This window comes from Dipteris shenzhenensis, chromosome 1, assembly GCF_047967505.1.
Source record: "Dipteris shenzhenensis isolate YYH24624 ecotype China chromosome 1, Dip_SZ_1.0, whole genome shotgun sequence".
Classification (NCBI taxonomy): domain Eukaryota; kingdom Viridiplantae; phylum Streptophyta; class Polypodiopsida; order Gleicheniales; family Dipteridaceae; genus Dipteris; species Dipteris shenzhenensis.
Window position 1 is genome coordinate 68,455,301 of NC_141596.1, and position 72,089 is coordinate 68,527,389.

At 43.3% G+C, this 72,089-nt stretch overlaps 2 protein-coding genes and 1 pseudogene across 6 annotated transcripts; 1 reads left to right on the forward strand and 2 right to left on the reverse strand.

Moving 5' to 3' along the window:
• Positions 1-19,403: 19,403 nt before the first annotated feature.
• LOC147906277 (GMP synthase (glutamine-hydrolyzing), putative / glutamine amidotransferase) lies at positions 19,404-55,044 on the reverse strand. 4 transcript variants are annotated; one of them, XM_087377678.1, is made up of 7 exons: positions 54,872-55,044; positions 54,163-54,771; positions 53,052-53,302; positions 52,359-52,734; positions 52,117-52,248; positions 20,127-20,334; positions 19,405-19,938 (listed from the first exon to the last, which is right to left on the reverse strand). In XM_087377678.1, the coding sequence occupies exons 2-7, from the start codon at positions 54,712-54,714 to the stop codon at positions 19,826-19,828; spliced, it is 1,632 nt and encodes a 543-aa protein (XP_087233804.1). In that variant the 5' UTR covers positions 54,715-54,771; positions 54,872-55,044; the 3' UTR covers positions 19,405-19,825. The 4 variants fall into 4 exon arrangements, with proteins under 4 accessions (XP_087233816.1, XP_087233804.1, XP_087233797.1 ...); XM_087377690.1 differs by having other exon boundaries at positions 19,404-19,938; positions 20,122-20,334; positions 54,163-55,041; XM_087377671.1 differs by having other exon boundaries at positions 54,163-55,044.
• Positions 55,045-64,011: 8,967 nt separating this feature from the next.
• On the reverse strand, positions 64,012-64,449 carry LOC147906278 (ubiquitin-conjugating enzyme E2 4-like; annotated as a pseudogene).
• Positions 64,450-67,660: 3,211 nt separating this feature from the next.
• On the forward strand, positions 67,661-68,725 carry LOC147906279 (gamma-secretase subunit). 2 transcript variants are annotated; one of them, XM_087384013.1, is made up of 2 exons: positions 67,661-67,916; positions 68,316-68,725. In XM_087384013.1, the coding sequence occupies exons 1-2, from the start codon at positions 67,778-67,780 to the stop codon at positions 68,471-68,473; spliced, it is 297 nt and encodes a 98-aa protein (XP_087240139.1). In that variant the 5' UTR covers positions 67,661-67,777; the 3' UTR covers positions 68,474-68,725. The 2 variants fall into 2 exon arrangements, with proteins under 2 accessions (XP_087240139.1, XP_087240130.1); XM_087384004.1 differs by having other exon boundaries at positions 67,665-68,045.
• The last annotated feature ends 3,364 nt before the right edge of the window (positions 68,726-72,089 follow it).

A 72,089-nucleotide genomic window follows, 5' to 3' on the forward strand; every position in this document is an offset into this window, starting at 1 on the left:
AAATATGATAGTCTCCCCCAATCCTTTTTCGCCCACAATTTCTTAATGAAGTTAAGCTCAAACCAATGCAAATACAAATTACACCATAGGGGTGAGCAGGAAAAACCCATGGGTATGCCTGAGACCTATTTATATATTTGCTCTGCCAACCTTAGATGCATGTTCTCTAAGAGCCACATATTGATCATATCACATTCCTCTTTAGACCAAGATAACATAGTTTTGCTTCGTCTATCACTCCATGAAGCTTTCTTCCTATTCTAGTTTATGTTGAGATACCTCCTTCTCCTTCCTCCATAAGCCATATTGATGATTTCTCATATAACTTTCTTCAACCCATAATCCCCATCCAAAGGGATGTTCTCATAACATTTCCCTATGTCTGTAGCAATGAAGACCGAATAAATCTTTGTAGCAGTGAAGACCGAATAAATCTTATGTGGTAAATTCAATTTTACCTCATATACGGAACTGACTATCCAAAAAGCACTCACATTAATGTTGGCATCCAATTTGATTTGCTCCTGGAGATCCCTGGTTGCTTTCATCATGGAGTCCAAGCATGCTTGTAAAGCAAAAGTAATTACCGATGCCAACTCTGAGAATACACCAAGGGGCACATTAGTAATCCATCTGAATGTGTTTTTGTGAACTTTGAAAGTAGCCATAAGATATGGCAAAGTATGCGAATCCATAGAAATATATAAGTGAAAGTTTTGAATATCTTTGATCGGTCAGTCTAAGATGTCTGGGTTATCCACTCTTGCGAAGTCCTTGCTACTGGATACCCTTAGAACTACTTGGTTGTAAATGAACTTCTTGCAAATATATGGTGGAGTCGAAGCTGACTTATCTGTAGAGGTAATAAGAGGGGACGTTGTTATTCTCATTACTTCCTACATTATAGATGGTGTCCTTAAAGCATTCCAGCTCCCCACTATGTTTAATCTTTTCTTATCCACTAGTCTCTCCAAATAGTTATTGCAAAATACCCCGAATTCCCTCTTCTTTGGGTTTAATATTTCCAACAACTCCGGATTTAGTGTGATTATTTGGTTCCAGATCATATATAATACATTTAGTGTCCCATCAATATTTAACTGTTTCCTAGGGATATGTCCTAATCCCTTCTTCAAATAATCCTTCAATGTGTTCTCAATCACTATATCATTATCAATAGTACATACATGTCCCCATTCTATATTAATGAAATTTTTAAAATTATTATTTTCACATTGACACATAATCTCTGACCCATCTCTGAATACTGTCCTGGGTTTAAAAGTAAAGATGCTAAATTACTGGAGAACTCCCAAGCAATGCTGATATCTTTTATGGAGTCAAACACATTGTCTATCTTGTGGTGATAGAGAAAGTCCATAAGAAGTTTTTTAATTGGAAACATTTCAACTAGAGGGTTATCGAATAATGCATGTATGAAGATGCTAGATTTCTTTTCTTTTTAAAGAGAATTTTCATGCTATGCATATCCCAATAGCACAATACTCCTCAATCAAATATCAGATACCTGCCATCAATCAGTCCTTTTCATCATACAGCAGGTGTCGAACAGGCAAATTCTTGTTCTTTGCATCAGTGTATGACATGGTCTTACCCCCTCTCAACATCTTCGATGGTCGTACCTGGGATTCCAAGCTATCCAAATGTACCGAACTCTCCACTGGGGGTTGCCATTCAATCATCTTACTGGAATAATGGTCCCTAGGTGAGTAGTATGATGCTCGTCCCCGTCCCCTTGTATACCCAATGCGTCTTGTTGTTCTCCCTCTAGCCCGAGATCCATATGCTCTGGAGGGTAGTGTCTCTAGGGACTGAAGCATGAGTTCCCCATACGACATCACTCCTGGTGATGGTTGGGGTAACAAAGGTGCCAGAGGGTTCTTCTCCAAATTTTTCATAGCTAATAAGACTAGTTCCCTCATGTAGTGAAATGTGAGAGAAGCTTTGCAGAATACAACCATATCACTACCCTTCATAAATCACAAAATCAAGATAATTAGTAACTTCATTTCTTTATGTTATGTGTATTAAAATGCCTCATTAAATGGTAATACATTAAACATGCCTTCATGTGAATAAAAGGAAGGAGTTGAAGGCAGCTTTTAGTGGCCTGTTTGGAAAGAATGCAGGTAGATTGTGCAGCATATACCAAATCCCATGGTCATACCACAATGGTTGTGCTCTGCATTCCATCTTTTCTTCCAGACATCTGCATTTAATATAAGGTCTCCCAACGTTGAAGATATCATTCAGGTACTTCAGAGTCCTCCTTTTTGTTTTTAAAATCTTGCTCTTACATCTCCCAAACACACTAACTGGGGAAGGGCATCTGCCTGTAGCAAATGCTGACATAGAACAGAAGTTTGAAAGAGGGTGGTTATGTGTGATGCTAATATTGAAGCTTTGTACATTCCTTTTTGCTTCTAATTTCAATGCTTTAGATGGTTCAATAAGATAAGCTAGAATAATCCATGTATCTACTGCAAACGGTGCCAATAAATTCATATCATGTAGTTCCCAAACTTTATTATCATATGCCAACAGTTTAGTTTCCAATACTCATGGAGGGAAATAAGGATTAGTATATGTATATACGTGTGGCACTCTTTTTTGGGGTGACTGCCGTAGCCATGAGTTGATCTAAGAATATTGTCTCTTGTATATCTTCAGATAGACCCTCAAGGCCACAAAAGCTATGCTGTGTTGTGCTAGAGGCAGACCCTTCTAGTAAAGAAAAGGACTTCAGGCCCAAACTATCCGGGGACAAGGGTCCAACTGGGGGAGGGAGATTGGAATACATGAAGAGGTTTCTCATTGTTTCTGGAGACTTCTTTGCAAATTCCACCAAAGCAATATTGTCTTCTTCCATCAATTGGAGACTGATTGATTACTTCCAAAATTTTCTCTGTATTTCCCTTTCCAATCACTAAAATTATGCACCAATCATTAATGGACAGTTGCATGACCAGCAAATTATTAGTTTCAGGATGCTCCTTGATTTCCTGCATATCTATGGTAATGATTCTGTCATGGATTCTTTTATTCAGCATAGTCATAATGGCATGGCATCCAAGTGATGGGGTAGGTAGTGGATCCACATATCCAAGAGCCATCAAATCCTTGTGCCACAAAGAGGCCTACTAACCAAAACCAGGTCCAACTATTAGTCATGAGGTTTTCCTTACCTCACAATGGTTAGGCTAGTGTGCGTTTGAACCTACATTTCTACTACCCTATTTTTCATCTCTTTCCAACATCCTTAATCTATTCAAAATTGTATAACTTTAATGTCTTTGAATCTTTCATCTCAGTATTTCATTAACAACCTCCAGTTTTTCTATTTCTCTTTGCAGGAAACACACCCTCAAATCCCAAGTCCTAGTGTTCCCCATTTTACTGGATCAGAGAATATTACATATAATTAGATTGGCATTGCTGCAAGTAAAGGTTCCATAATATTAGCAAACTGAATATAATTTTGGAAGGGGGGTTCAAGATGTTCCAATTCCCCCATTATCAGTCCTTCTTCATTACAAAAACCTACACTATCAAATCTAATGAAAGGTGTTAAGGTAAAACTTTATCTTCCCCAAGGACTTGTAAAATCACAACAATAGTTATACATGACTGAGTTGACTTAAAATTCCATGTTCATAATTGACTCATACAAAGGACAATCTACTCCCAAAATTCTCAGTCTTAGTCAAAGTTGCATCCAAAATATCTACTATTATCATAAGATGAATATAAGCATCCATCTATTCCACCGCTAGAATAAAGTGTGCTAGTATCATCTTTAGCAAACGTCATCCACAAATCTGGTTGAGAAGTGTGCCAACTCACCTGCATCCATCCACATAAAGGACAAAATAGAATGAGGACCTTTAAATGTGGGACTGCAGGCCTCCATGTTGGCACACAGTTGCTATCCATGTCACCCAACTTGATTTGCATTAATTCACCTTATGGCACTTGAATTCCTAGAAATATCCAGTAAATGGCACTAAAAATATGCAGTAAATGGCAATAAAAATTCTTGGCAATAAAAATTATAAACAAGAATGATTCCTATATGTATTCATTTTAATATCCACCTATATGTGAACGGTGATATAATGCTTATCTTCCCAAGCTTTCTTTTTCATTGTTAATCAAGGAGAGAATAGCTATACATCCAACTTGTATTTCAGTTTGATAATGCAACATTCAAAAAACTAGCTTCAGAAATAAAAGGTCCATATCACCTTATTAGATCTACCTCTATCTGCTTATTTCATTAATGCAAAACATTAGATCTCATAACGAACTAAGGTCTCCATAAAGCTATTAGTTAAGCCACTTCTCCTTTATTGAAGTAATAGACATCTCAACAAATGTTCAAAAACAAAATCATAGAACTACTCCTACCATATAAACTTATTGCAACAATAAGAGAAGGCATATAGCCAATGCCACCTTATGCAAATGTATATTTGTCATAAAGCAGGATTAGGATAAGGTATATAACCCAAATTTTAGTATTACTACAATATCCATCAATCAATATTTCTTAAAACTAGTCAAATGCTAAAACATATGAAAGAGGTTATATTAAATCAGTCCTATCTGCTCAATACGATCCATACTACACACAAGGTTTATATTTTGTGCAGTATATAGAATCGGATTGTATATCCATAGACAAGGTAATCCATGCTGCCGATATTTCATTATTGCTCTAAATCTCTGATGAACTGAGAGGCATAAGTCAATATTTGAGGTAGAAAAGGATATTTCAACGTAACCGTACTCAAATGTGGAAATATTTCATTAAAAAGATATTTCATAGCACATTCATCATTTTTGGGGTGCCCCATGTTTAGTCCAGGCTCGTGGTGCCTAACTTATACTATCACACGTTGTGCCAAGTGTTGGATCAGGCGTAGGATGCAGCCCATGCAGGTCTACTAGCAACCATTTGTGCAACATTACTACAGGCTCTAGTAATACTCATCAAGGGAGTTATCGTGATCGAGGTATAGTGCTAAGAAAACTAAGCTAGGGGTGGAATGCATGTCGTAATGCCTAGAGTATCATCGACACAGTAGCTACGTTTCCATGGGCTATCAAAATATGCACCTCTAGTGTTGAATCATCACCACACCATGTATTCCGCCCTTCACCATATAGACCTCCTTTGAGCGGAGCTTAATATCATTTCCTACTATCATTAGAAGTGATGCTACTGTTAATGACCATACCCAGTTTGCACATTCCTGGCTACCCGCATTTGTAAGACAACCTCTTCAACAATGGAAAGACAATGTCACAGAGAGGATTCATGTAAGGAGGCAACTTATCATTGCAGAGTAACTACGTAAGAAGACTTAAAAAATCTCTAGACATACAATCCATAGTCATGGGAGAAAGAAGCTTGCAAGCTGCATAGTGGGGTTGCTCCTGAGTTGGCCCTTGTAGCAACTATGCTGTCTGCTATATTTGCCAGTTCTCAGCAGTTCTCCCTCAAGTATCTTCGATTGCATCTCCATACGACTGGCCATAAGTGTATAAACTTTCTCTAGGGACATCAAGTCTCCATCGTAATACATTCACGACCAATACGTAATGCCTAGCATTTATCACGGCTTCCCTATGTCCTTTAGAGACACTCAGCCATTCTTGGTCTACTGGATAGACCCCAAAGTTTCATCCAACATGCTATGCTTCTACTATTCACATATGCAGTGGTAGCATATTGTAAGGGAGCATGAGCAGGCATGCATGGAGAAGCTTGCTCTAGCTACCGGTCCCTTCATCTTTCCATAGGTTAGAAGCATATCATAACAATAGGGAGGAGACGATAATCGTTGTATCTCCTCCACAGCAGATGGAGGAGCTCACTGTTGCCAGGCCAATGTATCATTGCTCCTCCTCCATGTAGCTGGAAGAACATCTCCTCCATAGAACAATTAGTTGTTTTTCAGCATCCCATGGTATAGTCCTCTGTGTGTGTGTGTGTGTGTGTGTGTGTGTGTGTGTGTGTGTGTGTGTGTGTGTGTGTGTGTGTGTGTGTGTGTGTGTGTGTGTGTGTGTGTGTGTGTGTGTGTGTGTTGCATCTAAAATCTCATAAGTAATCCATAAGGCTTCTTCATTTTTTGCTCAATAAGTCTTGTAGTAAGACCCTAAATCAACGCCTCTTCCCCTCTACATAACTCCTAAAGAAACGCTACTAGATATCCTAATGTCAGTAGCAGCACAGTTAAATGACTTACTCCTTTGTTAAAACAATAAGCAACCAAGTAATCTTGGCCCAATCCACCCTAAATTTTTACTTGTCAACACCACATTTGTGGGATTGGAAGACCTCAAGAATCTAAATATAACTCCTTTCCTTATCAAGCAAATATCTCGCAAGTCCACCATAACGTTAGTATTTGGTGGTGGCTTGGATAAACAGAAGACTAGCCAAGAGGTATTTTTGAGCAAATTTCAGTGATTGTTTGTCTATTGTGGCCTTCCTCTCCATCATCTTCCATTCTATCCACCATGTTGCAAAAGATACAAAAAGCCTAATGACTATTTCTTGTGTGGCTACACTAGCCTTGGTGTCATCATTCCCCACAATAGTTATGTGTTCCGAAGGCCCATGTAACTCATTCAAGGAAATGGGGTCTTTGGTTGCTTAAAACCTAGCTTTGATGTTCTTCTCTAATTTGAAGCCTTCTTGAGACAATGCCAACAACCAAACTAGTCTTGCAAGCCTCCTTGCATGGAAATGTGTCTTAAAGGGCTTGTACATGTTGGAAAGTAAGATTGAGAAAGCTCAAGTTGCAGCAGTGCTCAAAGATGGAAAGAAGGAGCTCTCACATGGGAGAAAAGAGAAGAGGATACAGAGAGAGACCACACAATAGAATCAATGATAAGCCTTTGATTATCAACCACTCTCAATGTGACTCCCATGTGACTTTCTACATAGCCACACTTGGGCTCCAAGCCTTGTTGGCCTATTCAACTCCACATGCTTCTAGAGCATTCCTAGCCAAGTACTCAATTTTGTGTCACTCCCTTTACATGAAGTAGAAGTAATATCTCATCCATAGAGTGTGATCCTGGGCATTAGACTACATGCTAAGCAAGGGATAAGCCTTTATAGAAATAGGCTTTTACAAGGATACTCTTTATGCAATGTATCTTTAAGAAAGGGCACTTAGGTCCACCTAGACGGGTTGCCATGTCTTCGCATGCCTACTATGCATGCTTCGATGGCGTTCCATGTGGATGTTCCTCTAGTTGGATAGAGGACCATATCACCAGCATTTATAAACCAAGAAACCATACTTTTCCTTCATGCTACATGGTTATCATGCATCCATCTCACTGCCTCATCACATATATATATATTGAAGTACATGACATCATGGGATTAAAAAATTGGAGGTCTTACCAATGTCTTATAGAAATGACATGGTAGTGTCACCCCCACATATAAGAGAGATTTCATTTTGGTAAAGAGTTACAATTCTTGAACCATGTGCTTGGGGTGTGATTTTTAACATAGTCATGGTGTTAATAGATACTAGGCTACATGGTAAAAAATGTGACTTGGGAATTTCAATGTCCCAAGTACGATACTTTGCATGTTGATGTCCAAGGAGTTGTAGATGCCTTTATTATGGAGCATCCAACTACATATATACACACACTTTGACCATGTACATGATGGCTTCGAGCTTTGAATGCTCATGTGGAGGGTTGAATCATCGAGGGAGAAGAGCTCTTTCATATAGCTGACTTTGATAGAATTGTGGCTCTAAGTCATAAGAGTATGTCCACAATTATAAGGCCATTCCACATTTGAAAAAAAACATAATACCATGTGAATACATGACATTTTTGAAAGTGAATAAGTAGGGGGCTAGCCTACTTAGACAATAGGTGATTCTCATTTTCTCTTCTATGTAAAAAATGACTCTAAAAACATAGTCAACACAAAGGGTTGGCCATATAAGTGGACCTTTGGAAAGGGATAAAGGACCACAAATCAAATTGCCATGTTTCTACTCATAACAGCCTTAGCTAAACTTTAGAAATGTTTGGAAGGAAGAACAAAGAGTGTCAATGCAGAGAGATCAGTCACAGTTACGAAATCCCGAGCAATAGCAGCAGCAGTGAACGAGTAGTCTTGAGGGTGACTCCATCAAAAGAATGACCTTAGCATCACAGTAATGGATGGATCTAGGAAAGCCGCTAACTCCTTCAGAGCTTCTGCACCAGGCCAAAAGGACCTTTCTACATTAGATATATTGTAGAGTTGCTATGAATTGAACTCACCAAGGTGCAAAATATACCACACTATTATGAAGTGTTTCTTACACATGCATACACCACACATATACGCGGATGTGTATATGTGCATGCATGCATACACATATACACACACACATTCTTTTTTTGGGGGTGAAATCACACACACACAACTCACATGCATGCACGCACACGCGCACACACACACACACAAGCATGAGCTAGTACTGCCCTCCAGCCTGGAAATGCTGCCTATGCTACCCACATGGCAACTAGCATGCTGCCCCTGTGTTTGAACCTGTTTCTTGGCCTCAGTAGCAATATTCTTAATTTTGGCCATAGCCTTCTTTGATTCTGCATTGGCCTCATGCGTGGTTATTGTAGCATTGCCCTGATTATCAAATGTACTTGTGTTCTCCATGTTAACTTTGGGCACTACCTACCCAGTGCCCACATGAGCTTTCTCCTCTATGTGTTATAATGGCTCCCCAGGAGGGATCTATATTGTGTTTCCACTAACTTTTGGTGGTGACTTCTTGGCCACTGCCTACTTGGTTTCCATATTGCCCTAGAGGTTGCTCCTTCTTTTGTAGTGGGCTTAGGATTTGCATGGCCACTTGGAACATTCTCTATAACATCGTCATTCTCAACCTCCACTGTTGGATCCTAGAGAGGGTTGTGGCTTGGGACGGGGTGAAGAGGTAATATCTTGAGAGGTTGGTGGTGTTGGAGGAGGATCAGAGTGTGTCTCAAGAGAGGACATTGTCTCATGAGTAGATGGTAGAGATTGAGGGGATTCAAGGATAGAAAAGAGCGACTTTGTATTAAGCTAGAGGGTAGTAGACCAAACTCATTGAAGATTTACTTGGAAGAGGAGGAGCTGCGGGAGGCTTAAACAAAGACTCTAAAATCCTTACCTCCTCTAAAACATTGGGGTCTTTAGAAGGAAGTCAAGCCCAAGCCTCCAACTACTCTTGACCCCCCGGCTCCTTGGATCCACTCAGTGCTTTTACAAGCAGGAATTGTGGTGTTGGGCCTTCTAGTTAAGGTGTATCTAGCCATGCTATTGCTCTTGACACTAGTCTATGTTGAATCATACATAAATGTCGGCCAAGCTTGCAATGGACTTGGCTCCTCAGACATACACTCTCGTTATGTGTGTCAAAGTTCTTTGTAAATACTTTGAGCTAGTATATCTACACCTTGTCTTCATAGGCCAAGAGGTATTTAGCCACATACATCCTTGGAATATAGCCAGGCTCTTCCTCAATTTAATGTACTTTGCCAAAAATTTAAAAAGAACCTACATTCATGCATTGAGGGCCTTATTGATTAACCCTACCTACAAGTGATGGAAGGTTTTTGCCTAACTAAGTAAACCTGCGATGGCTGATGGAAGGTCCTTGCCTAAAAAATATTACTTTCATGTGTCAAACTTGGTACTTGAGCATGCTTAGATGATCCTCGCAGCATTGGAGGGAGCGAGAAAACTTTTGCATAGAGCACTTGTCCAAGTGCACTCGCCTATTCTTGGATGTTGATGCTATGGGCATCTCCTTCATATGATTGAAGCAGCTCCTTGGCTACCTCCACTCCACACATCGTGCCATGGAAGGTTTTTCATAGCAAGCAAAGAATTCCTTTTTAGCATCTTTATTGTTGTAGTAGGGGGCTGCTCAGTCGAATAAGGGCTAGGCATATGCAAGGATAGCTTTTGTCTTTTAGCTAGCCTCTCTCCACATCCAAGGGGAGTTGAAGCCATATCAGAATTGAGGATGCAAATGATAGCAAGGAACAGAATGTGCTGGGATGCAAAAGTGATCATGAAGAAGTAGGAAGCTTAGGCAATGAGAGTTTATACTATGAAACAATGGATCCTTATACTCCTTGCTTTTGCATGTAGCAACGGCTCATTGGCCAAGATGCACTACCAAATTTAGTGTCCCATGCAAAGCCTCAACCAAAAACAAACTCATTTTTACTCTCATGATTATCCTTAGTTACATTGAGTTTAAGAGGCTCTTCACCATGTGACATCTATCTGGACACCTATGAATTACTCACTGTGGCAACTCGATTTGACTTGACTTGGCTTCCATTCATCTCAAGAATCACCTGACCTTACAAATCAACCAATTGAACTGAACGTCAATTAACCTATGTGGCCCAAGTGAATGTCAATTTACCTTGCAAATCATCCAATTGAATCTCAATTAACCTACATGGCCCAATCCAACCAAATTTGAGATGGGTTTCAACGGTCCAACCCTTGCATTGTGAAATAACACTAACATTCCTTTTTTTAAATTCTTCCAAACAATATGCTGGTCATGCTAGCCTTTTCTCCTCTTCTGTACCACTTGCTATGACCATGTAGCTCAAATGCATAACTCATCTATTTGCTTTAGCTTTTGCGATCATTGCTTGATTGCTTTTGATTCACCACGGTCATCGATGATCAGTAACAATGTGTAGACTCAGGAGCAGAAACTTGACAAGAACATTAGCTTCTAATCCAAAAGATATCCTAAATGAAAGTTGTTGTGACCTTGTAGGCTATCCAATAAGCTCATTTTGTGGTAGGGAGTTTTGCATCCCAATCTCTTTGATGTTTTCTCAATGTCTTTGTGAGCATCAATTTGAGAGTTTGTTTGGTTAACTCGGCTTATCCATTATAGCTAGGGTAATATGTTACAGCAACTAGGTGCATGACCATAAACTCTTTTGCTAGTAATTCAAATACTTCATCCATAAACAGAGTTCCTTGATCATTGACAAAATTGAATGGGCATCCGTAAATAAGACTTTCAAAAAGAAACCTGGTTGTAGTATGAGCGGAGTCGTCCTTAGAGATTTAGCTTCGATGATTTTGTAGCATAATCCATAGCTGAAAGGATATATTCGTTATGTGCAATGTATTCTAGAATGGACCCATAAACTCAAGGCCCCATTGTTGGAATACTTCCCACAATTCACTCAGTTGTTGCAAAGGCATGTAGTCTAGGGGAAGCAATTGGCCTATGGCTGACAAACATCACATCTAACACCATGAGTATGGGCCTTCTTAAACAAAGTACTCCATTATGATACATCTTGCAAAACTTTATGGGCAGTAAGCTCGCCACTAGAGTGACCTTGTCCAGGGCCGATGTGGGCCTCATTCAGTATTTTGACTCGCTCATGTGACAAAAACCATCTTTGTAGGATACCATCAGCACCCTACCAATACAATTGCCCACCTATCAAGCTATACTTCCAAGCTTTCATGGCCAACTACTTGTGTTTGTCCTTTGGCATGTGCTCGAGCAAAATCCCATGAGATTTGTAGTTTAGCGGCTCATCAAACTCAGTTTCAGTGAAATCAATCGCAAACAAATAGGAATTTAGCAATTTAATAGCAACATCTTTGTTGACATCTAAGGCTAGTAGCTTGGATAAACAATCAGCTCCTGCATGTGATTCTCTAGGATCATGAATAATCTTCAAATTGAATCCTTGTATTAATAGCATCCATCTAACTAGTCTTCCTTGGATCACTATTTTATTAATAAGGTATAGCAGAGCCTGATCATCAACATAGAAGATAAACTGATTTTTGAGAAAATAGTGCCTAAACTTTTGGAACTATACATCATACCAAGATATTCTTGCTCGATTGTACTATAATTGCACTCGGTTTGCATAATAGACTGTACTAATTTTTGAGAACCTTAATCCTTTCACATCTCCCTTTCGTTTACTTAGGTCTTGTACTCGGGGGATGGCTCATAGCACATCACAATTGTCTAAAGAATGGTCACCCATCTATACGAATTGCTAGTGAACACTCTTTTGATACAATGTTCAATTAGAAGTTTCCATGATCCTAATGACAAGGATTTCCATAATGATATCATGAAGTACAAACATACTTTACACACTATGCACTCTAGTCATGACCATCTATTGATGTGTACATAAGGGTGTATAATGAGGCTTTTCAACAAGGAGCAAGTTCTAAGAAGTGACAAGGAGTCGCAAAGAGAAGGTTATTTTTAGAAAATGAGTACACAAAGGTCTTCGCCTTTCACTCTTACATGTAGAATGTAAGGAAAGAGAGAACTTTTGATTTGTTTTAGTAATATCTTATATATTTCCTTGGACAACCCTAATTGGGCTTCATGCCAAATCTCCTCCTCTAGGCATATCCTTTCCACTATCTTCATAAAAACTCCTTAAGAAATGGATAATATATATTTTAAGGCTAATCTAAATACATTTCTTAGGAATAATAAATACATTCCTTGAATGTCAACCCTAATTGGGCTTCACGCCAAATCTCCTACTCTAGGCATATACCTTATCTATCCGCTATCTTGATACATACCCCTTAGGAAGTGGATAATATATTTTGTAATACTGATTTAAATACATTCTCTATACACACTATTCTACAAGGTTTTATTTGCATGATTGTTGCATCAAAGTAAACTTTGTGCTTTCCACATAAATTGCTTTCCATTTTTGAAGGTATGTATACCTCTCTAGTTGCTTTCTTTGTCTTGTTGACCTTTTCTACGGATTCTTGCTCCTATTCTATGTGACTTTTATTTTCTAGATTTGAGTATTTCTAATTTAATAAGACAATTAATCCTTGCGATGCTAGTGGTGTCTTCTATTTTGCATCTTGATCATATATACATCATCTCTATAAAAGACGAACTTCATGTTGATGAGACAATACAACCTATAGGCTTTACTTTCTTAGCCTATCATTATGGAACATCCATCGCTTCCATTGTTATCATGAATATGAGTATATGCTATCCATTCAAATATTTTTAGGTGTCCAATCTTATCATGTAAATGCTTGATATAGATGAATTGGTTATGTTGTCTTGTATTTAAATATTCTGAGGCGTTCAATCTTTGGGTTGTATCCTATAAGCCCTTCGTAAAGAGCTACTCTTTAAATTGGTTATGTTGGCACTTTGTTCAATAGATAATTTATTGTGTGTGTCTGTGTGTGTTCATGTGCGTGCATGTGTGTACATTCATGTATAGCTATAGCACTTTTTGCTATTATCTAATTCTTTCTTTGGGCTCAAATATATTGTTGAGGTGTATTTGTACACATGAATTGTCTTCTAAGTACATTTCATATAATAATTTCAAAATGATGATTATAAAGCACCTTAGCATCTTGATTCTTTTCCTTGATTGATTTTATACGATTGTTTTGAATATTTTGAATTTCTCAAATACTTCTAATGTGTTTCTTATGAAGTAGACTCAATAATGTTTGTTTTAGTTACACGAATGCAACTTATTACAATGGTTTATTTTCTTGTCTACTCATACTCCATATATTCGAGTATATCAAATCTAGAACTCCCTTGTTCTAGTTGTGTCTTCTAAAAATTGGTCTTGTTCACCAAAAGAGCATGCCTCACATATCTTTCATGAGAATTTACCAATGTCTATATTTTTGAGCTATGTCAACTCTTAAAGCTAATATAATATAACTTTTGCACCATAAGTAATAGGTTGGTATTCATAGACATTGTATGCAAATTGGGTACGGATGCTATTATTTTGTATAGTATTCCTTCTTTGATTGCTTTTCGAACCACTTGACACCTTTTTGACTTGGCTCTCATCAATAATTTCTCTCTCTGCAATTTACTCTAGAAATATTTTTTGACATTTTTCTAGCTAACAATAATACATGAGTAGTTTAGGAATTACATCATTAATGTATCCTTTCTTTCCTTTGAAACTATCCATGGGAATCCTTTCCTTGATTGTATTTTATTGATTGTGTAGATTACATTCTTTAATCATTCCAATTGCTTTACTTGTATACTCTATATCGATAAATCATGAGCCTTGATCATCATCTTATATGTTGCACTTTGTACATGATATCTCTGCTCCCCTTTAGAGTTAGATTCTTGAATTTGTTGGTTGTCTAAACCTTTTCTATCATGCTTTCAATTGTGATGTATGGCTTCTTTGTGTTTCGACCACTATTTTTTAGCTTGTTTGTTTGCATGATGATTTAGATTGTGACTGTGGCTGTATCCATGATAATTGATCTACTTCCTTCATTGTTGTTGCATGACTTGATCATATTGCTTCTTTTGGCAAGCTCTTTTATAGTGTCCAACTTTGTGATAGTATTTCGCTTGGCATTTGCACTTCTTCTTGAGAAATTACCTCTGCCTTCATATTTGATCTATTTTATCAAATTTAATTTATTATTCATAATTTCTTATGCCTAAATATTGATGTTGATGATCACCCTTACTTTTAGCTAGTGATTTTTTATCTTGATGTTGGTGTTATATTTTCCATCATCCTCTAGTTGATGATCTGGAATGGCCTCTTTTTGAGTTCTTAGCTCTTCACTAAGCAAAGCTACTTCAAAGTCTTCCAATGTTTGTATGTCATTTCTATTAACCTTCCAAACACCTTGAAGTATGTAGACTAGCTCTTAAAATATGTGGTTTCTCCAACTTTGCAGGCTCTCTATGGGAGTCTTTGAGTCTCAAAACATATGCATGTCCTATCTCACAGTGTTATATGCAACGTTGATTGATCATGTCGAAATTCTTAAAGCGTTCTTTGATTTATAAAGTGATAAATGCATATTCCCTTGTTGATTTGGATATTCTCATTATAGCCATTTGCTTGGATGGTTTTGTTGTATTTGATTATGCTAACAATACATTTCTAATAGTTTGCTTGATGAAATGATAGGTATTCCTATCTTTCATGTGGCAATCTACTTCACTCGTTGGTAATTGCACAAATTTGGTATCTTTTGCATTTCATTTTGGTGGTTCCATCAACATATTACCTACACATGTATCTTGTAAAGCAATGGTGGTCACCATTAGTGTTGCCTAGCTTTGGTGATGCTTCCAAATTGTCCTGGTGCATGACGTGATGATCCTAGTGTTTCTCAAAATAAAATCTACTTCAAAATCATACTTTGAGTAATGCATATACAAAAAGCTCCAAAATTATTCAAAGTTATTTAGAAATACTTCTTCGAATGTCTTAAACCTCTTGGTGAAGAAATATTTCTTTTAATGTCTTGAACATGTTAATAAGGTTTTGCTAAAAGCTAACGCAGAATGAGCAAAAACAACGATGGGCTCATTGTAACAATTTAAATATAGTGAAAATTTAAATATTTTAAATATAGTAGAAAGATAGTGAAAATTTTAATATCTAATGATTTTTAAAAAGTCAATCATCATTTATCTTGCTCATTGAAACATGTGTTTGGATTAAGTGTTCGTTAAAATGGGCTTGGAAATGACTTGTTTTTTACTTGTCAAAGATGGGCAAATTTTGCTCATTTATCTTGCTCCTTAACTCATGTTTAGATCAAAGTTGGGTTTAAATTGTCTTTGATATAATTGGTTCTTGACTTGTCAACAATGGGCAAATTTTCCTTAAGGGGTGTTCTCTTGTCCTAGTGCCCTTGATGTGAATAAAGTTGACTTGAAATCATGAAGATATGTATAGTTGAGTTTAACTAGATACCATCAAGTTAACCTAGCTAATGGACTATCCAGTGTCTTTTATACTATTGACTATTCTAGTGTACTTTATGATTGTGTATCTATATCTATATCCATATGTTGATACGTAGAGTGAACGTACGTATATATGTTGGTACCTAGGTATGCAAGGAGTTGAGGGATTCATGATGGATGTTTTAAATTAATTTAAACAGGCTCCAAGGAAATCGCATTTGGATGCGGCTAAACGCATACTTAGGTATGTGAAGTCCACATTGCAGTATGGACTATTTTATGAGACTGGGGTTCAGATACAGTTGCATGGATACATTGATGTTGATTGGGCTGGTAGTATTTCTGATAGACGATCTACCAATGGATATGTGTTCTCTTTTGGGAGTGCTGCAATCACTCTGAGCAGCGAGAAATAACCTACAGTTGCCTTGTCGAGCAAAAGGCTGAGTATAGGGGTGTAGCAATGGCTGCATGTGAGGTAGCTTGGTTGCATAAGCTACTTTATGATATGCATCAGTCTATAGATGGGTCGGTTGTCATTTATTATGACAACATGAGCAGTATACACTTGGCAAATAACCTAGTCTATCATGCTAGAACAAAGCACATTGAGGTGCATTATCACTATGTGCGAGAGAAGGTTTTACTAGGTCTTATTGATCTAGTTTATGTCAGCACAGAGGATCAGGTAGCTGACATATTCACGAAAGCATTGGGTGCAGAGAAGCTGCGCAAGTTTAGAGACCTACTTGGTGTGCAAGAATTGGAATTGAGCTCAAGGGGGAGTGTTGAGATATCGAGCTCCACTCGTGATATGCCAGGGTGACCGTTGTGCATTTATGTCACCGACTTGTTAGCTGCAGATGCGATTGGTACACCGCCCATGAATAATAGCTAGATGACAGCTATCCTTATGTATTCTAGTTCATGGCTCAGTTAGTACGATTAAAATGTTTTTAAATTAGACTTTGAGTGATTTCAAATGACCTAATAGTAAATTTTTGCGAGGATTGGGATATAGGCGATCATATGTGCGGTAAATAGACTGCATGGTAAGGCAAATACACCGCATGGTTTTTTCATTTACCACATGGTACATTGTTATATACCGGGTGATATAATCCCTATACCATGTGATATACTTTAAATAAATAACATCTCCATCTCCATCATACTATTCACATCCACGAGATTTTGATGCTCATTGGAGTCTTATTAAGGCCAAGAAGGGAGGGGGACGAGGGGGATAAAGAATTTGCAAGTTTTATTTATCCTTTTTGAAAGTATCGTGGTGAGAGTGGTGGGCTTGCTTTTGATGGCCGGTATCTACCCACGGTTAGATTTATGTTGCATGAACATAATGTCAGTTTGTTGGTTGATAAAATTTATACCTTTTATAAATTTATATAGTTTATAAATGTAAGAAATATTGGTATGTTTTTTAATATACGTTTGGATTTGAAGTCCTTGTTTGTCAAAAATAGTAGCAATAGTATATTTTTAATAGTAGTTTATTTATTTTATATAAATTATAGAACATTTAGGAGTTTGTTTAATAAAAAATTTGTGCACCAATTGGGGGCTTGCTTATGCCAACCTGGAACAACTCACACAAATAAAACATATATAAATTTATATTGTGCTGTGTAACAATCTCATCCATAAAAGCAAAGAGTTTTGCTATGTGTCAATCAAAGCACCAAAATTCCTGCACTATCAACTTTCTACTGGGGACAAAGGTATAATCAGTGAAAATAACCACCATCAATTTGCACCTAGTTAACGCTACATTTTCAACTTGAGATTGGTGTGAAGAAGCCTTCACTATTGCCATATCATCATGACATATAAGCTATCAAGGTTTTCAACAATGCAATAATAGTCTATCTAATATTTACAAACTACAAATTAAGAGAAGCATCATGTCAATATATTCCATCTCAACCACAATCCTAGCACACCTAAGTTACTACCATGTGCTACCATATGTCGTAATGCTAAGAAACAAACTCATTGCTTTCAAGGAAAAAAACCAAGGCACGGTCATCTTTCCAAAGAGTTTCATCCAAGCTCCTTTGGTGTTAATTAATGTTGTACTGAATTCCTCTTCATGCCTTAAAGGAAACCGTCATTTCTTTGTGAGAACCTGTGAATTATGCCCAGGCGGCAGAAGACGCCATTTCAAGACATGGTGAAGAGATGAGACCAAGACACCCTCGAGTCTCAAATTTTCATTACAAGAGCTAGTGAGTAAGCCCAGCCCATAAACACGAAGTCCCATTATATGGCTACTATTTTATCAGAATATTTTGTTTGATCAGTCTTCAATGCTTCCCTTTTTATAAGGCCTTTTGAGACTTAACAGTCTGCCTGCTTTCCTTTGAAATACCCCAACCCGGACATCAAGGTGAGCTCAGAGGGCTCTCTACAGCCTGAAACCAGGCAAAGGTATATGTAGAAGGTCTCTACCCTGAAACACCAGCTCTTTGCACCATTAGCCAGCAGCTACAAACAAAACCCTGCAGCAGAAAATTGGAAGAATGAAAAGCTGCTAAAATGCAATGTACAGACGTCAACTGCAATTTCGATGAGAGCAACAGTTGCACCAAAGGTAATAGTAGCGGGCACTGTCCTATCTTCCTAGCCCACTATCACAGAGTAGCAGCATAGAATGCCTTCTTCTTAAGGTTCCAACAGCCCCTAGCCAATTTTCTCCACATCTGGTATAGCCAAGCAACCAGTAACAGGGATGAGCAAGAGCCTACATGGGCAGCAAAACGTGAGGGCAAGGGAGAGGTAGAGATGGTGGAAGAGACAGAAAGGAAGACTATGAAGGCCTCACTATTCCGCCTCCTCTTCCCTTGGGGAGCAAAAATTTAAAGACTACAGAAACATGCACAAAAGAGAACAACCATGAGAAGTACCTTACAAAGGGCTGCTGTTCTAAGTAAACTTGGTTCACTATAAAAGACTTCAAATCAAAAATACTACTTAGCAGAACTTGCCATTTTCTGCCAAGAGCTAAATTTTTTTTGTACTTTAGAGAGTAATCTGCATTCACAGGTGACATCAAATCTTCTAATAACATGAAAAGAACAAGAAATCATATGTAGGAACTATACAGATGGGGTACAATCCAAGAAGCAGAAATGTGAATTTGTATATTTAGAGCTAGCCAAAAACCTTACTCATGAAGTCCGGATTTCCAAAACAGCTTCTCTTGTGCTACCCTCTCAGTAATAAGGCATGCCTACAATTTGGATTTTTACTACTCAAAAAGACTAAAGAAATGAATACAGACAACCCTAGAATCAGACACAGGCAGTGCAACTGGGAGAGAATTATCAGCATTCATAAAACACTTTACTGACTAAGGCTACTAAGTAGAAAGGGCATAGAGAAGTTCAAGGCATGAATGCTTTTAAAACACAGGACCTTTCATTGTGGTATAACAACTCACTCAGACAAACTTAAACAAAATACCCATCTTCGTGACAACTACCACTTAATCTTCAAAAATATAATCCATATCAAAATCAACATATAAATATAGAACAAATGTACACTGCAGAATGATGACATTGAAGCTTCTTGCACCTGCATTCTAATGCTTGCAAATTACAAACGACGAGAAACTTGGCATCTGGTGGTGTGAAACCTGCCTTTAAAAGAGATTGGCATCCATGCTTCTGTGAGCCTCGAGACTTACGATAGTGGCAATTACAAACAACCACTTAATCTTCTAATAATTATCATCCACATCAAAATCAAGCTTTAAATTTGGAACAAATAAGCAAAGCAGAATGATGACATTGAAGGTTCTTGCACCGGCATTCCACGGCTTTCAAATCACAAATGACCAGAAACATCGCCATCTGGTGGTGTAAAACCGACTTTAAAAGAGAGCCATCACATTTAAATCATGTATTCTGCCAGCCTCAAGATTTACAATAGTGGCAATTAACTCTGAAAGTCATCCTTTTATTCCCATTCTACTGTAGCAGGAGGCTTTGAGGTGATGTCATATACAATTCTATTGACATCTCGAACACTATTGCAAATCTTTGCAGAAACTTCTGCAAGAAATTTTGGATCAAATTGATACCTGCATTCAGAAAAAATTACTTTAAGAACACTGTAAATAAAAACTTCTTAGATGCTCAATAAAGCATCCTATTGGGATACTCCTTGATCTGGTAATGAATGTGTATGCACCAATCAGAAGCCATCAAGATTATAACATGTTGCAAATTTCAAATCAGCAGAAAAAGTCTAAACAAGCTCTAACCTCACCAATTAGAAGACAGCAATTCAATGTTTCATACCAATCAGCAGTCATGCCATCTTCACTGGTTATAGCTCTGAGTGCCACAGCATGTGAGTGACTTCGACGGTCACCCTGCACTCCCACAGTCTTCACCGGTAGGAACACAGCAAACGCTTGCCAAATTGAATCATAAAGCCCAGCTTCTTTCAGTGTATTGATGAAAATTTCATCAACCTGCAGGCAACAGATTCATGTAACAACAATTTTACTTTCAAGAAACAGCTTCATGGTCAAGAAAATGCATGCAGTACGTACAACAATTATTAACACCCTAAAACTACTCTCCAACTGGCTAAAGAAGAGCGAAAATAATGTCAAGTCAATGTAGTCAATATATACACGTACAAGCTAGCAACTTCAGTATTCCTGATATTCATCGTCTCTGTTTCCACCCCTCACGTTTATCAATTAGTTTTACGATTGCCCAGAAACACTCGAGGAGACATTTGTTATCTTCTCATGTTTGTGTTAAAAGGATGTTCGAGAATCTAGGCATGTACCCTGAATACCTTGAGTCCTAGACCTCCCACACAGTGGAAGATCAGGACACCAAAAGAAGAATCTTGAATCAAAGGGAGCTTCAGCTGACAAGCATGAACAAAATCAATCACAAGAGATACTCAGATCTTAGATTCAGGACAGCAGTAGAGCGGCCAAAATAGCTCAGACTTGATTACTGAAAACATAGGTCAAAACATGACACTACCAACCTCCCACAAATATCCTATATCTGCACCCAGCTGCTGCCGTGGAGCTCTATGAAGAGCTCAAGATTGGTTCCTAAGTTTGCCTCAAGTCCTCAGCTACATGGACCCTCTGTGTAGTGTCAGTGGTTGCTTCAGGAACAAGAGGCCTATTGGAATTTGTATGGTCACCGTCCCCTCTGTAAGCCCCCATATGAGGAGAGCATTTTTTATTTTAATTTTTTTTGGGGGGGACCCATGCAGCACTTTGGCTGTCATGTGGGCTGCATACAAGCAAAACATGAAAGCATGGGGCTGCCACATGGGCAGCGCATGGGCTGCCATGAGGGCAGCACAAAGGATGCATAACTAGCAGTTTGGAGCCTCAATGGTGGACAGGAGAATTGCGGATGTACAAGATGGCCAACAGTGTATGGCTGGAGCAGGATTGCGCAAGAATGGTGATGTCAGCAGTACAGCTGGCAGGGGCAGGCAGTAAGGAACTGTACAGCACAATTTGGCGTAGTTTTGACTGCAGGGAAGGAATGCTGCCTCCAAGAGAAGCTGTACGGAGGGTTATAGCAGGGTGTACCGAGCTATTGCGGGCTGGAAGAGGCCTGGACAGAGGTGAGATATATGTTGCAGAAAGCTGCCTGTTTATAGGTGTCTTTGGGCCAGGATGTAGGACCAGGAACAGGGCAGGGAATGGACAGGAATGCCTGGGCCAGTGGCTGCCTGCCACGTGGCCAGGCAGGGCCTGCAAAGGCCTCAAAAGGAGAGCCCTACCAGGGCAGTTTTACAGACCAGCCAGTCGCTATTGGGCTGACTGGGTCGGCTGATTTGAGGCCTACTGGGTCGGCCAGTTTGGGGGCTTCCAGCCCTATGAAAGGAGAGCCCTCGGGGCTCATTTTGCATCCACTTGAGCAGCAGATCACAAGCAGATTGAAGCAGCAGATCAGCATAAATAGGGCCACATCCAGGAGGTCTAAAGGAGGCTGAAGAGCTGCAGACAGAGGTTCGAAGGGGTGCACACCTAGGCTGACATTCAGGGCAGCAAGGTGTAGGGATCAAGGCATGGTGACTAAAGTCTACAGAAGCTTGACAAGGAGCACACAGGCTTGGGGACCTAGAAGTACCATGGAGGTAGTAGGACAACACCTTTTTTGGTAGGGACAGAGGACCACGGTTTGGTAAGACTTTGGACTCCTTTTGTATATTGTCCTTTCGGACAAAATATATTTTGTTTCTTCTATATAAAGAGGTCAATTACACAAAATTGTCCTTTGGCTCCCTTGCTTTTTGTAATTGCAGCAGATTCTCTAGGGTGGCTGCTTCAATACCAGGTCAAGGAAAGTGGACTTAGAGGCATAGAATTGGCCTCTGGCAAGCAATTAGTATGCTAGCAATTTGCTGATGATACTACCCTCACATCTAGAAATACAACAAAGGATGTGGAATGCACACATGTATGTTGAGTACACAAAGTAAAAAAGTTTTGGATTCCATAGTTATAACACTTCTGTGTGAATTCCTAGGCTATCTATCAGTCTTCCACTGCAGGTACCCTCTGTTTGGTCATTTTTAACAGGGCCTAGTCCCCCCTTTATATAGGAGGGGACCTCAGTCTGTCCCCCTCCAGTCTTCTGGCAGCCAGCATGAAACCAGGGCCCCTTTCCCACGGACCAGCAGGTCTGTAAACCAAGCGACCAGACAGACTCTCAATCTGTAAAGCTGCCCCCACTAGGCTGCGCTATAAAAGCCCCCCAGTCTACCATCCCATGCCCACATGTTGGCCTATATTATGTCACCTGTTGCTGGCCTCTGTTCTCTCCCTACTATGCGGAACAGCCAGTCCTTCACTACTGGGATCTCCCTGCCTATTCTGCAGCTAATCTCCACCCCTACAAGCTTGGTTTGCTGTCACGCGGCAACCCTATTTTACTTCACCATGTGCCTCATCATGAAGCCTTCTGCACAGCCATGAAAGCTCTTGTAAATGCTGTATCGTCCTTTGTACTGGCCACATAACAGCCATCATAAGTGACTCCTTCCATCTAGGTCTGCACAAGTGGCACCACAACCTTGTGCCCACATGGCAGCCTCTCAGATCCCCCAACCTATGCAAGTACAATGTCCTTGTGCTCTCCTCATTTGGGGTTCCAGGTGGGACAATGAACCATCTAGTCCAAGACCCCCTCTCAATTTCACACTGTGGGCCTGCATTGAACTAAAGATGTATCCACTCCATTCACTTCCTCTCAGAAGCTCTCAAGAACAGAAGAGAAGTTTGTCAAAATCCAGTCCAGATGCCAGCATACTTTGTACTCCATGTCCAGCTCCAAATCATCCTCAAGCTCCAAGAATGAAAGTACAAATACAACACCATACATCAATGGCACTGCCAAATCTTGTCAACCTACCAGATACATTAAGATATCTATGTAGGTAGACATAACAGGCACATCCCCTTTGAAACTGGGAACAAGCCAGACCCTGCAAAGCAGCAAGTATCATGGATCTGTTTAACTCAATATACAACCAGCATGATCCGTAAACACAATCATCTAGAAACCCTAGAGCTGCTTCCATTTATCTCCGAAATAAAGCTTAGGATGAGCTCTGCTCCTGTTTGAATACTGACCTCCACCAAGAAACCAAATAATCACTCCAAATCACGTGGCTGCATAGTTCCAAGATCCAGCTCACCAACTCTGCCCAACGCCATGCCTCTTGTCCTCCTTGAAATGTCTTCAATGTCAACTTCACCCATCAACATCGACTTCATAGAGCTTTCTACACCAACCAGCAGGAGGCTCCAAATGACTCTTGCCAAGAAAACTCCTCGTGTGTCTACTTGGAAGGTTTTCACCCTGCAACCTAACATTGAGTCTAAGCATAGTACTGTATTCAACCTGTAATAAAGGGAGAAAAGAGGCTAGTTGGGGGTAGCAGAGGGGTAAAGAGGGAGTTATGTTATGTCCAAGATCGATGCATCAGCGCTTGACACTCAGGTTTGTCGGTTCGCAACGTGTGAGGGATTCAGAGCTACGAGGCAGGTAGGTTGTTGGACAGATCATGCTACACTAGACCACATCCTCACACTGAGAGCTGTCATTGAGGAGTCTCAAGCATGGAAGCAAAGAGCTTATTGTTGCTTTGCGGATCGAGGCAGGTAGGTGGTTGGACAGATCATGCTACACTAGACCACATCCTAACACTGAGAGCTGTCATTGAGGAGTCTCAAGCATGGAAGCAAAGAGCTTATTGTTGCTTTGCGGATTTCTGAAAAGCCTTTGATAAGGTTTTTTAAGTCTCATAGACCCCTCCCTCCCTCCCTCCCCCCCTCCCTCTCTCTCTCTCTCTCTCTCTCTCTCTCTCTCTCTCTCTCTCTCTCTCAACATGCACGAGAGCTAGAGCAGGATCTTTTTATTCATGGCCTCAGTCACAGTGTAACCAGAAACGCGTTTCGTTTCGCTGAAACAGGCGAAACGGAATGCATTGGGCGAAATCCCTGGTGCCAGACTGTTACTGTTTTTGACTCTTTTGAGAGTGCTCAGTGTGTATGTGTGTATCTGAAGAGCTCTTTTCACAGAGAGAGACAATCTGGAGATAATTATTTATGAAATGGAGTTTTCAGCCAGCTTAGGAGGTACTACAGCTCCGTAAGGAGATAGCTGCCATAATGACAGCCCCAAACAATGGGCCAGCAATGGAGGCCACCATGTAGTCGGCTATCGCCGATACTTCCATATGGGTAAACCAATATCATAGTTGCATGCCGAAACGGAAACGGGGGAAAAAAATGGCAAAAAAGCCAAAAATGGAGTTTTTGGCCCAAGCCGAAACGGCAATATGGTACAATTTATGTGTAAAACAAAATTCTTGTACATAATACATTATCAATATAGTGCTTAAAGTGGAAAATTATGCTACTTAGCATTTGCCATTAAGTCATCACTTATGCAGCATGTATGATGCTTCAACATTTACGATTCTATGATCTATCATTCATGAATGATGATTCAAGAACCAACAAGCTACAACAATCTAAAACGGATTACAATCAGCAACTGCATAAGTAAAAAGCATCCATAGTATCTACTATTATCCAGATCCCATATTCATTACTTGTCACATATTAATGTCAGAAAAATAAAAGCACAACCATAGTAGCATCCATGATCATGAATCATGTCAAAATAAGGGCAGCCAACTCCCAAAGTAAGCTATAGGAGGATGGAGACGCTGAAATAGATTGTAGGAGAGGAGGAGGAGGAGGAGGAGGAGGAGGAGAAGTAGGAGAGGAGTAGGAGAGAAGTGTGAGAGAAGTAGGAGAAGGAGAGGAGTAGGAGTAGGAGTAGGAGAGTAGAGAGGCTATAGGAGAGCAGGAGAGTGGAGAGGCTGGAACAGGTGATTCAGGACGCGAAATGAAGCATGGTGCGGTTAAAACCCTGCTCAAAGTTTTTTTACATAAACAAGATTTTTGAATCGGCCTTTCGCCATTTCGAAAATGGTGCCCATTTCGTTTACGTTTCCATTAAGGTTGTTGGATAAATTTATTTTTGCCATTTCAAAACTCCATAAATTCCGTATTCTAGTTATATTTTGGCCTTAAGGCCTGAAAGGTTTTAGAGAAATCCTGCAAGATGGAAAGTTGCGAAGGCCGCTTCGGCCACCATTCTAGAGCAGCAGCAGAGAGCCCGTACGGCTCTCAACAATAGAATCCAAGGGATCTCTCATACCTCCGCCATTGCTTTCACATTTCGCCCCTCAGAGTCACGGAGCATGGTATTGAGGACACATTGTGCATAGGACCGGATCCCACTCAAGAGCAGCCTCTTATCATCCGATTCAGAGAAACTCAAGCTAGTCGGGCAGCACTATGTAGACGGACGGTTCTACAGGACCAACCCCAGATCCATTTGGATGAGGACCTCACAACTTTGCAGCAAGACCTTACAGCAGCGAGACACACCCTATAAGGAGGGGAACTAGGTTGTCGATTGAGATGAGCAGCTTCTGATAGGCCCACGACAAGCATTTGGTGGTCCCCCTGGGAGAGGGGTGGGGGGGTGGGGGGTGTAAAACCGAGATTCAGGGCACCGAGAGACAGTCTAGATTCCTGTGGATTCGAATTCGACACCTCTCTCGATAGGACATCTTCATTGCAGTATTCTACTTCTCTCAGATCTCATACTTTGCCAGAGGTAGACACATGAGGAGACTGAGACTTCACCATATGCAACCTTGTATCTAGATATCATGGATTTCTTGTTGGAATGGTCACCTCCCCATCTGTAAGCCCCCATATGAGGAGAGTGTGGGGGAGGGAGACCTAGGTCAGAAGATGCCCAGAGAAAAGAGAGAGAGAGGGGGCTGCCACATGGGCAGCACCTCACAAGAGAAGAAGGCTGCAACAGATGGCGTGAATTACAGTGCAGATGGCGGGGACAGCAAGCCCTAGATCTGACCTGACAGGGCGCGATGACATCAGCAGTGTACGGCGCTGCACACGTGGCTGGAGAGAACCTGGCAGAGGGCAGAACCAGCAGGCCTGGTAGAGCAGCAAATGGGACTGACAGTGGGCAGTGGCATGCCTTATATAGGCTGGGCCCTTGCCTAGATTGGAGGGCCAAATGCCCTAGAAGTGTGGGCCAAAGGGCCCTTGTTTTGGAGCCCTTAAAGGGCTGGTTTTGGGGCAGACTGGTCGGCCCAAACAGACCAGCCAGTCGGCCCATTTAGGGCTGGCTGGCCTCATCATGGAGGTGAAGGACAGTAGAAGGTGTGCTGCAGACTGAGCTCTCAAGGGCTGAACCTTGGCTGTCTCTCAGGGCAGCAAGGTGTTGTGATCTGGATGGAAAGTCTACAGAAGCTCGAGGTGGAGCACGTGGGCTCGAGTCTAGGGATAGCCAGCAAATAGGAGAAGGACCTTGTGGTAAGATCAGAGGACCACACCATTGGTGGGACTCTGGATCTATCTCTCTTGTATTGTGTCCATAGTTTTGGATGGAAATATATATTTTGGTGGTTTCTCTATCTGGCCGGTTCATTGTCTATTGATGAGTCTGCACATCTATTGAATGCACATAAGTAAAGAAGTTTGTGATTCCACACCCACACCACACTGTGTGAGCTCCTGGGCATTACTATAAGTCTTCCGCTGTGTGTAGTCTCTGTTGGGTCATTTCTAACATTTCTCAAGACGCAGAGAAGTGATTCTTGGGGGCCTTCGACGCGAGGACGAGTACGTGTCATGTATCACTTTTGGATTCTTCAGATAATTAGCCAAATATTGATCTAGACGAGGCAACGATATCTTGAGTACTTGGAGATAGGCGAGCCCCTTTCACATCCTACGGGCATGCTTTCTGTGACATGGGCAAGATACATGACCTAATCATTCATTATAGTCTGAACCGATGGCCATCCTCTGATGGATTCAATTGCTTTTCCACGTGGAGGGGAGTGGAGTAACTCAAGGGATCCGCTGCCTTTGGACTCGAACTAGGCAAGCGACCCAAAAGAACTACAAACGTCGAGCCAATGGGCGGGTATGAGACCCTCACTAACACCCACGACTCAAGGGAAGCAGGCCGAGGGAGCTCCCGCAAGTTGACCATAGACACATACGGAGGAGGTCTTCTTCTATCTTCTAACAGACGCAAATCTCTTAACTGCATGAGAAGTCCACTCAAGGCTCCATGCTCAAGGGAGGTATCCCTTCCTACATGCCCCTGCTCTCGTCAATCAACCCCCAAATCCCCTCCCCTTTCAGCCCACTCCTTCCACCTTCTCTCTCTTCTCTTTGTCCACGCCTCCTCTAGTTCCCCCCCCCCTCCGTTGCCACGTGATCGTAGTGAGGATCAACCTCACCACCCTCTTCTTCAAACCTCCCCCCAATGTGGCATTGACCTGTAACGATGTGGCATTGACTGTGCGGCAATCTGTCCACAGGAATCACCCACAATCTCGTATGACATAGCATCATTGGAATTATCGAATGGCCACGGGCCCTAAAAGAGTGTGCAAAAGAGTTGACCAAGGGATAGGCTGTCTCTTCGTAGATAAATGAGCTTGGCCTTGCGTAGAAATTGCCAACACAGGGGACTTGGTCATCCTTGCTAATAAAAGACCTCCTAGCCTATAACTTGGGCCCACTGAAATGGGTTCTTAAGATACATCGAATGGGTATCCTTCACATCCCCATTGTTTAGAAGTTTTGAGATCGAGGAGCCCATGAAGCGGTGCACAGGAGAAAGCATGGGCTCTCCTAACATTGCAATGCGCACAACATCTCCAACCTTCTCACAAATTTGTTGGCCGATCGGCAGGCCCATCTGCTTCATTATCTAGGCTTGATCCTAGGTCATGCTCTAAAGCATCACCAAAAAAGCATCCAAGATTTTAGCCATTGTGCCATCAAGCATGTGCATTGCAAAACTCAGGAGGTGTTTTCATAGTACCATTGAGCTCCGGGAAGTGCCATCATTTGGTTCATGCTGTCCAAAATCATTTCCATCACTTAAGCTGCTCTTTTCATATGAACGCCTATCCACACAATATTCTTTAGTATTTGCCTATGTAATAACCAGAACACGGCTGAACTGCATTACAAGCATTGGCGGAAATTCATTTTCCTAGGCCTGCTCAGAGTTTGTCATATCTGCTCTAAGCACCATAGGTTCAACAGTGGTTGGCTGCTCTATGGCATTTGTATCTACCATTTCAGCATAGAAAGTCATCTCTTTTGTTTGCATCGCTGCTGCCGCTAGACGTTGTTGTTGCTGCCGTAGCCTCCATTGCTGCTCCTGCTCCGCCTAGCTTCTGCCCCTCCGCCCACACTGCTACTACTATCTCTCTCGCTCACTCACGCTCCCTCGCTCACGCTCACGCTCAGCCCCCTTGCTCACGCTCACGCTCCCTCGCTGCCTTTACGCTCACGCTCTCCCGCTAAGCTCTCCCTAGCAGCTCTCAGCCCCTCGCCCCCCGCTAAGCCCTCACTCCGCTCAACCACCCCTCGCTCCCCGCTACCCCCCGCTCAGCCCCTTGCTCCCCTCAGCCACCCCTCGCTCCCCGCTACCCCCTCACTCAGCCACCTCCCTCCCTTCTTTTCTTTTCCGCTCATCCACCGCCCCCCCCTTCTCTGCTCCCCTCACCACCTTTTTTTTTCCTCCTCCTTTCTGGGAACTTCCTCCAAAAAAAAAAAAAAAAACACAACCACCTTTATAATAATAATAACAATAATAATAAAATCCTCGTCATCTTAGCCTCTCCTCCTTCTCCACCTCTTGGCTGCCTCTCCACTTCAGGCTTCCGCCCTACCTCTCCACCACCTCGCACTAGACGTGCCTCCCATTATGGAAGGGGAACCGGTGCTCCCGCTCCCGGCTGAACACTAACACTAACATCTGCACCCGCACCCCAAGAGAAATGGGGGACAAAGCCAAGAAAGACGAAAATATCAACAACAAAAAAAAAAAGCAAACGACACAACTGAATTTGGAGGATGTGAACACACGTTACAACCGTAGTGGACTCGGGTAGACAGCAAGGCAAAGGTAGGACCCACCTCAGCTTCTTCAGCCTATATCTCTACCTCAACCTCAACCTCAACTCTCGCTACAGTGTCAGTTTCGTTTTCAGCTCCAACCTCAGCTCCCTCTATCTCTGTCTCTACTTCGACTTCAGCCCCCGCTTCAGGCCCAGCTCTAGTTCCAGTCTCAACTCCATCTACATCTACGATCAGTGACATACTCATGCCCATGGCGCCGGTTGTTGTTCCCTTTCCCTCTTCTCCTGTTACAACTCTCGCACAGCTTATGACCCCTACTTCGGAGGTCTAATACACTGTGCCACATTACACTTCACTCTCCCCTCTCCCTCTCAGTCAACCCACCCTCCCACACCCCGTTGGGACTGCCTCATCCATTCCACTGTCATCTCCGTTCCTCACTCAGCCACCATCCAGTTTTCGGACTCAGTCCCACTCTTTCATGCCACAGTCACCACAGCTTCAGCATGGACATGGGTGGACTGATACACCAGAGGCTCGTGAGACCCTGCTCACGGAGATACATGGTTTCTGTGAGCGTGAGATGAAGCTGGCTCACTTCGCACCAGAGCAAGACCGCTTCAACCAGGAGCAGAGCCGCATCATACAGGAGCAGGCTAGGGCCATTCGAGAGCAGGCGGGTCTTATTCAGGGACTTAGACAAGATATCATGCAGCTCCGACAGGAGGTCACAGCCATACACACTGCCCCAGGGAGTACCCCGGTGGTCGAGGCACATATTGCGAGCATTTAATCTCCTATTGAGGAGACTTCCAGATGGGTTGACGTGGCCAAACGAGAACCCGCAAGGGTCACCGTTTCGGCTACCCTCTATAAAGAAAGTACTTGGAGACAAATAAAACAACACTGAAGACTAATGATAGCAAGAAGAAATATATATCACCAAAGGAACTCAATACAAGATAAGAGATATCTGAGAAAGAAACTGTGGAGGGAGCAAACAACAGTCCTCCGGAACAGCCAACTGAAGTGGGCTCTGCACTAGCTCCACTAGCTGGAACTGAACTAGATCTAGGTCAGCAACCTATTGCCATAAGAGCAAGGTTTGCTGCAGATCTTGAGGAAACAATACAACAGTAGAGAAATAAGTCGAAGCTGATCTAGAGCAACAGCAGGAGAGGATGATGAAGCGGAGACAGAGGAGGCAGAGATGCTGGAGCTGAAGTAGAGGAGGCAGAGATGCTGGAGCTGAGGCAGAGGAGGCAGAGATGCTAGAGCGGAAGCAGGAGTGGAGGCAGAGGATGCTGGAGAGGAGGCAGAGGAGGCAGAGGCGGTAGAAATGCTGGAGCGCAGGTGTGCAGCAACCTGTTCCAACAAGAGGTGAGTGAGTAGCCAGGGGGCTACTGCCTTTTATAGGCCTGACCCATCTGGTCGGCCAGTTTTGGTCGGTCAGGTCGGCGAGTTCTGGTCGGCCAGTTCTAGTCGGCCAGTTATGGCCTTTTTGGCCATTTGTTTGACCCTGGTTCCTGTGTTTGGAGATTTGCCAGTTTTGGCCTTTCTGGCCATTTGTTTGGCCCTGGCCTCTGCATTTGGAGATTGCATGTCTTAACACCCCCTCTCAATGTCCAAGGTAGAATGGTTCCAGGGGTAATCAAAAAATAGTTCCAGGGGTGATCTATCTTCTTCATCAGCCTTCTTTTTCTTTTTTCTTTTTTTTTTTTAATAATTTTAAAAGGGGTTTTCATTTAGATGGAGATGCCTACAAAATAGGTTTTCATCTTCGCTAAATGCCCAGTAGTGATGGTACAATCATAACATACAGAAAGAGAGGTGCTTAAGGAGTGCCCTCGCAGGGGATTTGTTCACTTCCTTAAGCACTAGTATACAAACACTGCTAAGGAGAAGGAGGCGGTGCACCAATCCCAAGCCGTGGGCTAAGATGCTCAAGAATAGATCGGTTAACCAGCTTGGTAAGAATGTCAGCATGATTATCGGCAGCTAGAACATATATCAATCGAATAGTACCCAGTTCCACTTGTTCGCGAGTAAAATGAAAGTGTACGCCAACATGTTTGGTGCGGTTGGAGAAAATCGGATTGCCGGCGAGAGCGATGGCACTTTTGTTGTCGACGTAGAGGACAAGGAAAGTGTCGCTCTGCCAGAAACTGCCGGAGATATATAGCCTCTGTGATACAATCATACAAGGCCCGGTATTCAGCCTCAGTAGAAGATCCAGCAACAGTTTCTTGTTTACGGCTGGACCAAGAAACAGGTGCCGAGCCGAACGAGAAAATGTAGCCGCCATGAGAACAGCAATTGTCCGAGTCGCCAGCCCAGTCGGAATCAGTGTATCCCTGTAGTGTTAGTCCTGGTCTGAAATGTAAACCATAAGAGTAAGTACCACGTATGAACCGCAAGATATGAATACTGTTGGAGGGACACGCAGCAAATGGCACGTGTCACCTCGAAAAACATGCCGGGCGCACGGGTCCCAAACCCCGCCCCATAGCCACGTGCAAGAAGCCTCTCTCTCCTCCCAAAAAGTCTCGAGAGGGATGGGAGAGAGGGGTTGAATCAAGGCATTATATACAAGGTTCTCCAAGGGCCACAAGTGATTCTGGGATGGTTATCCCCCTTTCTTGTACACGTGTCAACAACGCGGGGTATTCCCCCTTTTTTCCACACATGCACATGAGAATGAAGGCCATTACCTCCAACACTCCCCCATGGATGAACCCGAAGCATTAAATCCAAGCACACACAAAGGCTGACGCGTTGCAAACAGCACAAGAATACGCACAAATCAAAGCTGCCCCAAAGTGCATTCAAAGCCCACGTGTCAAACCAAACCAGCTGACAGACAGACAGCCGTCGGTGCTAGTAGCAGCTGCCCTGCCGTATTAATGTCGCATTTTCAATATCCGCCACAGATCACGACACTCTGTAGCCAAGGTCCTGTCAGAAAGGCATAGTACTACTACGTGTCGCCACAGCATGCAACAGCACCACCAAAGCAAGCTCTGATACCATGTTGGAGGAACACGCAGCAAATGGCACGTGTCACCTCAAAAAACACGCCGGGTGCAGGCCAAACCCCGCCCCATAGCCACGTGCAAGAAGCCTCTCTCTCCTCCCAAAAAGTCCCGGGAGGGATAGGAGAGAGGGGTTGAATCAAGGCACTATATACAAGGTTCTCCAAGGGCCACAAGTGATTATGGGATAGTTATCCCCCTTTTTTGTACACATGTCAACAACGCGGGGCATTCCTCCTTTTTTCCACACATGCACATGAGGGTGAAGGCCATTACCTCCAACAAATACATGCATGCCAATGAGTGTGCTTGGGTTCATTAAAGTACTGACTGAGAATAGAAACTGAGTAAGAAAGATCCGGACGAGTGTGAATGAGCCAGAGCAGCTTGCCAACAACCTGACGATAGAGATGTTCATCAAAGGGAGGAAACTCCAAGTCCTTTGAGAGCTTGACTGTGGGATCCAAGGGAGTGGCACCTGGCTTAGGCTCGTGGGGGATGATCTGATCAAGGAGTTGAAGAGCATATTTCAGTTGAGAAACAAAGATACCACCAGAATGCTGGACAACTTCCATGCCCAAGAAATAGGAGAGAAGACCGAGATCGGTCATCTCGAATGTGGTACTGAGTTGTGTTTTAATGAATTGAAGTGTGGTGGTAGCCCAAAAGCAAAAGATCATCCACATAAAGTAAGATAAAGCAGACCCCCTCTGAAGATTAATGTATATATAAATTCGGATCAAAAGGAGTGGAATGAAACCCATTAGTTTTGAGGAAGGTGTCTATTCGGTGGAACCAGGACCGAGGTGCTTGTTTAAACCCATAAAGAGCTTTGCTGAGACGGAATACCTTATTTTCATGGCCATGAGGAGAAAACCCTGGTGGGGGAGCCACATAGACTTCCTCATCGAGGTAGCCATTGAGAAAGGCACTCTTGACATCCATCTGATAGATAGACCAGCTGTGATGAGCGGCTAGGGCGAGGAGAAGGCGAAAGGATGTTAATCGAGCAGTAGGGACAAAGGTTTTCTCATAATCGATACCATGTTTTTGGCGAAATCCTTGCACTACTAAGCGAGCTTTGTACTTGTCTAGTGTTCCATCTGCTTTGAGTTTTGTTCGGAAGATTCACTTTGTTGCTATGACCTTTTTGAGACTGGGTCTATCGACCAAAATCCAGGTCTCATTGCGATCAATGCTCTCAAGCTCCTGTTCCATGGCACGATGCCACTCAGGATGTTGAACTGCCTCCTGCCAGGTAGCAGGTTCAAAATGTACGATATAGGCTGTGGTAAAAATGGAGGCCGTGGTAGTGGAAGAAGCTGTTCGGGTAGAGCGTCGAGAACCGGGAGGAGTAAGTTCTAAGGGAACAATCCCGAAATCCTTCATAGTTTATCGATACTAGCGTGGTAGCGGATCGTGAGAAGAGGATCGAGGAACGGGAGAAGCAATGGGAAGAGAGAGAGAAGTTTCGGGGGGAGAGAAAGAGGTTTCGAGGGGAACGGGAGTAGGTGCGTCATCAACAGGGAGAATAGAGCAATTTTTTAGAACATCTCTTTCATCGAAGACCACATCACAGCGAACCAAAACTTTGTTTGTGCGAGGATCAAATAAGCGATAAGCTTTGGCTTCCGCTAAGTAGCCAACGAGAAGTAGAAGTTCAACACAAGGTTCTAGTTTACCACGAGTATCATTGGGAGTATGAGTGTACGCGCAGCATCCAAAGATGCGGATATGAGAAATAGAGGGTCAGTAGCCATAGAAAGCCTCAAAAGGCGTCATGTTCGGGATGGGCTCAGTAGGGCAACGATTAAGGAGATAGACAAAAGTGTTCACGGCTTCTGGCCAGAGACGCTCGGGCAACTCGGCTGCAAAAAGCATGGAGCGTCCCATGTTCATGACTGTGCGCTGTCTCCTTTCGACACGAGCATTTTGGGAGGGCGAATTGGGAGATGTAAGATGGCGTTGGATACCATGCTCGTGAAGGAAGTGAGTGAATTCATGGCAAATGAATTCACCACCATTATCACTACGAACAATCCCAATAGGCTTCCCCGTTTGATTCATGACCAATCGAGCCCAAGTAGCAAAGAAGAAAAAAGTGTCAGATTTCTCTTTCATGAAGAACACCCATTGATATCGACAGTAATCATCCACAATTAAGAAGAAATATTGTGAGCCATTCAATGAAGGAACAGGAGATTTGCCACTAATATCGAGGTGGATTAGACGCAATATCTCACTGGCTCGAGACGTGGAATGAGAAGGAAAAGGAGTTCGGCTTTGTTTGCCTAATTGGCGTGGACGGCAAATATCTTTGGCTCGCGAAAATTGAGGTAGGCCGTCAACCAAATGATCCCAAGACATTTCATATAAAGAGTCATAGGACAAATGTCCCAGACGATAATGCCACAATTGTTCTGTGTCAATTGGATCTTTCAGGATAGCAAGACCATGAAGCCGATGAAACTCAGAGCCGGTATTGGAAGGAGTCGCAAGAAATTGTGTCATGAGGTACAGACCATGAGGTTGGGCTTCGCTCCGAGCTAAAACGAGTCCCGATGTCTCATCTATGATTTCGACATGCATCTTTGTAAATAGTACTGCGTGGCCAAGAAGGTAAAGTTGATGGACGGAAAGAAGATTGACCCCTAATTGGGGGACATAAAACACTTGATCCAACTGAGCAAGATTGGGGCCTTTGTCGGTATCAAATGTGATTGAACCAACACCACGAATAGAAGCGACAGAGTTATTGCCACAACGGACTCCCCCTGTTGCCGGTTGGCGAGAAATGAAGAGATCACGATGAGGGGTCATATGATGAGTAGCTATCCACAATCCAAGGAACTTTAGGGCCACATGGAAGAGTATGAAAAGCTGATCCAGATATGGATGGGGACCAATCAAGCTCCGTGATATGGATCAAGGCTTCCAAATTGAAGTCTAGAGAATCTCCAGTGGATCAGTCAAACAGGCGTTCGGGAGTGATGAAGGGAGGGGATGGGGTGAAATGATTAGTGACATGGCCCTGTGGTCTCCAAGGGCCAGTATTAGGTGGAGGAGGACCACTCCTAGGGTGCCAACGAGGTGGTAGAGGAGTCGTGGTGGGGGGTTGTGGGAGAATGCCTTTGGCTTTGAAGCGACATTCGTCATCAACATGCCCAACTTTCTGGCAATGCTGACAAAAATACCAAAGGAGTTATTGGAGTCAGGAGTGCGACAGGGCTTCCCGGAGCTGAGTTGATCTTTTTGAATCCCGGAGAGAAGAGCCCCCTCTGAAGCAGGAACACTATGGTTTTGGTGGACCTAAGAGTAGAGACCAGCATAACGCAAGAGTTGACATTCGAACTCATAAAAAGTAGGAAGGGAGGGTTGAGAAATGATTTGCTGCATAAAACTAAAATACTTGGACGGGAGTTTGTTCAAAAAGAAAGTAACTTGGTCATCCTTGGACTTGGGAGGACTAGTTGTGGCAAATTCAGCAATTAACTGCCGGTAGTCTGCCAGTTTGACCTTAAGATCATCGTCAGCAGTGATCTGGAATTGTTGGAGATCGTGATGCGACGAGTACGATCTCGGGCCGCATAGCGCTCAGTGAGATGTGCCCATCGCTCAGAGGCAAGGTCAAAATGCTGTAATTGAGAGTGAAATTCAGGCAAAAGACCTTGCATAATTTCGACAATGGCAGTGGCATTACGATGTCGCCACGAGCGAACTACCTGATAAGGATAAACATGAGGATCAGGTTGCGGTTCAGTACCTTGAACAAGTTCCCATAGGTCTTGAGAATCAAGCACATGGCGCATGAGATTTGACCAAGTGGTATAATTAGACCCGTTAAAACGAGTCATATCAGTAAAAGCATGTTTGGCTGCTGCAGAGACAGGGTGAGAGGAAGAAAGGGAATGATAGGGAGAAGCAACCGGTGGATGCGTGAGAGGACTCAGAACAGGAGCGGAGTGAGAAGGAGGGAGAGGCGGCACCACCGGAGGAACAAAAGGATTTGGAGAAGGCCCTGAGGGGGAGGGATAAACATGAGAGGCGGGATACGAAATGAGAGGGCAAAAAGTGACAACGGGAGAGATAGAGGGAAATAAACTATAGGAGCCCAGTGGCATGGGAGAAGACGGAGGATGAGAAGCCACTGGAGGAAAGATGGCAACGGAAGATATGAGAGGGATGGGAGGGAAGGAAGAATGAAAACCGAAAGCAAACTCATTGTCTGACGCATTTCTCCTTTCTCATCTACGAGTGTTCACATGCATGTATGGATCTGTGTCCTCATGATTACTCGTTCCTATGCCTTGCATAACAGACGGAGTTGCACCAAGGGAATAGGGCAACATACCTTGCACTGATTCTTGTGGGATAGGCATTATTGTCCTCATGCCGGCCTGTCCTCTTTCGTCAGGGTATACTTGTTCTTCGTCGGTACCTAACTTGAAATGTTGCTCTGCTTCTTCCGAGTTGAATAGAGGTCCTTGTTGACGTATCGAAGAAAAACGTGGAGAAGAAGAAGCACGGGGTGTGCGGGTACCTGCTTCAAGTTCCTTCCATTTCTGAAATTCAGCAAATTCTTTAAAGACTTTGGAGAGGTATTGATCACCTTCGATCCTTGCAGACTCTCTCTCGACATATGACGAGGGTGGTGGTTGAATAGAGGTTGATTCAGGCTGAGATCGCTTCGTGGAAGAAGGAGAAGACATCTTCAGTTGATAATCTATCTTCCAAGCTTTCCAGATCAAGGCTCAGGTGTCGATAGGCACACCTTGCTCTGATACCATATAAAGAAAGTACTTGGAGACGAATAAAACAACACTGGAGACTAATGATAGCTGAAGAAGAAATATATATCACCAAAGGAACTCAATACAAGATGAGAGATATCTGAGAAAGAAACTGTGGAGGGAGCAAACAGCAGTCCTCTAGAACAGCCAACTGAAGTGGGCTCTGCACTAGCTCCACTAGCTGGAACTGAACCAGATCTGGGTCAGCAACCTATTTCCAGAAGAGCAAAGGTTTGCTGCAGATGTGGAGGAAATAATACAGCAGTAGAGAAATAAGTCGATGGTGATCTGGAGCAGCAGCAGGAGAGGATGATGAAGCGGAGACAGAGGAGGCAGAGATGCTGGAGCTGAAGCAGAGGAGGCAGAGATGCTGGAGCTGAGGCAAAGGAGGCAGAGATGCTGGAGCGGAAGCAGGAGTGGAGGCAGAGGATGCTGGAGAGGATGCAGGAGTGGAGGCAGAGGAGGCAGAGGCGGCAGAAATGCTGGAGCGCAGGTGTGCAGCAGCCTGTTCCAACAAGAGGTGAGTGAGTAGCCAGGGGGCTACTGCCTTTTATAGGCCTGACCCATCTGGTCGGCCAGTTCTGGTCGGTCAGGTCGGCCAGTTCTGGTCGGCCAGTTCTAGTCGGCCAGTTATGGCCTTTTTGGCCATTTGTTTGGCCCTGGTTCCTGTGTTTGGAGATTTGCCAGTTTTGGCCTTTCTGGCCATTTGTTTGGCCCTGGCCTCTGCATTTGGAGATTGCCTGTCTTAACACCCTCATGGAGCAGCAGCAGAGAGCCAATAAGGCTCTCAACATCAGAGTACGCGGGATCCCACACACTGAGGCTACACCGATGGTAGATGCGACTGCGTTCGTGACCACGACCCTGGGTGTGGCTGAGCACACGATAGAGAGGGCATGGCGGGTGGGGAGAGATCCCAACCGAGAGCAACCCCTGATCATACGATTTCATGACACTCAGGCACGACTTTCAGCTCTACGACGCAGGTCAGTCCTTCGAGATCAGCCAGCGATCTCTATGGATGAGGACCTCACACCTCTACAGGTTGAGGAGAGGCGCTCTTTGCTGCAGCAGCGGGATCAGGCCCGGAAGGAGGGAAAGTGGACAATGGTACGAGAGGGACGCCTTCTTACAGGCCCCCGTAGGACACCTGCCCCCTCCCCTACATAGGGAAGCGGGGTCTATGAGACTCAGATATCCGAGACCCTGTCCTACACCATTTGGAACTGTAATGGTACCTTATGGTCAGAACCCGGGAACTTCTCGGAATCCTATACAAGCCACGACATAGTCTTCTATACAGAGACACATCAGAGCCCAGAATAGTCAGCGGATATACATGGGAGTCTGCCTACAGAGATGAGACGAGGGGTACAGGAGGAGTTCGAGGTTCAGGTGGAGTTGCGGTCCTTTTCAGATCCACACTTCGGGGATACACATTCCAGATTTCTTTGGATCTGGATACGACACATGGACAACCAGGATCTGTTTGTCACAGTTTGCTACTTTCCCCCGGAGACCTCCCACTTTGCCAGAGATATTCGAGGTGATGATGAGACATCCCCATTTGCTGCCCTTTATCAGTCCATCGTTGACTTTTCTAGCCGCGGAGAAGTCCTTCTAGTGGGGGACTTCAACGCGAGGACAAGGGCCCGTCAGGTACCACTTCTTGATTTCAGAGATGATTCCACTCTACTGGCAGATGTTGACCTTGAGGAGGCAGGTATGCTACGGGTTTCGGCTGACAGGCGAGGTCCATTCTCATCCTATGGGCAGGCCCTATTAGACCTAGGCAGGATACATGATCTCATTATCTATAATGGTCTTGACAGATGGCCCGCTTCAGGTGGTTTCACATGCATTCCACATGGGGGGGGCTCCAGTGTTGTTGATTACATCATGGGATCCCCTGTCTTCACATCTCGCATTACCGACTTCACTTTAGCACCTCTCCCCCCAGGGGCTGATCATACATACCTTCTCTTTCGCATCTCTACCTCCCTTCGCACAGCACCTTCCACCCCACTCAGTGCTTACTCCACTTACCACGATATACACTTTGATCGGGATCACTCACCTTCTTACTCTGGCTATCTCTACATACTTCTCACTTATATTGACTTCATACCCCTTTTAGAGGATCGTGCTACCCTTGTCACCCGCTCACTACACGAGGCTACCATTCACACTTTTTCCCACACCACCCGCTCCACCCGCCCACCACCCCCTGGAACCGTACCCTATAATAGTTGGTACGATGATGAGTATAAGGCCTTACGCCGTCAACTCAGATTCGAAACCAAAAACAGTCTTCTGAGCGCACCAGATACGCTACGTGAATACCGTAGATTGGTACGGAGGAAGAAACTAGACTTCGTTCGTCGAAACGAGGAGGAGCTACTGAACATTTTGTTTAGTAACAACTCTAAGAACTTCTGGCGGAGATTTCTAGAAGGACGGTTCCCTCCGCCACTCACTGACACCCAGATCTGGTTTGATTATGCACGCACACTTTATGACATCTCAAATCAGCCAGTCCCTAGCCTCTCACACATGCCTCGTCCCACATCCTGCACCCTCTTCACTAGAGGAGGGGTAAAGGATGCTGTAATGAAACTTCATAATGGCCGAGCGAAGGATCATGAGGGACTATGCACTGAGTTCATTGCATATGGGATTAACCTCCTAGCCCCGATGTTAGCAAAGCTTTTTAATGAAGCGGTTTGTTTGGGATTTCCACACACTTGGACCATTAACACTATCTCACCCATCCACAAGGCAAGGGATCCCATGAGCCCGGAGAACTACAGGACCATTATGATTGGACATGTCATGTCCAAGATTTATGCATCATTACTTGACTCCGAGGTTAGCAGACTTGCAGAGTGTCGCGGACTCAGAGCAGCACGACAAGCCGGATTTCGGCGTGATCATGGAACCATGGACCACGTTCTGACGCTCAGATGTATCATCGAGGAGGCGAGGTCACGGAAGCAGAGGGTTTATTGTTGCTTTGTGGATTTTCGCAAGGCATTTGACACGGTCCCAAGAACCCACCTCATACCGCACCTACAGGACTTGGGTTATGACCAGGAGATCATTTGGGCTGTCATGGCACTTTTCGAGAGAGTTTCTGGCAGAGTTCGGGCAGGATCCGGGTGGACAGACGAGATCATGAGTACCATCGGGGTCAAACAAGGGTGTCCTTTGTCGCCTACCTTGTTTGGCCTCTACATTGACGAGCTTGAGACAGTGATGTAGACAAAGGGGGGTGTAGGTTGCTCTCTTGTAGGCACGCTGATCCAGATTTTGCTCTATGCAAATGACGTGGCTCTCTTGTCTTCCTCAGCAGAGAGGCTTCAGAGACACCTAGACACACTACAGTCCTTTTGTGAGTCTCATGATTTGAAGGTCAACCTGGGTAAAACCAAGGTCATGATCTTCAATACATCTCGAGCCATCATGCCTCAGGAGCAGTTCACATTTGCGGGGTCATCTGTTGAGATAGTTTCATCATACACTTATCTTGGAGTTATCTTCTCCAAAACGAGCTTCACTATGAGACCTGCGATGCAAGCACGCTTGAGTAGAGGGTATGCCTCATTGGCCAAGCTAGAGAGGCAGTGCTTCCGCTCACACTTTCAGGATCCATGCACCAAGGGGTTGCTTTTTGACTCCTTGGCTCGCCCAGCGGGGATGTACGGCAGCCCTTGTTGGGGGCCAGACTTGTCGGATACACAGTGGGCCCGTGTGGAGCGACTACAGGTTCTCATGCTATCACAGATGATTTGTGGTAATTCATCCGTTCCTCACCAGATCATTCAAGCTGAGTTTGGGTGACCCCCTTTACAGCTAGATGCTGCATTTCAGGTCATCACATATCTGTACCGAGTTAGGGAATATGGGGATTATACCTCGGGGCGTAGCAGGCTACCATGGATAGCTCTATCCTCTTCTATGTCCCTGGCCAAAAGAAATACCTCTCTAGTGCTCGAGTTGTTGCTGTAATTCCTCTATGTCCAGCATAGGGAGGTGCATGGCATTCTTCCAAAATCTTTTTCCTCATCTCTTGGGAGATGCATAGGCAGTCATCTTTCATTAGATACCCATCTTTCAAGGAATAGTGACTGGTGGACTGCCCCTCTCGCATTTGCTGTAAAATCTCACCATAATCTGCATCATTAACATATTGCTCCCTCATGCCTTCCAAGTCCTGATGATAAGCAATAGTCACATTGTTGACCTTGGGTCTTTGGGACAAGGCATCTGACACTCTCTTCCGAACTCCTAAAATGATACATTGACAGCATCATTACCCATTTCATATGCTTCTCGAAAAGTTTTGTCTGAGTTAGAAAATATATCAGACTTTAGTGATCTGTTTTAACAGTAAAATCTACACTCAAGAGATAATGCTTCCATGTATTCACAGCATGAACTACAGCCACCAATTCTTTTTGATAGATTCCCAGATATCGCTCAGCATCACGCAATCTTCGGCTTTCGTATGATGTCCATTCTGATGTAATGCAGTCCCAACACACTCTCCACAGACATCGCAATCAACATCAAAAGGTTGATAAAGATCTGGGACCACAAGAATAGGCCCTGTAGTCAACTTCTCCTTGAGTGTATTGAATGCTTTCTTCTGTGACATTCCCCATGTAAAGGCTGCATTTTTCTTGGTAAGGTCATGTAGTGGGGAGCTGCAATATCAGCAAAATGCCTGATGAATCTCCTATAATAGGAGCAAAGTCCCAAAAAACTACGGACTTCATGCACAGTTTTCAGCTCACGCCATTCTTGGATGGCTCGGATCTTTGCAAGATCCATCTATATCCCATTCTTAAATATTATGTGCCCCAGATAATGGATCTCTTCCAAAAAGAATTCACTTCTCTTGCTATTAGCAAAAAGCTGATGATTTTGAAGTTCTTAAACACCAAAGCAAGATGTTCTATGTGCTCTTCTTCGGTCTTTGAAAAGACTAGGATATCATCAAAGAAAGTACCCGTGAAGTGCCTATACTTTCGGAAGATGCGATCCATCATTCTATTGAATGTGACTGGAGCATTTGTCAACCCAAAAGGCATCACTACAACCCAAATGTAGTGCAAAAAGCTGTCTTATGCACATCTTGTGGTTGTATTCTGCCTTGATGATAACCACTCTTCAAGTCTATCCTGCTGAAAACTGTTGCCCCTCTGAGCTAGTCAAGCACATCATCTATGCGTAGTATCGGAAATCTATTTTTGATGGTCATCTTATTTTAATGCACGAAAATCAATGCACATTCGAAAAGAACCATCTTTCTTCTGTACTAAAACTACTGGTGAGCAAAAAGAAGATGAGCTGGACTGAATCAACCCTTTGGACAGCAAGTCCTGCACCTGAGCCATAATCTCCTCTCTCTAAGTCGCACTGACTCTACTAGGCATTAACTCTATCTGATGATCCTCTGGTCTCTCTGGGGTTAACTCCCCTGGCAAAGCATCTGAAAAACAATCTTTAAAGTTCACAAGAAACTGAAATTTATCTTTGTCTGCATCATTCATTTCAGCATGCATATCATTCTCTTTTTCTTTTACAAAAACCATGTACGCAGAAATTGCAGACTTTATTGCTTTACCACATGTAACATCAAATACAATGGGGATAGTTTCCCCTTTATTCCTGGCAACCAAACGCTGGTTTTTCCCTCTATGTATAAAACTCAGCACCCTCTCAGGGTATTCTATCTTTACTCCCTTTCGATGGAACCACGATGTACCAAGTACAACATCATGCTGCTTGAGAGGAGAAATTAAGAAGTCCTCATATAACTCTGTACATGGAAACAAAGCTTTCCAATCAAAGGAGTAACTTGCACTGGATTCCCATAGAACATTTGATCAGCATCAAGAGCTCTGCCTAGCTCTTCAGTTTTAATCCCTAATCTTAGTGCTAAGTCTTCGGATATGAAATTGTCTGTAGACCCTGGATCAAATAGGATTATTGCTTCCTGATCTCTTACCTTTCCCCATGATAGCAAAAGCTATTTTTCCTTTGCATCTGAGGTACTACCCAAAACATCTCAGTTTTAATCCCTAATCTCAGTTTTAAGTCTTTGGATATGAAATTGTCTGTAGACCTTGGACTAAATAGGATTAATGCTTGCTGATCTCTTACCTTTCCCCATGATAGCAAAAGCTCTTTTTCCTTTGCATCTGAGATACTACCCAAAACATATGGGACTGCTTCCACCATTGGTCTCCGTGGTACTTGTGGGTTTTTTTGCTCCTTAGAACCCGAAGGCTTCTCAGGGCACTGGGCAGTCATATGCCCCTCTTTCCCACATCTATAGCATTTCCCATCTCTGGGAAATTCGGCTATCTGTTCAAGAGTAAATGAGGATTTGTCTTTATATGTCTTTGAAAGCTGAGTACCCCTCGGCTTCTAAGGCTGAAACCCTTTCTTCTCAACCTTGGGATACTCTTTCTTTTCTGATTTTGAAAATCAAGTTTCTTCCTTTCAGTACCTCCTGTTTGCAGGATGGCACAGTGACTGAATCGTGTATCTGCACAAGACTGGCTACTGAATCTAAATGCATAATGTCTTGAATGTTCTTTGCCCTCAGAGCATGAAACCCTTTCTTCTCAACCTTGGGATACTCCTTCTTTTTTGATTTTGAAAATCAAGTTTCTTCCTTTCAGTACCTCTTGTTTGCAGGATGGCACAGTGACTGGATCTTGTATCTGCACGAGACTGGCTACTGAAGCTAAATGCATAATGTCTTGAATGTTCTTTGCCCTCAGAGCATTCACCACTGCCTGAATTTTTGAACTGAGACCTACTCTGTGCTTTCTCATTTGGGTTCTTTTGGAGATCTTTTTGAAAGGTGCAACCTCCAAATAAGCATCCCAAAACTTTTGATTGTACACCTCCATTGTATCCCCTGCATCCATATGTAAACTATTCCAATCTTGAAGGACATGATCTCTAAACTGTTTAGGCATGAACTGCTGATAGAAGGCTTTCTTAAAGCCCTTCCACCTCTTTGGGACTGACCCATCTGTGGTCTGTGCACTCCACCATGCACTAGCTGTCCCTGTCAAGTGCAAACTAACCATTCTCAACTTGGAGAATTCTGAAAAGTTTTCTGTACAAAATGCAGCATCAAACTGCCTAATGAACTGCAGTGCTTTGTGTGTATGACCATATTGTCCATTATAGGTCATAACCTGACAGATTTACCTCCATCTTTGAATTCCTTGGTCTTGGAAGACTTGCTCTTCCTAGACTTCTTGTGTTTCCTTCTTTTCCTGGATGGTTTATCTGACGAAGAATACAAAAGTTGAGCTTGAGGTAGACAGTGAAGGGCTTGGAGATCGGTGATGATGCCTCAAACTCTTCCTGCTATGAGACCGTCCCCTATGAGATCCCTCTCTCTCAAGCTGTACACCAGTGTGCCTTTGGCATTGGCACATCATAAGCTACATCAAGCATAGTTTCTGCTTGAAACAGATGCTGAGCTCTTGGATCCCTTCTGAGTTTTTCCATCTCTTGCATACGAATGTGTACCATCTGCTCAAATTCTTGCTGAGTTTGCTGCACACTTCTTTGTCTTGGATGTGCATCCCTATCTTGTGAATCCCACTGGATAGGTGATTGAGCCATTTTCCTACAACTTGTCTGAGATCTGCAAGCTCTCACACACACTGTGTATGCAGCTGATGCACGCAGCCTTTGCTTTTCAAAGAGAAAAATTACCTCAACAAGAGGTGTCTTGCATTCACAACTTGTGCCAGTGCCGGGCTGTCAACTCAAGGCATAAACTCAAAGCCGTGTCCCCCTTTTCTGGCTACTGCAAATGACTTCAAAAAGCATCCGTTTTTTCCCTTTTTCACTGCTCAAAGGCATGCATATTCTTTTTTCTGCAAATCTCTCATTTTACTGTGTTTCTGCTGCTTTTCTGACAGTAAAAGTCTGACAGATTGGTGAAAACTGATGGCCAGAACTGTCTCTGCAACTGTTTTTTTTTCGACAGTAACTGGATGGGTAACCGGCTGGTTACACTAACCAGACTGACTGGTTCGGGTTTGGTTAGTCTGCAACTAGACTAACTGGACTGGTCACAGTCTGGTTACATCAACCAGACTGGTCAAGCTAGGCCAGGCTAACTAAACCAGGGTTAAACTAACTGTGTTGAGGTTAGCTTAACCTCAGATCTGTCACCTCAGCTGTCTAGCTGGCAGGCCAGGTCAGCTGCCACGTGTCCTGCCATGTCATCTCATTGGCCACATCAGCCACCTGTCTGCATGGACTGCAGCATCAGCCTCCTACACATGCCAGCACCACATCAGCAAATGACACGTCAGCCTAAGGTGCTGGTCGGCATCGTTCATCGCAGGAACCTTCTGCGTGTTTACGTGAAGGTCCATCTGTCAGCCTTCCCCGTCCGGCAACGTCTCCCAAATGCTCATTAAGTCGCGACGGTTGGACTTTACTTGCTCTACGTGCCTAAGCCCACAATCCCTTTGCCTCATGGCCTGAGCTGCCTTCTCGCGACGCCAAATCAAGCCTTTACAGCTAACGAAGCATGACCCAAGGCACTTGATAGGAGCACCGATGAGGCGCATAGATAGAAGCAATGTAGAACGCCATTTAATCGTCAATGATCATCCCTAGCACCGGGCTCAATTGGCTTCACGTCCGTCACGAATCCCATCGAATCCGTCGCACTATCGCCATGTGCACATGTGTGAAGGTGTCTGTTATCTCTACTAGCGCTACGCAAATACCTCCCCAAATGCATCGCCGGTATCGCTACTTTCTTCACACAGAAACCCGAGGCCCAAATCAATGGAGCCTCTCAGCTCTTCCTAGTTCTCGTCAACCTACAAGCATATGGTCAGTCAGGCTATGAGCAAAGACCTCGAAATTGTCTTCTCTAATTGTGATTGCCATAGAAGGCAATTCATGCCTTACTCTGATACCAACCCCGATGGAAAAACGTCCTGCTCTTTGCAACCACAAAACACTCTCTCTTGCTCTCCTTCACTCCCTCTCTCTACAGACACACTAGGGCCCAGGACAATCGTCGGGCTGGAACTATTCATCAAAGAGAATTGAGTACATGAGTTCAGCGTGGAAGCTCCTGTTACAAATTCCAAAACGTGAATAAATTACATGAGCTCTTAGGCTCTCTTTCTTGGCAATTAGCCACTTGTCAAATTCTAAATTACTTTCCTAATTACATGCCACTAAGGGCAACTCTGGAGTCTTCGAAGCACTTGGTCACGCGAACAGCCTTCTAGATGCTTGTTAGGCTCCATAGCGCTTGGGAAAAATAACCCTTCCTAGTACCTGCAACAATTAATTAAAGCACACCACCATGGCACCCATTAATTATTAGCGCTTTGCATGCAAATACTAAACTGTGGACTAATTCTAGTCACGGTGGGCGTCCCCACTCAACACATGTGCACACATAACAAATATATAAATATATTTATAATTTGGTTGACCGAAGCCAACGCTTTTGATCATAATTAAGGGGCTTTGACCAAGGATCGAGGCGCCTTAATTATAGTCAAGTCTCTCCAACCGAAGTTGGCACAACTCTCCAACCAAAGTTGATACATCTTGGTTAACCGCAATTAACCTTCTTAGTATAAACCAAGTCTTCTTGACCGAAATCAGGCTTACTTGACCGAAGTCAAGTATCTTTGACTGTTGTCAATTCTTTGACCAATAGAGGAACTCTTTTGACCATAATTATCCTAGATGGAAAATTCTTTAATTATGATCAAATAAATGGTCAACTATACTTTGACTTAGGATATTTACATTGTGGTGACACTCATCCTCTAAAAACACAACATAGTGCAGATTCAATCTCATGATAGTCACTCAAAAGGTTGAAAACCATAAACTCCATCACACATAGCAAGGACAAATCCACACACCCACACATACTTGAGCATCCATTTATACAAAGTCTTCGTACTGAGTTTCTATCCGCACTCCGGAGGTGGAAGGTCAGACTTAGCCATGACGAAGGCAAGCACTAAAGGAGAAGGCTAATAAAAAAGTAGTCCAAAATCTCTTCATTCAAGCTACAACTGCTTGTGAAGTCTAAATGATTTCATTTACTCTCTCCCAAACGAGCATCTAAATCTAGCTGATAGGGCAACGCACCATTTAAGATGGAAAGAATTATTGCAATACCAACAAGCCGCAACAAGGACGAAAACTTCACAAGGTGAAATTTGCATGTTTGCTAATACCGCAGAAGCATATACCTAGATAAATCCAGGAACATTCCCAAACTCATCCTCTAAAAACACAACATAGTACAGTTTCAATCTCATGATAGTCACTCATAAGGTTGAAAACCATAAACTCCATCACGCAGAGTAGGGACTACCTACTATGACATCCCCACTGACATCATCAACGCCCAACAATGGGTGTATAAAAATATGCTCACACATACAAATCCACACACCCACACGTACTTGAGCATCCATTTATACAAAGTCTTCTTACAGAGTTCCTATCAGCACTACGGAGGTGAAGGGCAAACCCAACCATGACGAAGGCAAGCACTAAAGGAGAAGGCTAATCAAAAAGTCGTCCAAAATCTCTTAATTCAAGCTACAACTGCATGTGAAGTCTAAACGACTTCATTTTAGTCTCCTCCCAAACGAGCATCTAAATCTAGTTGATAGGGCAACGCACCATTTAAGACAGAAAGAATAATCGCAATACTAACAAGCCGCAATCTAGCCCAATCTAAACTAACCCAAGTTGCCCCAACTCAAGCCTAAACCACAGCTAACCTAACCCGAGCATTGTTACATGTAGTTAAACTAACATAAACCTTAGTTTGCAACAGCTAGACGACGACGGATGGGCAACGGTAGCACGGCGGGGAGTGCCGCTGCACGACGGGGAAATCGTCAACGATTAGAGGCGATAGAGAGCAATGTGATGTCGTAAAGTAGTTCAGGAAGCGTCAGGAATGAAGCACCTCATTTAGATGTTCCTTCCGAATGTAATTTTCATTTATATGACAAAAGTCTGGACCAGAGAAAAGTGTTGTAAGCGAATCCTGGTTTGCTGCTCATCTAAAGCCCATTTTGACATCAGTCAGTTGTTGGCAATGCTTTGACTTGGCTATGACTAAAGATTTCTCTCACCTGAATGGTGGCACCTTGCTGCCACTAAGGCAGTCTCCGATGCCTTTTCCTGCCCTACCTTGCCTTTCTCGGAGGAAAAAGGCCAGGTCGAATCTTTGCCGGATTGCAAGAACTGAGCAGCCCAAAGCAACATTCGTCTCCTAGAGTCGAGCGGCACATCAGAAATCGTCACAGAGGTGAACAGAACGAGAAGGTGAATAATTACGAAAAAGGGAAGAGGGAAAGGAAGCCCGAGAAAGGGCTCGAAAGAGGGCCAGGCAGCTTGGGAGAAGAGAGACTTTGACCATGCTATTGCCTTGGAGCCCTAAAGCAAGCCTATCAAAAGGCTATGAACAGAAGGCAACCTTCCAAACAAAAAGGGGCCTATATGAGTTGAAAGTGATGCCATTCGAATTGACTAATGCAGCAGCCACCTTTCACGCATTGCTAAACAAGATGTTGCAGCCCCCTCATTTTTAGCAAAAGCAAACAGAAGCACATTAAACATGTCGAAGAGGTAAGGATGCAGAAGAGGTTGAATATCTTCGGTAAATTGCAGACATGAATGGGATTTCAGTGGACCCTTCAAAGGTAAAATGTGCAAGCCAAGAACCACACAATCCCCACCAATTGGGAGGATTATGGACCTTTCCTCCTCCTACAGGAGTTTCATTAATCACTTTGCCAAAAGGGCAACCCCTCTCCCATATCTCCTCAAAAAATATGCTTTCTTTTGGTCAACGAAGCACGTGCTGATTTGAAGATCTGAATTTCGCATTGACTCATGCCCCTATGTTGGTAGGCCTTGATTTCTCGCAATCATTTATTGTGGAGGCAGATCCCATTGCAAAGGATAGGGGGCTGTTTTAAGGCAAGAGCATGGTGAGATGGCTTTTGAAATCAAAAGGTTCAATGACAAAAAGCTCTATGTATGACCAAGAGATGTTGGCCATCCAAGAAGTGGCATCACTCCCTTAAGATAAAAGTCAAGAATGATCACAAGACACATAGATTCTTATGCAACCTAACTTGTCACCGATGCAAAAGAGGTGGTTGGCTTCAGTGCAGTCGTACGACTTTGACATCTTTGACATTGAATACAAGGGAAAGACAATGTGGTTGCATGCCTTGTCAAGGATTGGGCTTGCACAATCTGTGTTGTCCCCACTATTTACCAGTATTGGATACATGGCATTCAAGAGGGCATATGCAGAATTTGAGAGCAGCAACCGTATTTGCAGACTTGCATGACCCCTCGTGCCAAGATATTCCTGAGTTAAAGTTGCACAATGGCTTATTAGGACAGAATTTATTTAGTTTTGAAAGATGCCTTCCACAATTCCGGACATGGATGAGTAAAAGATCAACAAGCACGAGATGACTCAGAAAGGATGGAGGCTCTTTTGCCTGGCTAAAGAGAGCTTGCAAGTTGCCAAGCCAACAAGGAAAAGCATGCATCAATTGGAGCTACCACTCTCCTCCAAAACTGATTTTAAAGCACTACAATCCAACCTGCATTAGCTGTCTCGTAAAGTTACACAGAATGTCCAAGCCTCAAATGCAAACACTGCCAACTGAATGTGTGGAAGCAATGAATCCAAGATCGCCACTATGATCATTCAAGCACCTCAGCATCTCAGCACCCAAAGTCTAATTACACCTAGATCTGCAGATTTAATCACATTGCCTAGTTCGCATCTACTTGATCAGCAGGCTTCTTTTCAACTCCTTCAGTTATCTCCCACACAGCATGTGTAGCCTAATGACTCCAGATTTTTATCTTCAATTGCATAGGTGGTCCCATCCAACATACCCGTCCCTTCAAAGTTTAGAATAGGCATGTGAGACGCCATGTCACACAATCAGATTGAACAGCAAAGAAAATTCACTTACACACACACTAACCTCTTGTCAAACTGTACTAAGCAGAAGAAGCCTTCCTCTTTCAGTTGTCAAAGTCGATCTTTGATTAGATGGGCTAATCACAAAGGCATATACCTCCTGGCTTCAAATATCGCCGCCTTCTCCATCCCTGGCTCACTACCATGATGCTAATACCATGTTGGAGAATCTAGGGATATACCCTGGGTACCTTGATACCTTGCTAAACCTCCCACACATTGGAAGGATGAAACACCAAAGGAAGAAATGAACCAAAGGAACCTGAATCCTGTTGTGGACTGTCAGTGGCTACTTGTTTGAAGGAACGAGGGGCCTAGTGCCCCTTTTATATAGAGGAGGGGACCTCAGTCTGTCCCCCTCCAGCCTGCTGGCGGGCCAGCATGAAACCTAGGCTGACTGGCCACTTTCCCATAGACCAACAGGTCTGTACGTGTCGACCTGTCACATGCACCCCTACACTAGGGAGCATTGTGACACAATCTGACCCATTTGTCGTATGTTGTGATCCCTTTGAAAGCCCTAGTCCAAAGACGATTCAGGCACAACCTACGGGGGTCCTTCCCCGGTCCCCAAAGTCACAAGCCACCGTGGAGCAGTTCATGTCGCCAGGGCAAAACGTTGCAAGGTATTCACCTAGCAACAAGTTTAGAAGAGGGGAATGTCACATGCACTAGGGTCAAGCCCAGATTGCAGTGACAATTGGCTGTCTTGTCAGCCAATCGCGGGTCTCTACGCAGCAGATTTGGCACGATTTTGGGCCTCAAAAGGGCAGCAAAATGCATAGTAAGTGGGCTGGGGGAGGCGCCTTTTATAGGCAGCCTCAACCCCCTCCAGGTCGGCCCCTAGGGCTGAGTAAACAGCCCAGCCAACTAGCCGACTGGCTGGTCAGCCAGTCAGGGCTGCTTGGGTCGGCCAAAACAGGCCCTTCCAGCCCCGATATAAGGAGGGCTTGGCCCCTCATTTCAGCACTCCGCTCCCAGCCTCCAGCAGCACCTTTCAGCCATCATATTGGCAAGGTTCGGGGCCTATTTCAGGAGCGTAGCTCCATCTCCCACATGTCAGGGGAGTGGTCTCAGCTATGCCAATTTGGCAATCATGTACAACAGTAGTCAGGGCAAAGCAATGTACTATAGTTAGGAAGATCTCGTCTCTCTCATGCTTGAGCTCTCCTTGTATATTCATCTATTTTCCGCACAGCTAGCCGCAGCATGTTACATGACTAGACAGACTCTCAGACTGTAAAATGGCTAACACTGGTCTGCGCTATAGATGCCCACAGCCCACCTTCCATATCTGGCAGACCTGATGACCGACCAGATCTGTGCAGTTCCCAGAATGCCTTTGACTGAGCCAACCGGACTGGTCAACCAGTCTACCTTCCTCGGCCTATGAATCGCCCAATATCAGGCCCAAGCCTGCCAACGTGCAGGCACTGCTGCTGCTCCATCTGCCCCACCAAAGGGTCACTACAATGGCAGCCTGCCTGCCCTCCACAAGAGCCCATGTCAGGCACTGCTGCTGCTCCATCTGCCCCACCAAAGGGTCACTGCAATGGCAGCCTGCCTGCCCTCCACAAGAGCCCATGTGTGGCCAAGGGATAGGCAACACCACAGCTGCCCATAAGACAGATCTGCCATTAAGGATGGGTCCCATTTGTTTGATGATCCTCCAAAGAGGCCCAAGAATAATCAGGCTAGTGAATCTACATCATCAAATCCAGTATGAACCCAAACTGCAAAACTAGTTCTACTTCCACCCAATCCCACAGAGTAAAGTAGAACTCTAAGACTGCAGCAGCAACCAAAATCAGAAGGCGTTCAACAGCAAAGAGCGATGACAAAAATTTGCATCCCCTGTTCCGCAAAGAGGGTATACCTGTCGTAGGGTTTCCAATGCACCATTTTGAGTGACATCCCCTAAGATCCTAACTGCTAATCCAGGACCAGGAAATGGATGGCGCATCAGGAAGGCTCGAGGTACATGGAGAATCTCTCCCAACTTTCGGACCTGCAAATAGCATTTCCAATTCTTTCAATACTTTGCAATCCTTGTGCCTAGACAAAAAACAAAAGCTAAATCAAACATTGAGCTAATGGTACCATTACAGTATTGGGTACCTCATCTTTGAAAAGCCACTTTAGTGGCTCTACAAGCTTCAATTTCATCTCCTTTGGAAGACCCCCAACATTATGGTGACTTTTAATCGTATGCGAATGTACTTGGCCACTGCCTGGAGGTGGGCATGACTCAATTACGTCAGGGTATAATGTCCCCTGAACCAAAAACTTGGGTTTGATGCCCAGTCTTCTCTCCAAATCCAAAGAGAATTCATCGAAAACATTAATGAATTCCTTCCCAATGATCTTTCTCTTCTGCTCTGGGTCAGTGACACCCTTTAATTGGCCAATAAATTTTTCCGAAGCATCAACACAAGTAACAGGTAGATGAAGATCCTCCTCAAATGTGGACATCACTCGTTCTCTCTCCTTGTACCTGCAAAATAAAAAGATTCTGAGACACAACCCTCCCACAAAGAATAGACGTAGATACTCCAACATTTTCTCATATACAATTTGATGTACTCTCTTCTTGGCCCCCGTGGCAATTTCATAATTATCACATGTATCTCTATTGCTACTTTGCCCCTTAAATGACTATGATAGAGATATATTTCAGCAGGATGTCAAGAACTCTCCCAATTTTCTCATGTTAAAGCAAAATTTAGCATAATTGAAATAGGTACATCTGTTTGTTCTTCAAAGAGGGACAACGCGAGGGGGGAAGGGGAAGGCAAAACCTATGTTACTAACCTCAACAGCCCATTGTCCACAAATACACAATGAAGCCTATCCCCAATCGCTTTATGAACTATAGTTGCTGCAACAGCCGAATCCACACCCCCAGACAGTGCACAAATTGCATGTGTATCCACTCCAATAGTTGACTGTATTATTTCAATTTCTTCGTTAAGGATATCTTGGAGCTTCCAATCTGCAGTAACCTCGCTCACATCAAAGAGAAAATGCTTCAATATCTCAATGCCATACATTGAGTGCGTCACCTGCAAATAACATCAAGAAATAATGTATGCCGTTGACATGTCCATATTTCAGTGCATAAGAAGACCCGTGATGAGCCATTAATCACGTGTATCAAAAGACACTACTGTCCACAAGTTTTACATGTAAAAGCTTATTTCGTATCCAAAAACTTTAATTTTCTTACGTGAGAAGCAATAAAACTACAAGACGCAGCTTGGACACTTAAACACAAGAAGATGTTGTAGGAGCACAAAGCTCCTTGGACACGTCATGTAGCCTTTAATTCGCTATCCTACTGAACGAGTCACGTAAGATAGAACGTGCTAAAGCATTCTGATGCCAAATTCAAAGGAAATTGAGGCCATCTACTACCTCTACCATGTATCACGAAAAAGCATGATTACATGTCCCAACCATTTTATATACAATCTTAATTAAGTACAAGCATCGTGAGTGGAACTGCAAACTAGGTATTCACACCAAGAACAAAAAACACATGTATTTTGACGCTGCAATATTATTCCCATGTCATTGGACATGTAGAGCCTAATCGAAATGAATGCCCTTTCCAATAAGCGTTTTCAAATAAAATGTTCACTGTCTGTCTTCGTACAGAGCACACCATATGAATCCAAAAACATAAATGCTCAAGATGACAACGCTTTCTGAGGTCTCAGAATACTTCGGAAGCACTGAATTCCAAGAAAGAGCAAAAAAAAATTGAACGACAAGTCCAACCAAGAGAAGCTTTTCTTATTCTTGCTAGTTCTTCTTTTTCTCCCGATGAGATTTGAAAGCTACACTCTGAAGACCACAAAAGCGATGCAGACAACACTCCAAAACAATAAACACAGGTCGCCAATGCCTTTCAGGAGCCAACCTCTGGGTGGAATTGAAGCCCATAAACCCCTATCGTGGGGTTCTCTATGGCAGCAATGCCTCCCTGAACACTTGTACCGACAACTGAAAACCCATCAGGTAGCTTCACAGCTTCATCACCGTGGCTCATCCAGACAGATTGCCGTACAGAAATTTCAGTTTCTCCAAAAAGCTTGGAGCCTCTAACGGGAATGAGCTCCGTTCGACCGTATTCCTGGCTGTGGGCAGTTTTGACAATTCCACCCAAAAGCTTCACGATAAGCTGCAAACCATAGCAAATGCCCAGAACGGTGATATGACGGGAGGTAATATACTCAAAGAAGCCGTCCGGAAGAGAAGGAGACCCAGCTTCATCCACCGAATGAGGGCCGCCCGAGAGAATAACAACAGAAGGGCTATAGGATTGAATGTGCTGAAGAGAAGAGGTGCCAGAGAGGCAGACCGAGCAGACAGACAGCTGACGGATGCGCCGAGTGATGAGGTGCGTGTACTGAGAACCGAAATCCAGCACCAGAACGACGTTGCCTTTGTGCTTGGACACCGTTTGATCCATCGTTTGCTTTGTCTAGAATCGACTTAGACCAGGACCAATTCACCTTCTTCACAGCCACTGACGAAGAAAGGACGATAACGGATCCGGAGGGAGCTGCATTATTGCCTCTTCTATCGTATCCAGTATTCTACAACAAGATATTCAACCAGAAGCTTACCTGCACAGAATCAGGCTATAACTCCGAAGTCATGGAGGCAGAGCCTGAAGCCCTAAACCCTAGCTCACAAATGCGTTAGTATAATTCCTAAATTGTTGGAGGGAAAGGGCCTAGTGAGCCCGGGAAGTGCCGGGAGGGCCACCTTTCCTAGCCGTCGAGGGCCCGAGGGAATCGACACGTTGCAGTGGATCAGTTAATGTGCACGTTTTGGTGCTATGAGTGATTTGTGGTGCGTTCCGGATGGTCAGTTGGGTACTTCTAATGTTGTGGACGTTTCTTTGTGCGATTTCGGTCGGATTTAGTGTTAGAGTTGGATATGAGTCTCTCCCTTGTGCTTCTAACATTTAGGATGACTCGTGGCTATTTTTTTGCTCGTTTTGTTTCGTTTGTTGCATGCAGTTTCTGATGTTTGCAAGTACAGATCTTTGTGTTTGTGGTCGTGGGTTTGGTCGTGGTGGTTGTTGTAGTCGTGGCAGATTGGGTAGGGGTCGTAGGGGGTGTTGGTACAAGTTTTGTTCCTTTTGTTTCAATGGAGAGGTGGTTGTGGTGCTAGTAAGGAGAAAGAAACAGAGCCCGACCATTTCGATTTATGGAGAATTTCTAATGGCTTTGATACTTCTGTGGCAATCGAGGATTCAAATACGCGTGTTTTTTGTGGAGTGTTGAAGAAGTTCATTGTTGAGATAACGAAGGACGATGGGAGTCTCTCTATCCACCTACAGGTGTGGAAGAAGGCTTTTGGTTGTGTTTTAAGGCATCATAAGGGGTTTCATATTGCTCGTACAGGTGTGGAAGAAGCATCTTTCAATATTCTAAATTATGCCGTAGTCAAGTTGCACTAGGTATTACCACGAATCGTTTGGTTGAGAAAGAGGAAATCTATGGTTATGGGATTAAGGATGAGGGGTTGGTCTTCAAAGGAGGTTTGCATTTTATTGCTTACTTTGGTTTGTTGCATGTGGCGGACATTGCTTTCATCCTCCACCAAGTTTAGTATTTGAACTAAGGATGATCCCCGCCGACCTTGCTAGCACCTCTTCTTCTTGCAAGGGAGAGCTTAGATGATATCTAAGGTTACCTTGGAGGCACCTTACTTTTGAAAGAAGAGGGCTTGGGTAAGATGAAGGTTAGTTTACAAAACAACCTTTTTTCACCTCTTCTTCTTGCAAGGAGACCTAATAATGGAGGATGATAGTCAAATTCCACTTAAAAACTAACCTTGGTGGCACCTATCCTTCTTGCAAAAGAGATGATATGAGAAGATGATAGCTGCATAAGAGTGGAGTCCCTCAAGAAAGATTGACCATACCCAAGGTCGGTTTTGAAACCAACCTTGGTATCTTCTCTTCTTCTTGCAAGGGGAAGGTTTTAAAATGGACCTTGATTATCCTAGAAGGGATGCGCATGATATGAGAGGGGTATGCGAGAGGGCAGATGGGAGGATATGGGAGAAGAGGTATTTGAGAATATGAGCAAGAAGTAGAGGTGCTAGCAAACCTTGGCTATCGTCCTTCATCACAAAGGCTCTGATAGGGGAAAAGGAGAGCTACCACCGAGGTCAGTTTTTAAGTTGACCTTGGTATCATTCTCCATCACTAAGGCTATCTATTGCATAAAAGGTGACTTGGTTATTCTCTAACTTGCATGTTGCCCTCCCCTTCCAAAAGGTCAATTTTAAATCAAACCTTTCTAATTCCTCTCCTTATTGCAAGGGAGAGCGGATGATATACAAGGTTAGTTTCAAAATCGACCTTGGTGGCACCTAACCTTTTGGAAGAAGAGGGCCTAATAAAATATGAATGTTGGTTTACAAACCAACCTTGGTTCCACCTCTCCTTCTTGCAGCGTGCCCTAGTCATGGAAAACTATACCTATGGTTGATTTTAAAACTAACCTCGGTGGCACCTATCCTTCTTGCAAGGGAGACAATATTACATATAATAGTTAAGGCTAGGAGGGGAGGCCCTCAAGTAAGAAGGACCATATCACAGGTCAGTTTTGAAATGACCTCGGTAGCACCTCTTTTTCTTGCTCCAAGTCTTAAAATCAAGGCTAGTTTCAAAACAAACCATGACTATCATCAAGAGACATGGGAATGATATGAGAGGGATATGGGAGATGAGGGATGGGAAGGATATGGGAGAGGAGGGATGGGAGGATATGTGCAAGAAGAAGAGACACTAGCAAGATCCATATTTTAAAGCCAACCTTGGCTATCATCTTTCATCACCAAGGCTTTGACCAGCCAAAAGAAGAGGTTCCATCAAGGTCAATTTTAAAATTGACCTTAGCTATCATTCTCCATCACCAATGCTATCCCTTGCATAGAAGGTGCCTTGGGTATCCTCTAACTCACATGGTGCCCTCCCCTTACAAAATTTTGGTTTTAAAATTGAGTTTGTTGGCACCTCTCCTTCTTGCCATGGAGAGCCGAGATGATATCCAACATCGGTTTTAAAACCAAACTTGGTGGGACCTCACCTTTTTGAAGAAAAGGGACATAGGCAAGATGAAGGTTGGTTGAAAAACCAAACTTGTTGGAACATTTTCTTATTGGAAGGGAACCAATCTTAGAGTATGATAGCCAAGGGGGAGAGTGGAGGCCTCAAGAAAGAAGGACCATACCAAAGGTTTGGCTTCACCTATTCTTCTAGGAGGGAGCCCTAATGTAGAGGATGATAGCCAAGGTTGGTTTTTAAACCAACCTTGTTGGAACCTATCCTTCTTGGAAGGGAGCCAATCTTAGAGTATGCTAGCCAAGGAGGATGGTGGAGTCCTCAAGAAAGAAGGAGCATACCAAAGGTATGGTCTCAAGAAAGGTATGATAGCCAAGGAGGAGAGCGGAGGCCTCAAGAAAGAAGGACCATAACTCCCCGAGGGGATCTTGCAAGGGAGAGATTTTAAAATCAAGGTCAATTTTAACCAACCTTGACCATCTTAATGAGGGATAAAAATGATATGAGAGGGATATGGGAGGATGAACGATGGGAGGATATGTGTAAGAGGCAGAGGTGCTAGCAAGGTAGACTTCAAAACCAACCTTGGCTATAATCTTTCATCACCAAGGCCCTAATTGGAAAATAGGAGAGGTGCCATTAAGGTTACTTTTACCAACAACCATGTATGCTCATGATAGCATTATGAGGTTATCGTCTACTTTGCATTTGATTGCCCTCTTCAATTACCCACCACCTATACAAGTCATAGGCTCACGAGACAAATGCCAATAGACTGATAGTGCATTTGGCGATAGGAGTTTAGAGTTAGCATTTCAACATTAACATTTGGCAATCCTACTATGGAGTACAAGTCATGTGCACTACAGAAATTAGTGGCAAGCAGAGCGGCTATGGTGAATAACAAAGCTATTGAGCAAAAGATTAAGAAGAAGGTTCAGGTACACACAATAGCTAGAGCAATTGTTTGCAAAGATTGACACCACAATAGGAAGAATAATTGCAACCATCATCGGAGTAGATGAAACCAAGATGAAAGTCAAAAACCAATGCATAAATAATGACAAAGAAGAAAGCAATGGAGATTATCTATTTGGCCAAAACAAAAGGGAGGACTGATTCACAACCCCACCAAATAGCCCATAACAAGGAGCCAATGGAGCAAATTGACCAAAGATAAGGGTGAAGTTTCTCAACTTCAAAACCGAGTGAGGATAGTATCACCATTCCCATGTTCAAAAAGCTAGAATCCCACAAGTCAATTGGGAGGAGGAGTACTTCCTATATTTCCCCACCATGCTCATCAGCAAAGATGGTATTATGAATACCTTGATGGTGGGTAGTTTGCCATGTTGCATGAGTTGAAGGCTACGTTATTGAAGAGGTTCCAATAAGGAAGTTGTATTGTTGAATTTGTACAATGTCAACAAGCAAGCAAAGAGTGAAATGGTATATGAGTTTTTGTAGCCAAGTTGAGGGTGGTGACCAACCAACTCACAGTGCACAAGACAAGATGGCACTAATTAGTGGCCACACCTTGGGGATGGAGCTGTAGAAAACGGTGATAACATGTCCAATGAAGACATATAATGAATTGCTCTGAAGAGAAATTGCATTAGAAAAAGGAAACACAAAGTCTCAAAAGAAAATGAAGCCATCATCTGAAAAGCAGAGAGTGAAGACAAAGAAGAAGAATAGGAGGTGAAGGGGATCCCCGAAAAGGGCATTTAAGGGAGCCTAGAAAATGGGCATTCAAGGGATCCCAGAAAAGGGTGAGAACTGGTTCCGCAAAACCCATTGTCATACGTCGGAACATCAAGCTAATGGTTGCAAAACTCCAATCACTCAACCCACAACATCAAAGACTACAACAAAGGCACAACAAATGCAAAAGAAGGACACCAAGAAGGAGAAGCTCAAGAAGATCCTAAAGAAAAAGGGGATCCCCGAAAAGGGCATACAAGGGAGCCTAGAAAATTGGCATTCAAGGGATCCCAAAAAAGGGTAAGAATTGGTTCTGCAAAACCCATTGTCATACGTCGGAACATCAAGATAATGGTTGCAAAAACTATAGTCACTCAACCTACAACATCAAAGACTACAACAAAGGCACAACAAATGTGAAACCCAGGATCTTACGGGGCAGAAGAGTGTCCATCAATCTGATGGTGATAAAACTATAGTCACTCAACCCATGACATCAAAGACTACTAGTATATTAAATAAAGGCAAATGATGGACATCCATAAAGTGGAACAAGAACCAAGGAGGGCCTACTAAGGCAGAAGAATGAGGAACACCAATACAGAGTGTTCCTTTTTAGAGGAAGGAATGGAAAAAAAAACTCATGTGTTGTCAACATGCTCAGCATGCAACAAGGAGATCAGACACCCTAAAGGGAGTGGTGATAAATCATAGTACAACACGAAAAGTAAGTGTCAATTGTGGAAGAAGAAACTCGACAGGAAACATGCAACCAAGAAGATTGGACACCCCAAAGAGTGGTGATAAACCAAAGTGCAAGTGGAAACAGTCTCTTTGTCTCAAGGACCACCCAAGGTAGAATCAAGGAAGTCAAAAGAGAAGCAATTCTGTTGGAAGGAGGAGAAGACGATGGAAAAAAATATCAACCACCATGATCTGAAACACAAGGAACCACTCATCAAAGTGGACAAAAGGTTGGATCAACACCCTAAAGGCAACCAATAGAGTATAAGAAAAAAAAACAAGCAAGGGTCACAAAGCCCTAGCAAAGGAAGAAGCCAAAACGTCGGTGGAGCAAGCGTGGATCAACACAACATAAGAGAAGTTTCGCAAGTTGAATGTAATGATTTTGATCTGCAAAGAACTCAGACCCCATTGCATTAATTTTTTTAAAATTCTAGTTATGGATAAATGATATGTAGTCACACCCCATGAGTCAAGCATCAAAGTAACCAAAATGGTAGTCTGGGATGAAGAAATACTTGGGATTAGTGTCAAATTCCTAAGCCATCCAATGAAGGGTGTGATAGTCAATGGGGGCTCAATTGTTAACATCATTTCAAATGTAGTTCATAAATGGCTCAAGTTGAGGATCTTGAAGCCCTCACCATTCAAAATTAGGATGGTGGATGAAATTTGGTCATGCCCATGGGGCATGCTTAAAAATGTGTGCATAAAGATCAATGGAGCTGACTTCATTATAACATTCATTGTGGTGAAGGTGGAGAGGAAAGGATGGTACCCCGTGATATTGGGACAACCATGGCTCAAAAGTTCCAATGTACTACATGTTTGGGGAGGGGAGACCCTCACAATAACACAAGAAGCAAGCGAGTGCAAGATTGAACACCTCAAGGTTGGGGAGGGTTATGACTTAGAAGCTGAAGATAAGTTACTATCAATTAATATAGTGTCGGATGTGATAATTGAAGCCCTACCAATAATGCCAGAAGGATGAAGGGACACTAATGGGTTCATTAAAAGGTGCACAATGAAGTGATAAAGAAGTATTGCAAAAGGGATGAGGCCTGTGAAGAATCCACCAATATGCGAGTCGATGAAGCATGACCAAAGGAAGCAATTGTAAGGTTATGAGCCCTCAGTTTGCTTTGCATAGGCCGAGATCAAGGACAACACCTTAATTTCTAGAGAGCCAGTGGCTATATTAATAGCACCAACATACATCACATCCAATGGAAAGGATGGGCAATGTTGAGCCGCAATCAGTAGGAGTGCTAAAAAGAGGCACAGTGTCCAACATTGAGAGGGGATCAAAATATGCAAATAGGAATTATGACAGGGGAATCGAATCCTTATGAACAACACTAGTTTAAATAATCAACAAACCATATTTATCATCCCCCATGAACTCCATGTTGTGGACCATAGTGACCTGGAATGTGCATGTTTTTCATGGTTATGTCTTGTGCCTATTGCATTATCTACTTCTTTGGCAAGAATTGTAGCTAACCCTAATTCTTTGCCAAGAATTCTTGCTAACCCTAATTGGGGGTTTTGTGGATAAGATCATGCTCTAGGAGCATATGTTCCCTTAAACAAATATATGCAAGTGTGGATGCCACCTTTTAGGGAGAGGCCCAAGTATATGTTCCCCATGGTAGGGCAAGTGGAGGTATTTGCATCTCAAGCAAAGCCTTTGTTTTTTACTAGAGTATGGTGACTAGGGGATGTCAAGCTATTTGGGTGGGGCTAAGGGTTGGGGATCTCAAGACTAGGATACTAAATGTGTACGCTTCACCCTATCAGTAGTGGAGGCAAGTTTTGGCACTTGCTGGATGTGAACCCGTGTGTTTGGAGATGCCTCATTTTTAAAGATCCCAACAACAAAAGAGACACTTGGGAGCAATTTATCTTCTCCATCCAAGGTTGGCACTCATGGTGGGAACTAAAGGTCACACGTTTATTAGGTAGTCTCGTGTCTTCCTTAGAAAAATGCCTCCATGACAATTTGTTAATGAGGTTGGACCTCTTTTATGTGGGTGACTAGGCAATGTATAAAGAAGGTGGCATAGGCATGATGATGTTGGGACATTATTCTATTGTCATGCATCATTGCTAAGGACTTTCTCAAAGTAGGGTGAGGTATTTGGTTTCCATTAATATATTTTGAATATAGTAGAGAAGACTTTGAAATTTAGAAGGTTAACAAACCATGGGTATGTGGAAATGTTGAAGGACAGATAATTGAATCAATAAAAATATTGTGAAACTAGTTAATCGATAAGAACTATAGCAGTAAGGAAAACATGTACAAAGGTAAGCCATGAAAGTCAAATGTGTCACTAGTATACATTAAGTTGGAATGATCCAAACTTGCAAGCTCTATGAAATCTTGATGTGGAGTATTTCGATGACCTTGTCAAAGGTGGAGGGATAGGGTATCATTGGGATCCATCCCTTGGGCATACCCCATTATTTTACCCTTAGCCTATGACACTTTATGCCTACCATTTATTAATGCATACCCATGCATCCCTACCCATTCCTATCCTAGGACCTACATGTGTGAGTACTCCATTTATATTAATCAATTAACATATCCAATACATTATCAATATGGCATTTAGCCATTTAAACCTACCTAGCCCACCTTCTAATTATTACATTCAAGATCATTCTAGCCTAATACATTCTAGGCCTAAAAATCATTTCATGACATGCCCTCTTGCTTGGGGCACAGATGCCCTCATCTGTAAGTAGTCTTCTTTGCCTTCATGGTGTTTAGTACTCTTTAGGTTCCTGCATAAACTCCCATACAACATTCTTCAATATTTTTCTTCATGATTGGTAATGCTTTAGCTCACTTGAGTTGCCCTTGCCTTGTGCCTCACCGAACTCTTTGTTGTCTTGTTGCTGCATGTCAACTAACTCTTGGTGAAGGATCTTTGTGTAGTGTCCATCTAATGCATATTCCATTTCCAAGACTTTGTGATCCATTCTTAAGCTATTCTTGTGCACTAAGATTCCTACATGCCAATGTGTATTCATTCTTCTAGTGGCATTCCTTCCTAGATGACGAGTCACTTTTGTAACTCATATTCTATGTACTAGTTTCCTCCAACTACTCCAAGTTCGTTCACCATCTAATCTATTCATGGTTACTCCTCCAAGTTGATACATCACTTGTTATGTCTCCTTCTTATAGGATTCACCATCCTTTTCTATCACTTTTATATCTATTCTTCTAGGATTGATAATCTTTTTCCTATCACCTCTAGTAGCCTAATTCCATCCTCTAATTGTCTAACCTTAGCAATTTTGACCCATGTCGATCTTTTCCTCTATAATTTTGTCCAACGTTGTTTTCTCCCTATCAAGCTATGACGGTTTACCCCCATTGAACATCTATTTCATCTAAAGTTGTCTCCCCGTTTTCTTTACTTGGGCTGCTGGTAGTGATCCATGAATCAAGATGTCGCCTGCATCTTTCTTTATGTAGGCTCGTTTGCAACCGAATTCCTATCACCACAGCCCATGGAAAACAACTGTTCTTTATCGACCCATGCCCTGAATCTGTTGATAACTGCTTCGAGTATTTCTCCTTCGCGAGGGTCACCACGTAGGTGAAAACATAAAGCATGTTCACAGATAACAGGAATTCAAGCGTAGCGGTTGCCCTATGGGAACGCCACAAGCCTTGAGCAACGCAATCGTCGCCCACTGACTAGCCAACGTGGAAATTGATTCTAGATGGCGGGTTTGAACGGAATGCTGCTAGCGTTGGCGTGGGACATCCCACAACAACATGGAAATTGATTTTGGATGGTGGGTTTGAACAAAATGCTGCTGGCGTTGGCGCAGGACATCCCACAACAACAGGAACTTGGGGTTTGAAGTTGGCGAAGAGAGAACTCTAAAGCAGTAGGAGAAGGCTGCTGCCCAGAAGAGTAGATAGTTCTAGTGGGGGCACATCGTTGTTTGCTGCATTCATGGCTTGAAATTGCTCATCCAAATTGCTTGCAATTGTCCTAGTCGTACGCAACATTTTGCTAGCAATCGAAGCTCTCCTCATGTGCCGGTCCTTTATGGCATTTGGCAAGCACTCACATATAGTCCAAGATTGAAACCTTCCAGGCCAGATGCTAGATCTTGACACATCGCTCCTGCCGCCACTCCTAAGCTCCTCCGATGCAAGCCGATACTGTTTTATGGCTCTTGTTGCTGAGTGACATGTTCCTTTCATTTCATAGCATATGTGATCGTTGATTCTTTTGCAGTTTCTTCGTATGTAAGGTGTGAAATCTTGTATATGTTCCCAATCTTTGGAACAAGTGGGTCATCTGGATTTGGATCGGTGAGAAGATAGCTTATGGAAGGCAAGACTTTCGCGATTGTCAATGCTGGGCTCCAACTTCCATTGAGTATGTCCGAGGCAGATGATGCCATTTGTGCTTATGTTGGGATGATACACCTTTGTTTGGAATTGAAGTTTAGGAGGCTTAAATGGATAATCCTGCGGGAAGGAGATCATGATGAAGAAGAAGCCACCCGAGTAGGGGCTAAAGGCAGGGCCCATGTTCTGGGCTTGCCAGTAGAAAATGTCGTCGCCTATAGGCCAGCGCTGCAGGGATCTTTCTACAGATCTACGAGCTCCCGTAGGATGTGTTTGCTGGCCATAGTTATTGCATCAAAGCGAGAGGAAGACGAAAGGTTGTGACCGAAATTGTTGTTTTGGCAGCTGCCAGGATGTTTTGCAGCGACTGCTGCATTTGAACCAGAGCAAAGGGTATGCTGTGCATGTGTAGAGGGCTAGTAATAGATATGGAGAGGAGCAATAAAAGGGGGTAATTCTCAAATGGCAGCTTGAGAAAATAGCAAGGAAAAATGGAAAGCTTCTCTATTTGTGGACGATAATAACCACAGACGATGAAATTGCGCAGGCGCATCGTCGATATTTATTATGTCTTCTCATGAAATTGACAATGCTAATGGAAAAGAGAAAGAAAGCCCCCTGGATAATATTCTTGAGTGACTTTGATGACATCACCTTGAAGTCCACACTTCTTCATGGGAGGTCCACACAGCCAGAGGATCACTACTCTGATACCACTTGTCACCAACCGGTTGGAGGATATAATGTGAGAAGTATTGGCCCTCCAAATGGAGTGGAAGGAGTGCCCAAGTGAGTGTATTTTTGCTATAACCAACTAGATGCTCATGCCATCCACCATCATATGAATGCATAATGCCTCATGCTCACATTCCATGCATATGAGAGGTTACAACCTCTCATGCCTCTTGGGATCCATCCCTCGGGCATACCCCATTATTCTACCCTTAGCCTATAACACTTTATGCCTACCATTTATTAATGCATACCCATGCATCCCTACCCATTCCTATCCTATGACCTACATGTGTGAGTGCTCCATTTATATTAATCAATTAACATATCCAATACATTATCAATATGGCATTTAGCCATTTAAACCTACCTAGCCTACCTTCTAATTATTACATTCAAGATCAATCTAGCCTAATATATTCTAGGCCTAAAAATCATTTCATACATATGTGGTCTCCTATAAGAGCCTCACAAACATCTACAAAGATCACCGCCACCGTGAAGCATTTTTCAGCCGAAGAGCAATTGAATTCAAGGATGGGAACTCAATTCCATCCTCTTCGTCTGTAGAAGAGCTATGTTTGACCTCTTTTTTGACACAATAAAGATAGGAAGATAGGAAGATGTCAGTATGGTTTTGGAGAGTGATATGATACATCTACAAGCTTTTGAATGCTTTGGTCCTCATATGGAGGTTTAAGCTTACATAATATGAAGTGTTGTATCTAGCACAAACAAATCAATGATTTTACAAAATTGGCTATTGCACCATTTCCCTCACATATGTTTTTCAAGGTCAAATGTACCAGTGAGCATTTTAAACTCTACTTTAACTATAGTCAGTTTCAAGACACAAAAATTGGAATGTGGATTCAAGCATAGGGAAGGAAGCGATTGATCTCCCATAGATGTCCCTCTAATGACAATGCACAAGGTTTACTGTACCTTGCACACGCTCCTTGCTGACTACTGATAGCCCAGGGAAGACCATTATACAAGAATCTTGGGTACCTTACTTGGACATACTTAGCCAACAACCAGCAGTAAGTTCTCTTGCAAACCATGAGGGCTCTCTCTTACGGCTTGTCTTGTCCTTGAAACTATACTTGGTTGTTTTGTATGATGTTCTTTTCTCTAATTTAGTTTTCATCTTAGTTCTAGTGAGTTTTGGATACCTTGAGTTTTACATGAGTTCTTTGTTGTGTCAATATACGAGTCAAAATGTTCATCCATTAATTGTATATATGAGTTTTTTTTTGTGGATTCCAAGCCATGCCATGGGCTTTTTGAAGCTCTTGCTTATCCCTTGTGCTTGTGTGTATGTGTGGATGTGTTTGTGTATCTTAGTTCTTACATTTTTCTTTTATCTGGGTTAGGCTCCACTTCATTGGGTTTGGCTGCAAGAAGCATGAATCAAAACTCGATGGATTCTAAATGTTAGCGTCTTGCAAAGGCTTGCCACAATTCCATGCTTCCACCTATGATTCATGTCTGAAGTATTCATAAAAGCTAGATTTTGCAACTTCTCTCTCAAATTAAAAATTTAGCATCATTTTAAGAATGATGGATAGCATATTTTTATATGCCTTCTGTTTTGAATCTATTTTTCCGTGTTTGTAGAAAGGGAAGAGATCTATGTTACCAGTGCATACAAGATATTGATTTCTCGAGTTGTGGTACAAATATGACTATTAACATTCAGGTAATTTGTTAGTCTCTTATTTATTCACGAGACTTAATTGTGGTGTTACGCGATGCTAATATTCTCGATGATCTCAATCTCGATTCACAAAAGAGGGCTCGTTCACTCGGATTATAAATTTTTGGGAAGGAAGCGCACTGCCTCCTTGCCCACATTATGTAAGGTTATATAATCATATATTATATTATTATAAGATAGTTTTAATTGCTTTCTTTGCCCTAGATATACTTACTTCAATCTACATTCTTATAGCATTTCTCTCTTTTGATGCATGTTCTCGATGCAAAGGAAAATTCAAAATCAGCAACAACAACAGCAGAGATAGCCAGGCTGAATGCAAGATCGAACGATGTCAATTCATAAGGTTGTAGTTGTTCATGTCACAATATTTTATAAGGATGAATTTTGAGCTCTTGTGAGCATAGCCTTATTCATGTATTTGTTGTGCTTCGATTCCCTAAGGGCACAAATCTTTGCAAATCAATAAGTCATTAATAAAGCACCACCCGTCATGTCTATATTCTTACTCATTCTTTTGCTTTTTCTTTGATAAAATTCCATTAAATGGTAGGATTCAACTTCCATTTTAAGTTAGTAATTGCATGCTCCATGACAAAAATGGTAGTTTGAAGTATAGGGAGTGAGTAATGAATGAATGAATGAATACATGCCAAGGATTGTGAAATTTAGGGAGCGATCAATGAATGAATGAATGCCAAGGACGAACAAGGAAAATGAAGATAAGTGGGTTTAATTTGTGACCATCTCTCAGGGCACTGTGCTACTAAAAAATCCATTTAGAGGACCATAATCTCGCAACACTAGTGAGACCATTGGGTCCCGTAAGCAATCTAGAAATAGTTTTGGGGATATTAGTGAAGCTAGTATCGGTTCCCTTAATATTAGTGATGCGGCTATTTGTTCCCGTGGACAATCAAGGTATATCTAATGATGCAATGTTTTGTTATGATTATGTTAATATCTATTTTGTTTTCGAGTGATTGTGCTTTCTTGCTTGAAGTCTTGTATTCTACTATAGTCCTTAGTGCAACCTAGTTGGATTCATTTGCAAGCCATTGGAGCGAATTTGGGTATGACATGGCAGCCCAAGGAATAGAGAGTGGGTGTGTCAACAGAGAGTGTGTAAATGGTGTGTATGAGACCCCAAGTTGAGAGTGATGGAGCAGCAGGTGGCGGAGGAGGAGAGGGCGCCTCTCACGCACGTAGAATCTTTGAATGGGCGAGCAGCGGGAGGAGGAGCCTCTGCTCGCCCTCTCTGGCCTACCGTTGACGGTCCTCTTGGAGTGCAGCAGGAAGGTGCCCTCTCGCAGGCTCGTAACTTTTTCTACGCCGGCTTCTTGCTACTTCCTTGGCTTTGGTTCGTCAACTGCTTCTACTTTTGGCCCGTGCTTCGTAACCGCCAATTCGACCCTGTCCTCAGATCTTGTAAGCTCACTTCCGCTTTGCTTCATGAAAGAGTAATTCGCGGGCTCCAAACCGCGTCTGAACAAGTTGTAGGTGGTCGGTCTGCTAGAACCATCGCTCCTAAATCATTACCTGGTTCCCAATCAGGATCGGTTTAGTATTGTGCCAGTCCTTGTTTTCATCGGATGCGTCCTTATTATTGTGGTGTTTATATGCCGTGTTAGGTTATTTGCTAATATTTGCAGAATCTAATCTATGGTACTTATGTTGCTTTTATGCTTCTTGTTTCAGATATTGTGCGTTCAGCAATTGGATTTTCTGTGTATACGTCGCTCCTCCTTGTGTGGGCTCTGACTTTTGCAATTGGAGGAGAACAAACGTTTGGTTCTTCTTGGAAGAATCTTGCAGTTTATGAGTTAGCGGACAGCTACGACTTTCTGGGTTCGTAAGGAGGCAATAATATAACATGGAATGTCCGGTCATGTTGGTATCGAGAAGCTGTGCAGACGCTTACCCAAAGAGCACATTATGTTTGAATCAAACATCTGCCGTCTGTACCTTCTCTAGCCTATAATTTGACCGTGATTTATTGCTCTTCATATGTACATGGCGACACACAGAGGTTCTAAGTAGCCAGATGCTACAATCATTTCTTCATCGAGGACAAAACACAAATAATTGAAGTACTCACTTTTGCATCACTTCACTCCCACCACAATGGCTTACCTGAGGCCATTGTATGCCATGCATCCGCTAATGCATCCATCTAACACTCAAATCACCGTACTTAGGAACTTGCACTGTCGTTCCCTGTTGGGACTTTAATTCTTTATGGGTTTATTTTGTCATATTCATGGCTTGTTCCATTGTGTGCGCAATATGGTAAGGGGGACATCAACAATTTTGGAAGTTTGAAGCCTTTCTATGCCCTAAAATGTTTTCTTCAGTGGTATGGTATAATGTTAGATACAAAGAGTTGGCATACAGAGTAGGGTTTGAGTGTTATTGAAACTGTCATACTACCAATGGAGGTGAGAAGGTACTGTCCGATGTTCTCTATGCTCCATATCTTTGCAAGACGTTACTTTCTTCGTAAAGCATAGAACAAAGTTGAGTTCGACAACCAGCAACTGGTCGTTGGGTTGAACAAAGCAGTGACACGGGGGTTGAGGAAGGTGGTCTGTACAAGATCAGTACCTTGTTAGTCCAGGACTATGCAGGCAGTTCGATGTTTTGAGACACTCTTCTGGAGATATATAAGGCAGGGATGGTGGATGGACTTCCACCAAAAGCACCTAAGATGTCTGCGAGGCTTGCATGGAGGGCATGCAGCGCTGGATGCATTCCCGAAGAAGGCCATGTCTGGTGCCTTCCTGAAGGAGGCACATTTTGGGACCTCAACCTTGGTGCACTCTGAAACTTGACAACCATGCCGACTTTAGGGGTCTGCTTATTTCTTACCTTCATTGACTATAGCTCCACGAGTTTGTCTATTTGTTCAGCAAACAAGTCATAAGCTTTTGGAAAGCTAAGGTCTAGAATGAACGACTTAAGACATTCAGAATAGAAAGAGGGGAAAAATTCACACAGAGGTAGTTGATGATGGCACACACGTTCAAGCAACTAGAAAGGAAGAACCAGTCATAGTGGAGATGCCTTTGAGGTCAACTGCTGCATATCTGAGCCCCATATGAGGTAGACAATGGGGCTTGAGACCATAGTTACCAGGGAACGGCATTCCGACATCCGGAACGTTCCGGAAAAAAATAAAAAATAAAAAAATTGCCCTTTGAAAGTTTCAAATGGGTATTTTAGAGCTTTTATAGAAAGTTTAAAGCTGTAAAATGTTAGATTCTTTCATTTCCTAGCATAGTTTTGTCATATGATGATGTGTCATGTATGATGTGGCGTTTTGGTTCCTGTTCCCCCTTCCTGGAATGTTCCCGTTCTGACACCCAATTTCCGGAACGTTCCTGTTCCTTGGTAACTATGCTTGAAAGTTTGGGTACTAGCTGCCAATTGGTGGCTTATCATTGAACACGTGTGAACTACTGCTGCATGGGCAGCTCATCAGCCAGTCATTGACTGCGCTATGGGAAGCAAACTTGGCTGTCTGTGGGTAATATATAAGCTTATATAGGTCTGGCCACATATGCAGCAGAGGCATCTTAGCCATGTGGGCTGGAAAGCCTAGCAAAGGGGCTGGAAGGAAGTGCCCATTGGGGCTCATATAGGGCACATGGGCCCTTGGAATAGACCAGACCAGGGTCTGGAACAGCTGCCTGGGGGTCTGGCCCATTAAGGGTTTTTGGAACAGGTTGCCTAGGTTAGCCCTTATATGGGGTTAGCCAGTCAGCTCCAGACAGCCAAATTAAGATGGCTGAGTCAGAGGCCTAGCTGGCCCGATCTGAAGGGGGCCAGGCATTCAGCCCTCCTCTACAATAAATAGAGGCCCTTTGGGCCATTCTCTCTGATCCACCACAGCCATTGAAGCTCTCTAGGGCGCACAGCAAAGGAAGGGGGTACAGCAGGTGTAGGAAATCATTTGGTTCTCTGTTCCGCTCATATTCTGCAGCCCTTGGCTGTATGTAGGTGAGCCCCCTTTGCTGCCTATGTAAGCATATCTTGTAATGCTTTTTGGATTTGTCTATGCCCACAGATTGTGGAGCATATATATATATATATATATATATATATATATAGTTTTCGGTGTCTACGTGTCGTAAACTCTGTTAGAAATCACTGACCCCACCTTGTGAGCCCCTGATTGGAGGGGTAAAAGGGGCAGATAATAGGGGGCCAGGGTAGGCACCACAGCAGCAAAGGGGGCCTGCATATAGGGCCTTCAAGAGGCCTGGAAGAAGGCCGGCTGTAGGGCAGCAAAGGCCTACAGCAGGGCCTTATTTTGGAGCATATATATATATATAGTTTTCGGTGTCTACGTGTCGTAAACTCTGTTAGAAATCACTGACCCCACCTTGTGAGCCCCTGATTGGAGGGGTAAAAGGGGCAGATAATAGGGGGCCAGGGTAGGCACCACAGCAGCAAAGGGGGCCTGCATATAGGGCCTTCAAGAGGCCTGGAAGAAGGCCGGCTGTAGGGCAGGAAAGGCCTACAGCAGGGCCTTATTTAGGCCCAGATCTGACCCTGGCTGATTGGCCAAACAGCCGACTGCAGGGCGCCCTATGGGGATGTCGGTGGAAGGGCCCCTTCTGGTCAGTACATATGCCCCACCCCCTGGGCTATAAAAGGGGCTTGTATCTACCCCCGTTCATCACTCACTCCAGCCCACTGATTCACCTCGAGCTCAGGTTTGCCCACGGTTAGTGGATGAATATACTCTCAGTTTCTCTCTCTCTTGCTGTCTACATAGATGTTACGCTCAAGTCGAGGTAACATGACCTCGGAAGGGTCAGTCGATGTTTTCCTTTAAAGGATCAATGTTTGTATTATATTTGTTTGGACTTCATGTAAATGATCAAAAAGGAATAAAGGTCAAGGTCCTTGGTGTGGGTGACATGGCACTAGACTAGGTGGATCTAAGGCTAAGGGACCTATATGCATGAAATGTGCCTAGGGGCAAATGTTTCAAAGATATCCAAGAGAGGGGTAAATAATGCATTAAGGAAGGACCCTAATTTTCTTACATGTGGCATACTAGATCCATCTAGGGAGTTTTGGGGCTCGTTGGAATTAAGCAAGCAGAAAGCTTTCACGAAGTGTGTATCATTTTGGATTCAGCAGAGAAGCTTGCAACCAACGAGGTTGGCTGGGAGGATAAACTAAGTGCCTGTGCCCGTGATTCAACGTAAAGCTAGAAGAAATCAGATTGGGATGTTTCATTTGGTATCAGAGCGCAGAATATATTGCGAGCGGTCTGGGACTGGCTGGGCGTTTGACGACGGACAGTACGGAGCCCAAACTCTATGTAGATGGTAATTTGGCGGTTCGTAAGTCTGGGTAGCGTGGATGAACAGCGCGCGACAAGGGCTACTGGGTGGTCACGGAATTAGTTGCCGCAGGTGATGGTGCAACTGTGGGTTCACGGACGTCATCGTAGTGCTA

What these genes read in the sequence shown, in the direction of transcription:
- LOC147906277 (XM_087377678.1), bottom strand. Translation starts at nt 54,714, where the DNA reads ATGGATCAAACGGTGTCCAAGCACAAAGGCAACGTCGTTCTGGTGCTG. An exon ending in CATTGGAAACCCTACGACAG is followed by an intron (nt 20,335 to 52,116) that starts GTATACCCTCTT and finishes TGTTGCCTGCAG; the next exon opens with GTTGATGAAATTTTCATCAA. An exon ending in GAATTGCTGTCTTCTAATTG is followed by an intron (nt 19,939 to 20,126) that starts GTGAGGTTAGAG and finishes TTCTGAATGCAG; the next exon opens with GTATCAATTTGATCCAAAAT.
- LOC147906279 (XM_087384004.1), top strand. Translation starts at nt 67,778, where the DNA reads ATGGAGCAGCAGGTGGCGGAGGAGGAGAGGGCGCCTCTCACGCACGTA. An exon ending in CGACCCTGTCCTCAGATCTT is followed by an intron (nt 68,046 to 68,315) that starts GTAAGCTCACTT and finishes TTCTTGTTTCAG; the next exon opens with ATATTGTGCGTTCAGCAATT.